This window comes from Nannobrachium achirus (assembly GCF_963921795.1).
Source record: "Nannobrachium achirus genome assembly, chromosome: 5".
Lineage (NCBI taxonomy): Eukaryota > Metazoa > Chordata > Actinopteri > Myctophiformes > Myctophidae > Nannobrachium > Nannobrachium achirus.
The window spans coordinates 14,926,283-14,998,371 of NC_137814.1; the positions used below are offsets into that span (position 1 = coordinate 14,926,283).

The 72,089-nt window shown below is 42.7% G+C and overlaps 2 protein-coding genes and 1 long non-coding RNA gene across 3 annotated transcripts in view; 2 read left to right on the forward strand and 1 right to left on the reverse strand.

The window, feature by feature from the left end:
* LOC308284845 (LIM/homeobox protein Lhx8-like) overlaps nucleotides 1–1,794 on the forward strand; it is a gene marked incomplete at both ends in the record, with an annotated part of 89,489 nt that extends 87,695 nt beyond the window's left edge. The window contains one exon of the mRNA XM_080725572.1: nucleotides 1,718–1,794. Coding sequence (XP_080581698.1) covers nucleotides 1,718–1,794 — 77 coding nt within the window. The remainder of the gene's footprint in view (nucleotides 1–1,717) is intronic.
* A 3,523-nt stretch (nucleotides 1,795–5,317) lies between these two features.
* Nucleotides 5,318–9,142, forward strand: LOC308285855. The gene is made up of 3 exons (XR_013962089.1): nucleotides 5,318–5,452; nucleotides 6,380–6,764; nucleotides 8,826–9,142. It is a non-coding gene; the product is annotated as an uncharacterized lncRNA (long non-coding RNA).
* Nucleotides 9,143–12,263: 3,121 nt separating this feature from the next.
* cop1 (COP1 E3 ubiquitin ligase) lies at nucleotides 12,264–55,922 on the reverse strand. The gene is made up of 21 exons (XM_080726919.1): nucleotides 55,476–55,922; nucleotides 53,886–54,270; nucleotides 50,894–50,953; nucleotides 48,611–48,708; nucleotides 34,519–34,583; nucleotides 33,914–34,030; nucleotides 32,717–32,785; nucleotides 31,898–31,957; nucleotides 29,659–29,738; nucleotides 29,436–29,508; nucleotides 27,964–28,078; nucleotides 26,468–26,603; nucleotides 25,417–25,560; nucleotides 24,286–24,394; nucleotides 23,667–23,748; nucleotides 22,154–22,270; nucleotides 18,846–18,963; nucleotides 16,871–16,995; nucleotides 15,874–16,034; nucleotides 15,166–15,210; nucleotides 12,264–13,806 (listed from the first exon to the last, which is right to left on the reverse strand). Exons 1-21 carry the CDS (start codon nucleotides 55,507–55,509, stop codon nucleotides 13,789–13,791), a joined length of 2,211 nt encoding a protein of 736 aa, XP_080583045.1. The 5' UTR covers nucleotides 55,510–55,922; the 3' UTR covers nucleotides 12,264–13,788.
* Between the last annotated feature and the right edge of the window lie 16,167 nt (nucleotides 55,923–72,089).

The following is a 72,089-nucleotide window of genomic DNA, read 5'->3' on the forward strand; positions in this document are numbered from 1 at the left end:
ATAACTATTTTTAGACATTGAACGAACCGTCAAATACTTAGTCTGCTTTTCTTTTCACTCTACACCAAACCTATTTGCCAAGAATAGCAGATCTATTCTTCTAATGTTCCACACAGTATAGACATGCCCCCTGTAGTAACTCTGTGGACCCCCTAGGGGTCCCGGCCCCACCTGTTGAAGACCCCTGCTCTAGGAGTACCCCACATGGTGACATGGACGTTTCAGCCATTAAGTTGGCTGATCTGGTTCTATCCCCGACCTATAGGCTATGTATACATTGCAATGTTTAGCACAAAGACAAAACAAATTCACATAATGTACAGCAAAAAATGTTCCTGATAAGATTTTGATTGTGACTTTTCACACACTAACCGATGTGGGCTTGAGCCCTGTGAGGTGCGCCTGAACGAGGCAAGAGCAGAGGGAGTGCCAAGTGTTACAATGGAAGCACTGGGGAAATCTCGCTCTTTCGAACGACCGTCATTTCGACAAAGGATCGTCGGGAGGGTTAGCGACTCACCCCAGTAGGGTAAGGTTTAGAGTTTGGTGTCGAAAAGATGACACGTAGTAACAGCGAAACGCTCCCGGAAGCACTGTCATAATGGGCGGCAACATCTAGAAATGTTTATGAAGTAGAACAGAATATTGTAAACAATCCTGCCTATTTCTCGGCTAAAAGAATTACCAGAAAAAAATTGTATGCTAGTTGCAGAAAGGTGGAGAAACTGCCTCCCCCTTCTCTCTTCCACTGTTATCGGTTTCCATGGGTGGCGTGGCCATTGCAGAAGTTAGTTGGAGAAAAAAAAAAGTGTGCGTACTGATGATCAATGGAGAAGGCTGACCCACCCTTCTCAAGGTTCAATGTTCTATATTGTTACATCTTGTGGACAGGTACATAAGAGTAAAAATGTGTTTTTTGTTTGGCTTCCTTCAATGTTGCAATAGGTAATTCATTATGAAAGGACGGAATTCGCACAGGACAGAATTCATTTGCAAGCGTGATTTGATTTGCGGTTGGTTGTTTAATTTTGTCCTTGTTTAAGGACAAAATATTTTCCCAAATATGGATATGACTGACCACATGAGACTCACACAATTTGTCCATATTATGGGTATTCCAAGCTATGGGCTTAGTATCTATGGCATCAGGGATCTACATATATCGGCAGGTCAGCTATAGTAGACATTGAGGCATTTGGAAATGAATTCTGTCTTGGCCATATATGGAGCGTCCATATGTGGGCATTGCCAAATATGGGTCAACCAATGTGATGTCACAACAGGTCAGCTATAGACATTGAGGTGTTGCTTGATCTGCTGGGTTTGATAGTAAATGCTCCCTAAGGTCGCAATAAAGTGGATGTACAATTTACATACTGTATATGCTTGCATTGCTTGGCATATTATATACACCATCAGCATTTATCAATAGCTGCCACAGTACCTTATCGTCGTTGTCGGGTGGAAACCTCATATCCAAGTTTCAAATTTGTATGTTCTTTCGCAAAGTAAAGCCCTGCTTCGTTGTGTGCTTGTAGATCGGCTGTTTTCACTAGTTTAAATCATTTTTAAAACGAAAAATGCAAAACAAACGGTTTTGGACATAACAGGGTTTTCACCCGACAACGACGATATGCATCACTAAAGTATACCTTCTATACACCAGTTATTTTCGAATTCAATAACAATTTTAAACTTTGCATTTTTCTTCCTCCAGTCCAGTCCTCAAACCCACTGTTGCTCCAGCCAATCATGGCCAATCCGATGACACACTTGCCGGTCAGCCATCCCTGAGCTACACCCACTTTGAAGACAAGCCATTGCTGGTTGGCCGAGAGGTTTCCAGGAGCGGGTCGAAGAGCAAATAATCTGAGCATTGCACTGAACGTCAGAACACGCCTAGAAGTATTAGATGAGTTTGATCTAAATTGTATGCTGTCACAAAGCTGTGTTGAATTTGTTAAGGTTTACACAAAAATGGAACATTTTCATCAGCTATACTGTACATTAGTGGCATTAGAAAAGTTATTCTTAAGATTTACTGAACAGAACCAGTATGGCAGTTGCCTGTGTTAAGAAAAATATACATTAGGTCTATTGAGTGTATAAGAAGTTATATTTTTGTTATTGTTGTATCCATTATTGGTTATACATGTATATCCTGGCATTTAATTTATTTGAAATGTTTGACAAGGCACCTTGTAGCAACTTAATACTTAACTCAGTGGAATATTTGTCAATGTTTATTTACACGGTAGAGTTGGATGTTAAGCATGTTAACAGGCTCAAAATAGTTTTTAAATGTACACAGGAACAGATTTTTTTTCTCCTTTCTTTCTTAACCTGGAAAGCCCAGATAGACGGGTCATTACCTGTGTAACCAGTAATAAATTATTGAAATGTTGCATCGTAAAAGTCCAGTCTTTGTTTTGCGCCTCTGACCTTCTCGTGGTTGTACAAATCTTTTGCTTGCAGTGACAATCATTTAAAAAAGGAAAAGCTGTGACACATTGTGAGCGGTCAATGAAGTGTATAGTGGTTAAACATGGCGGGGCGCCTGGTGGCCTAGTGGACCAGGCGCATACCATATAAGCATTGCCATTTTGGCATCAATGCCTGTCGGCGTCGCCAGTTCGATTCCCGATCCGAGCGACCTTTGCCGCATGTCACTCCCTGTCTCTCCCCCATTTCCTGTCAGTCTACTGTCCTATCCAATAAAGGCAAAAAAAGCCCAAAGACAAATCTTTAAAAAAAAATCAAACCTCGGTTCGAAGTGGAGCGGTGAATTTGAGCAGTTCCAGGTAAATATATAAAATATATAAATATATTCACCTATTTATATATTGACATGTGTCAATTCTTGATTGCCCGTGGCTCGCTACGGTGGCTGCATGCTGAATAGATGGAACAGAGATATTTTGGATAGACTGTTCAAAGTCCCTGACTTTTTTCACCTATTTTATATATTGACATGTGTCAATTCTTGATTGCCCGTGGCTCGCTACGGTGGCTGCATGCTTCGTGAGCCTCCACTCTAACGGCTATCACGGGCAGACGCAGACAGCAGAGGGGGTCGACTCGAGATACGCCAACATACCATGCTTGTTAGTTGTTATTAACGGACTACACACACACACAACAGCTGATCTTCACGCAGACAACACCTCGATGTGCGTCTTGCGCGAGGCGTTGTGAGCTTGCAGCTCTCTCTCTCTCTCTCTCTCTCTCTCTCTCTCTGAAATACGATTCTCTCTCTCTCTCTCTCCCTCCTCTCCCCCCGTCTCCCTCTCGCTGCCGTTAACCTTTGTTTTTATCGCGACGTGGTGTGTGTGTGTGCGTGCGTGCGTGCGTGCGTGCGTGCGTGCGTGGCGCGCGCGCATGCGTAGATCCTGTTCGAACTGAACGAAACAAAAAAATCCCATCATTCTCCATGCATCAGGGCGGAGGGGAACTCAATTCGATAGGTACCGAAATGTTGTGTAACTGCTGTGCGCACATGCGCAGATCCTGTTCAAACTCAACGGGACACTTCTCACTTGTGAGACTGGACACACATTTCTGCCTATCTATAGGTACCGAAATGTTGTGTAACTGCTGTGCGCACATGCGCAGATCCTGTTCAAACTCAACGGGACAGTTCTCACTTGTGAGACTGGACACATATTTCTGCCTATAGCGGAGCTGCTGTGTTTCACACACCGCTCCAAAAAAAAAAAAAAAATGGCTGGGGTACCCTATAGGAGTCTGTACTTGGCCTCCTCCTTTTTGCCTCTACACCAAGGGTCTTCAACAGGGGGCCCGGGACCCCTAGGGGGTCTTCAGAGTAGTTACTACAGGGTGTCCTCCAAATCTTTGTGTGATAGAAACCTTTTTTCTACTGTTTTTATATTAACCACTTATTCTGAGAACTTTAGCCAAAACTAGCAGATCTATAAGCTCACAACGTCTCGTGTTGCGAGGCGTTGTGAGCTTGTAGATCGGCTATTTTCGGCAAAGAGCTTTAGTGTAGAGGGGAAACAGACTAAGTACAGAGTGAAAGGTCAAGTTAATTAAGTATTGACAGTTAGTGGTTAAATATCTGAAAACACAAATAGACATGACTCCAAAATACACTGATGATTGTGCTGTCAAACAATGAAACTATATGGAATCTCTGAAAAGGTTGTGGGGGTCCCTGCTTCATCTCTCAACTAAGGGGTCCTTGGCCTGAAAACATTGAACTGCTCTACACCAAATCTATTGGCAGAATGTGGCTGTTATACAAGCTCATGTGTAACAGTATGACATTGTGATCTTATAGATGGCATTTCTGCCAGATATTCACCTATTATGACATGCCCTGAAGGGTTCATGTGGATAATGATCTGTTGCAGGTCTCCAAGTCTAATACTGTATAGGCCAAGCCTATTCCCATTTTGTTTTGACAACATTATGCAAAGGTTGATCACCAAACAGGTGAAATCTCTGACCTCTGGTTTGTTGGATCTCTTGCTGGAATATGTGATCAGTGATTTTCAAATAGTGGCGGATGTTGATGCATTTCACACTGGACAGACTTTTTTCCTAGGTGGTCCTACAGTATCAGATGGGATAGCCTGATAATCTGACTGGTCCCCTGAGCTACTCCACTAAAACTCATGCATAGTTCACAAAACTGAAGTAGGCCTATGCATGGGCCTTAATTAACATTACAACAACCAAACAAAAAAAGAAAATGAAAAATATATTTAGTGCAAAGAATTCATAAAAAATGCATGATTAGTCATTTTGTTCCAAAAATGTTTTTTTTTCAAAAGTTGACCTGCTGGTGGCACTATAACAGGCCAATGTGAAAAAGGGTCGCATTTGTTCTTGACCTAGTGGGACTGTGAATGTGCGTACAAATAATTAAATATTAAAATATGGTTTTATGGTAATGATTCACTGAGACCCTGGATGGCTTGGTTCTAGGCTTTAACATAATTGCTTCGACATATTTTGAGAGATTTTTGCATATGATTTTTGCCACCAGTAAACCACTTCAGCATTAATTTCATCCGTAGACATATCAGAAAGTATTTAAACGTATTTTAAGCCTCTGATCATGACATGAATAAACAAACAAAAAAAAGTGCGTGCATTTGCACATTTTTTTGTCAAAATTGCGGAAACTACATATCCCATAAACCATTGCGATAAGCAAACAACGTGATATGGGGGCTATGGTTTTCCGCAGAAGATGAAGATGCCTTGTGAAGGAGCACATGTGCCGAGCAGTTTAGTTTGCCACCTTTGCCTCTTGCGTGTCGTGTTGTCTCTTATATTTCTTTGCCGTGGAACTGAGTTTAGGCTGCTACAAAATGCCGCAATGTTTTGTTCCTGACTGCAACCACCGACTGTACGTCAATAACTGCAGTTTCCACAGATTCCCCAAGAATAGCTCAACAAGGAGACGCTGGATTACATATATTAGGTAAGGATAATATGTAACGATGTTGTCGTGGCTCTGCAGAAGTTTGAAGGCTATCATATCATATAGGCCTAGTCATGTATTTTGGGGAACATGTTTTGACATTTGCGATCATCAGATGATAGTTTGTCTTTATTTTACCCCCCACTGGACATCCGCCCATAAAGTCCGTAATACTCCGAATATATTATACAACATGAAAACCGGTAGCCCTGGATGTTAACTCATCATTCGGAATCATTTTGCACTGTAATAGTCCGTATTTTCTCAATAGATATGTGTTTTAATCACGTCTGTGCACCTGCACGCCATTGTTTCCACATACTTCCTGTTTACATTGAGTTGGCTCTGGTCCAGAGGGGGTCCAACCTATGTTCCCCAGGTTCTATGTTCCCCACCTCACAGCATTAGTTTAGTGAGGTTATGGTTAGGGGTAGGTTTTTCTGTACCCCGGCCCTACTCAACTTCAGTCAAAATAAACAAAACTACGTCGCTAATCCCCTAACCAAAGGTATTTTTCAGTCTGTCAGTCAGTCAGTCAGTCAGTCATCTATGACAGGGGTGTGTCTGTGAGCCTGCAGTGTTAGTTGTTTGTGACTTTATTGTGTCTGTGTCTGTGTGTGTGTGTGTGTGTGTGTTTTTATGTATAAATTCAACTTTATTTATTCCTAAACTTTATATTACCCAAAGTAGTATACTCGAGTCTATACTGTAATAACTCAATAACTCAATACTGTAATAACTCAACTATAGCTAGACATGGGATTGCTGCATATAATTGTAATAATAAAATAATGATTACTTCATCACGCCTAACTAGCCCTACTAACGTGTACATAACTTGGAATGTATTGTTACTACGTGTACATAACTTGGAATGTATTGTTGCTACATGTACATAACTTGGAATGTACTGTTATTTACTTTCAGGCGTGGAGACAGGCAACCCAATCACAATTCCAGAGTGTGCAGCTGCCACTTTACAAAGGGAGTTCAGAAGGGTCCAATATGGTTCCCCGCACGCGTGAAGGGCATTCCTCCCGTTGAGGAGGACCTCGCTGAGGAGGCCAGTCCACCTGGGGAGGATGGACCACCTGTGGAGGACAGTCTGGACAAGGAGGACAGTCCACCTGTGGAGGACAGACAGTCCTCCACAAGGAGGAGGACCGTCTGCACTGGGATCATCCACAGGGACCATCCATACTGTATATGGGAATAAAAGGGACAAGGAGCGACACAGATATCTCCATATATGGCCATTCATTTATTAGTGAATACATTTCCCCCGTTGACTTGAAAGGGGAAAATTCAAATGGTAAGACGGAATTCATTTGCAGGTGTGACTCACGTCACGGCAACCACACTTGCAATTTCCTAGAATGGCACCTTTCTAGTTATGTTTTATATAAACGATTGCAGTATGCTTTGTCGGCCAGTCTGTCAGTCACCGATAGCCCCGCTTACATGCATGAGCGGACAGACATACAGATAAGAGAGAACGCTGCATTCAGACTTAGGGGCAGTCCCCTGCATTAAAGTAGCCACCAGCACACACACACACACACACACACAAAAAAAACAAGCGCAAATGCTCCCAATGGTGCCATATGTGTGTGTGTGTGTGTGAGTGAGTGATTGAGAGAGATTCTACTGCAACGGGACGTCACGTTACCCTGTCCTGGTGCATGATGATGTGATCATGTGCATCTATCCTCCTGTGCGTCTTTGACCAGGTCAAATTGACCTGGCCAGTAACGTTTTGGAAACGCCACCTTAATTGTCTTCTTGCGATCATAAATAGCCTAAGAAACCACCAGCAAAATATCCTATATCCTTCATCAGATAAATAGTATTTAAAGGGGACCGGGTAAGGGGATATAAGAAATACAGTCCATTTTAGAAGTATTTAACTACAGCCTTTTTGTTATTATCGTGAATGCGCTTGTCCATGGACCAAGCCTATTTATGTTCTATGGGCCGTCGGGCGCAAATATGGATTGTTGATTGATGATAATAATGATAATATATGTAAGCACAACAACGCACATCCCCACTAATCTAATTGAAAGAGCATTGCAACTTATTTTTTTCACATGGTGGGGCTGTGCATTTGCATTAGGCTCTATTATTAGGATATTATTATTCATGGATACAGGGAAATGCGATGTATTTAATCATTTGCGTCACAGCCAGTGCTGTGTTCTACCTGTCACACAGGTATATGGAGTATGCTGTGAAGACATTTTCTTTGAAAAAGAGTATGCCCTCCTGAACCTTTCAAAGTAGCATATCTGATAGGCATTATGCACTGGCGTATGCCCTGGCCACACGAATAGCCACAGATCATAGATTATAGTATGCCCTCACAAAAAGTCTAGAACACACCACTGGTCACAGCTAACTAACCCGATTTAAAAGTGGGCACATGTAAACACCAGATCGGATTGATCTCACCCCATGTAAACACTTGATCCAAAACCTTCAATCGGGTTTATTTAGATCAGATTGGAATAAAGGTGTCATGTAAACGTACCTTATGACAGGTGTGTGTGTGTCTGTCTGTTGTAGAGTGCTTAGATAATTTGGAGCCTGCAGTGTTTTTTTTGTTTTGTTTTTTTTACTTTATTGTGTCTGTGTGTGTTTGTGTGTATACATTCAACTTTATTTATTCCTAAACCTTATATTATAGGGGGGCACGGTGGCGCAGTGGTTAGCGCTTCGCCTCACAGCTAGAAGGTCCTGGGTTCGATTCCCGCCGGGGGACGCTGTGGGCACTGGCGGCGTGTTCCTCCTCCGCGTCATCAGCGCCCACACCCTAGGTGGGGTTGGCGATAGGGCCTTTCTGTGTGGAGTTTGCATGTTCTCCCCGTGTCTCCTAGGGTTGATACCCTCACAAAAACATGCACGTAATCCTGGTCTCAATAATGCCTCCCCCTGGCCAGCCGGGGCGCCTGATGGAGGGGAAAGGAACTGGTTGGAATAACGTGTTCCTTCCACGCGCTACGTCCAAACCAGGGAAATTTCCACTGTCAGGTGAAAAGAAGCAACTTGGACTCCTCATGCATAGAAGGAAGCATGAGGTCAGTCCGTTGCCTCCCCAGGTTGGCAGAGGGAGAGCAGAGCCCAGGATTACATAGGCAATTGGCACTGGGTGAAAAAATGGGTTACAAAATTGTGGGATAAAAATTAGAGAAAAAAATAAAAAATAAACCTTATATTATCCAAAGTAGTATGTATTGTTGCACTACTGATCTTTACTTTCGTCAAATAACTTAACTGTAGCTAGAGATGGATTTGAAGAAATAATGATTACTTCATCATGCCTAACCCCTACTAACGTGTACATAACTTGGACTGTATTGTCATTTCCTTTCAGGCGTGGAGACAGGAGACCCACTGACAATTCCAGAGTGTGCAGCTGCCACTTAACAAAGGGACTTCAGAAGGGTCCAATATGGTTCCCTGCACGTGTGAAGGGCATTCCTCCCGTTGAGGAGGACCTGGCTGTCCAACTGTGGAGGACAGACCGCCCGAGCAGGGGCGTCACAAGGGGGGAGGAAAAGTGGGACTGAGTTACTAGGGCCCAAGGTGGAGGGGCCTTAATTATTTTATACTTTAGCTATTAAATAGCAGATATACAAGCTCACGCGCTGCGAGCTTGTAGATCTGCTATTTTTGAAAAGTCGTGACGATGTGTGCAAATCTTTGAATATATGTATTTTTTAAGCAAATATTTGTAACTCAAATTTTGCTTCTGGGGTGGTCCCTGGAACGAAATATTTTGAGATGGGGGGTCCGTGGCCAAATACATATAATTTTGGGGGGTCCTTCACATGAAGAATTGTGAGCACCACTGACATGGAAACATAGGTTTTTCATGAAAAACAAAGACTGGCACAAACTTTCACAATTTTTCAAAAATGGCAGATTTACAAGCTCGCAGCACGCCACTCGGTGCCACGCTGTGAGCCCATTCTAAATGTGTTTAACCTCCTCCCTCTATATGAAAAACATTCATGGGGGGCCCCGCAATCCTTGTTCCCCAAGACCCAGAATTTGGTGCGACATCCCTGTGCCCAAGGTGGAGAGTCTGTCCACGGAGGAGGAGGCTCCCGCACCGGGAGGCAAACTGGAGCCAAAGGTTTCATGATGGAATGGCGTTGAATTCAACGGGAGCCGGGGTGGACCAGCGTAGAGGTAGCTCTCCACCACAAACGGACTACTGCAGACCACTGCAAACTGGCAGTCGAATGAAGTCGGGAGATATGTGGTTTGGAACAGTTGTTAAAGAAAAGAAAAGCAGTGTTTATAACATTTATAAGTTATGGCATACGCTTGGTTTAGTTTCAGAGAAAATCTGACAGCTGTTTGAATGAGACGAGCCACACCACACAGTCCCACGCTGTGTCTGCATTTGAAGCACACATGCAGCCGTAGTAATATCAATATACCATGGATATGTGCTGTATTCAAAATTAGACAAAATAAATGTAGCCTACCGCATTTTCGAAAGGGTCCCTTGCAGCCAACTATCTCTTCTCTGTGAGCCTGCTTCTACCTTAAGAATAAACACTATCATTATCTTGGAATTAATTAACATATTGCACATACATTTTCCTGAACCATTTGTCAAAGGTCGTAGTAATTCAATGATCTTTGTTCATACACTTGTCCACCCGGCTTCCATTAAACCTTTGGCTCCAGTTTGCCACCCACTGCGGAGGAAGAAGATGCCACATCTGACCATTTTTTCTCTACACTACAGTATGTAGTGTATTTACACTTAAGGCACACGGCTCACTAAAGCTGCTGTGGTGAACTGTTTTCTGTCAGGATAAATCACGTGAACACGCTCGTCAGACCAGTAGACAGAATGTTATTAATGTTACAGGTTTCTTTAAATACAATGAAAAAACAACAATGACTTATTTTGTGAGAATTGACTTGTGACCTAACTACTAATACCCATAAGCCTTGCTATTGGTAGCAGCAAAACAACTTATGTTAACAGTGAAGTGTTGGTTTAGACTACATGTCCCACCATGGCTTCCTTCACATATCCAGTATCCACTGATCCCCAGTTCCTTTAAGGCCTGTGACTTTGCAAATAGATAAAAAGTCAAACGGCTGTGGACATTAGAGAGGAGATGACAATCGGGTACAAAGCACTGCATCATCACTTTGAGTTGTGCTTCTCTCACCATTCAATAGCATGACATTTAATTAATTGATTACACTAATCCCTGCTGTCACATTTCAGACCACTTGAATGTGAGAACCTGTATAAAAGCAGCTAATATGTAGCAGAGCTCAATCAGCTCATCGGCTGGAAATATAAGGGCTTATGAAAGGGTTGTAACTATCATTAATTACATAGACACTGACTGTTACACGTAGAGCCCAAATTATATATTGTTTTGGCCAATAAATCTGCCCTTATTATGGGTTACTTAATTATTTATGCTTGTCTGTTTGAATGCTGTTTGCAGAATGTTGTTTGCTGTTTATTAGACTTATCCAGTAGAGGGAGCTCTAATACACATGTGAACTGCTGCAGCATCTGAACAGGCCTCATTCAATCAGAACCTCAGTGAACGCTTCTCTGCCACAGAAGCAGCAGCATCAAGCTGCATCAGGAGTGGACTGTCTGTCCAGCGGTGTCCAGCAACACCAGCGGATGGTGACCGTGATCCAGGATCAGGGTCACACCACAGGGAGTGACTGTGGTCCATAGCGTTAGTGGAGCGCTATGGACCAGAGCTAGGTGAGCCCCAGCCTTGGACAGCAGCTCATGGAGGCCTTTTCTGCCCAACGGACAGACCCAGCGCTTTCTCTTCACCACCGTCACTAGCTTTGCCATGTCCACCATGATCACACACACACACACACACACACACACACACACACACACACACACACACACACACACACACACACACACACACACACACACACACACCGTGTCATCAGTGCCCAATGCCCATACCATAGGTGGGGGTGGCAAAAGGGCCTTTCTATGTGGAGTTTGCATGTTCTCCCCTTGTATCCTAGGGTAGGTACCCTCACAAAAACATGCAGTTATCCTGGTCTCTATACCGCCTCCCCCTGACCAGCCGGGCTACGTCCAACTGGGGAAACTTTTCCCCCGTCAGGTGAAAAGAAGTGACTTGGACTCCTCAGGCATTGAAGGAAGCATGAGGTCAGTCCATTGTCACCCCAGGTTGGCAGAGAGAGTGTAGCGCCCAGGATTACATTAGACAATGACACCGGGTGAAAAAAGGGGTTACAAAATTGTGGGATAAAATAAATAAAAAGGATTTGATGGCAGTCATCTTGCAAAGGGAGCATCAAGAAGTGATCAATGAGGTGGTTGATATGTATTTACCTTGATTATTTTGACAAGTTGAGAATTTGAGACTGGCAATTGTAATACTTTTCACACAATGACAGCTTATACTGTGGATATTTTAGTTTTTTTCTGTTACAGATACTCAATCGTTTTAATTTTGACTGACTTCTATATAATGAATCCTCAAATGTCATATAAAATGTATGTTTTATAGCTTTTTCAGTGTCAAACTGTTCGGAGTACCGCTTTACTTACAAGTAAAAGTAGCCCACTATTTGAGTAACCTACTCGTTACTTTCTAGCCTGGCATTAGCCAGACCGATACCATGGTGGAACGTGCGAGTGAATCCACTTTCAGTCTGGTTAATGCCAGGTTACACTTTGAGAACCAAAGCAAAGCTGTGTTTACATACATGTATCTCACCGGCTGTTAACTTGACCATCATTCTAATAAATGCTCAGACGTATATTTCCAAATAATTTATTAAGGTATACAAATACAAAACACCTCTCTTGGTCTCAGTCTATCATAAAATAGGAAGGTCTTGGCGGTTTCTAGCAAATCCTTGACGTCAGTGTCGTTACCAGGCATGTATCATCACTTCACAGGCAGTGACTGCACAGCTTGACCCGTGCACTGAATAGCAGTGGTGGAAAATAAAACTAAGTAAATGTACTCAAATATAATTTAGTGTTTCCAATTTTCAATACTTTTACTTCTACTCCACATCTCAGAGGTAAATATGGTACTTTTTACTCCGCTACAATTATTTGAAACTTTACTTTTTTGAGATTCTGGATTACTATTACAAAACATTATACCACTTCAGCCCTAGGTATACTACTTAGGCTATTTGAAAATGGTCGATCCAAGAGCTCACAATGTGTCACATTGTACAACTACAATACTTACCTTGTACAATACTTTTGTACTTTTTCTCAAGTAAATCCTGAATACCAGACTATTACTTGTGACAGTATTTCTAAATTGCAGTAAAGAATTTGAGTACTTCCACCACTGCTGAATAGCAAGTCGTTGTCAACCTCGTTCCATATTTCAGCTTTTCTTGTAAGTTAACCACTTCAGTAGTTTCCAACCGACAATGACCAAGCCAATTGAACACGGTTTTCAACTGATTCCACATCGATTTCTGCTCGTTGAAACTGTAATGAAAATCAGACCTCTCGCATAAATGTAAAAAAGAAATGTACATACACTCATGTACATACGATCCATGATTGCTGATGGACACAGAACTACATATGGGCACATGGATTGAGATGAATCATTGGTCCTCTTGCATTGATCTCCAAATGCTGGACAACATTATTGAAAAACAAATGGTCAAATCTGCTTGTGATGATATTCAAGTCCTTTTTCATAAAAAGAGTTTCTGCCAAAGACCAAACATGGGGGAGTATTTAACAATACAAATTAACAAACAGCAGAAGGGGGACTGACTGGCAATGAGGTGGGGTCAAGAAACTTTAGGAAAAGACAGGTTATTTTGCATTTTATTTTGTCTTGTGCTTTGGCCTTTAAAAACAGAGAATGCAACATACACGTATCGTTTGGCTGGAGAGCCACAGGTCGATTAACAACTTCTGATTTGACCTAAAATTATATCATAATTTTCTCTATTTCAGTCAATAACTTTATTGAAAAAAAAAAAGAAAAGAAAAGTCCTTGAAATTACTCATTTTGTGCAGACTAGGTTCTCAGTCTCTTCCACTGAAGTGGCTCAGTACACACACAGTCCTACTGGACTGATGTACTGCTCAAAGTCTTTTATGACCACAGTATGCACATCTGTAGCTCGTTAAAATCAAGGAAGGGGCTTCCGTTATTAGATTTCTCCCAGTGTTCTCAGGCTTCCTTTAAGAGCAGCTGCCAGGGGAACGCTCCCAGCAACAGACTGGTCCTCTGCCAGACCAACAGAGCCCCGAGGACCTCCTCCACAGACGGCGACGAAAAGATGCGACAGGGTCTTCAGACCAGCTCAAGTACCTGCAGGGAAAGGATCGGAAATATTGTAAGCAGGGACGATGAGAATTTCCCCCCTCCGTGGTCAACATCCATGGTTTCAAATTCAACCGTAACAAACTGTACATCGTGAGTTTAGAGCTTGTTAATTTGTATTCATGGGTTTCATTTGTAGTCCTACACCGTCCATGTTAAGGAACAAACACAGGTGTTCTGATCGGCACAGCACAGCGGTCTTCGACAGGGGGTCCGGGACCCCTAGGGGGTCCTCAGAGATACTACAGGAGGGCCGCCAAATCTTTGTGTGATAGAATCATGTTTTTTAGGCCTGACCTAAGTTTTTCTGAAAAAAGTCAAATATTATTCAACAATTACTAAAACAAATATGTTGCTACATACTGTACATGTATTGTACTACACTAAAATGTGTTCCAGGCCTGAATGGGTTGAACCACTTGAACCCTAGCATCCCTATTCTGAGTGGGACATTAGCCAAAAATAGCAGATCTACAAGCTTACAATGCCTCGCAGCGCAAAGAGGTTCAAGTGGTTCACCTCATTGATCCTGCTTATTGATCAGGGCTTGTCTCAAGCCCACTATTGAGCCTTTTTCTAATATTTTGTGCAAAGAAAACGGCTAATTCTGACAGAACTGGTAATCTTTTTTATTGGAGTGACAGAGTTTGTGGCTGACCACCATCTAAAATTAAATGAAGTAAATAAATACAAATATATAAAACAACGATTCATTAATGTGCAATTAAGTGTTATTTGGCTATGTATTGAATAGTACTGTAATAATTACTATAAAATGTCCATGTCTCTTCAGCTCCTTATAGCAGAAAATGCATATTTATTTAATTAAAAATATCTATTGCACTACATTTTACTAGGGCATTTAAATACAGACATATGGCAAGTGACCTTTTTACTTTTGGAAAGTAATATTGAAGAAACTTAACTGGTTAATGTCTGTACCGTCACTTTAAAAGCATCATTTTGTTTCCCCGGGCAGCACTGGTTGGCAGGTATTGTTACACTTTTAGACTGACATGTTTGTGACAGCGTGGGTGATTAGATTTATTTCTTGATCGCTTCGTCTTGATTGTTTAAACATGGCGTCATGCGCCGCTATGCTCAATAACAGGCTCGACAAGGCTAAAGCTTATTGTTACCGGGTCTCAATAAATTTGTTATTGAGTTTGTAATGGGCTGGGGTTTCGAGCTCCATCCCTAATCATGAATGTATCGTGTATAAATGTGAACAGGTACATTTGGAAGTGTTAACTTGATTCCAAAGTGCTCAAACAAAAGGATCACTTATGGACTAGAAAGGCTGCAATACGAAAACGCAGAGCATAAAAGGAAATTCAAAACACAGACCTTGATTGTTCCTTGGCTGTTTGCTGCAATAAGCACATTTGACTCCTGAAAGATATGGAAACACAAGAATATCAGAACATTTCATTTACAGGCTTCCACGGCTCCTGGAAAAAAATCTATTGACTCTTATTTAGGTGTGCAGTAAAACTTGCTTTTATTGTGATATAACAATCCTGCCTCGCACTTAGATGCGAGGCATGTAGGCAATGCATAGAAAAGGCGCTGATGGATTTGACCTTGCTATATACGCACGCACGCACGCACGCACTCAATTCTTGCACTGGGCCATATGTGCCTTTATGCCTCTACTACAGTAGTGTAAAGTAACTAGTAAGTACATTTACTCAAGTACTGTATTTTAGTACTTTAGACATCACTGATATCGCCACCTGTACTGCGCATGCGTTGCTGCCATGGCAACAGCCGAATGCTCAAAGAGTGCCCAAATTTGGAGATGACTGACATCACTGATACGTTGTGATACAATTGAGGGAGCCTTGTAAGAAATCCTTTTGAATCGTTAATACAGAGATTCATTGCAGAATTCATACAGAAATTCAACATTACTTCTGAGACTCCTCAGGGCTCCAAATTAACTTTTTTTACTTGGTAGCACTGGTGCTACCAGTTTAATTGTAACAGATTATTTCTACATTGCAGTATTGATCTTTTACTTTTTCCACCACTGATGTTAATAATAATTCTCACCCCATCAGGCAAGGCCCTCCAGCACACAGCGCTGACAAACTCATTGGTGTCGTCCTCTTTCTTGTCCTTGTCCAGGACACTCTTCACCGTGTCAAACTTAAACGTCAGCAACGTCTTGGACAGGCCCTTGTAGTAGAGGTACAGGGAGTTGTTCTCACTGCCTGTCAACACAAACACACACTATTAGAACAGGGTTTCTCAAAGTTAGAAAACAGACCCATGTACATGGAAAAGATTTTCGTTCCAATGAATATTTTTACTAGAGATGGACCGATTGCAAAATTCTTGGCCGATACCGATCCTCCGGTTTTATGAAGGTCTGACCTGCCAAAACCGATTTTTCCGATACCGATTTCTTTAGCTACTGTAAGAACTAGAAAATAGGGTTGCTCAAATACCCTTTTTTCAGGCCAAGTAGGCCTACAAGACATACTTCAATTTGAGTACCAATAAGCTAGAAGAACACTAATGCCAAATCAATCACAATAGTACAATATCCAAAAACACAGACAATATCCAGTCTAATATGACCGTCTGTTTTTTTTTTCTTCTTTTTGGAGACAACATTGACACAGGATTATGGAATATATCCTTACATTGCAGTAATCAGCACCATCTGTATTCTGTAGGCTGCCACTAAATAGACTGGCTGCTACTTGCTAATGTTTACTTTAGTCACAGGACCAGAGCATCATGCTGTGCAGTGCCATAGACACAATTGGCATAAAACCGGTTTTATGTCAGTGACCTGCCGATCACCGATTCGGCCGGTTTGATATAATACCTGCCGATTTTTGATATTGGCCGATACCGATGTCCATCCCTAATTTTTACAGTTAATATAGCAAGTTACTAGGAATTAGAGGTGGGCGATATGGAAAAATACAATATCATGATATTTTCCGTTCCAATGAATATTTCTACAGTAAATATAGCAAGTTACTGCTTCATACACCAAATATCAAAACAAAAACACTCTTTCAGTATTGACATTTACCACAAGCCACATAGTCTCCATTGGAGGCCAGGCCAACAAAGTTCTTCTCGTTGATGTGACCCTTGAAGGAGCGTAGACAGTGAGGTTTGTTGACGTTCCACAGCTTCAGCTGGCTGTCTGTTGAGCTGGTGGGGAAAAGGCACACATTCATTTATGTAAGCCATTTACCAGCCTCGTGCCACAACCCTGAAACAGAGGTAAATCAGCCAACAACCCACGGCCCTCGAATGCAGTGTTGTTTTTGACAGAAAATTTGTATTTAGTTTTAGTCATAGTCTTTTGAATAAAATGTAATTAGTTTTAGTCATAATTTAGTCACCTGAAAAGTATTAGTTTTAGTCTAATTTTAGTCGACTAAATATCATAAGATTTTAGGCGACTAAATCTATAAGTTGATTTAGTCGACTAAAACTTTTTTTGGCAGGCCTTGATGGCATCGTAATGACTGATTTTACACTTGGTTGTGTGCTGAAAATAGCAGATCTACAAGCTCACAACGCGTCGCAGTGTTGTGTATTTTCAGCATGCAACACCTGAGAGCAACCAAACATAAAATGACTCTCCCTCCCTAACGTTTTAGTCTAGTTTTTATTTTGTTGAAGAAATTGTCAATATATTTAGTCTTAGTTTTAGTCACCACAGCTTAGTTTTTGTTTAGTTTTTTTTTAGTTTTCGTCAGTGAAAAAAACACAGTTGACAAACATTTTTCGTCATAGTTTTAGTCGACGAAATCAACACTGCTCGAATGGTAAATTGCTTTTCTACCACTTCTACCATATAAATGAAAGAAAACACAGTTGTAACTCGCAAGGTTATTTAGTTATACAACTGCAACACAACAGTGGGCGGGGTACATGAGCCATCTCAAGGTTGTTGACTGATTTACCACTGTTTTAAGCCAATCAGAATCCAGTATCTTTGACCACAAAAAGTGGTAGAAACAAACATTTTACAGGATACAGAGTCTAATTAAAAATGGGCATGAGGGTGCAAAACATCTTCCCTGTTCTAACAGATATGGCTGATTGTGCCATTTCGATCTTGAGGGCGACCTTAAAAACCCATTCAGGCCTAGAATTATTGAATGCTTTAACCAGTGAAAAATAGCAGATTATACAAGCTCACAGCACCGAGTGCACCGAGTGCCGCGCTGCGAGCTTGTAGATCTGCTATTTTTGAAAAAGTCGTGAAAATGTGTGCAAATCTTTGAATATATGTATTTTCAAAGCGAACGTTTGTAACTCAATATTTGAGATGCGGGTCCGTGGCCAAATAAATATCATTTTGGGAGTCCTTCACATGAAAATGTTTGAGAACCACTGACATAGTAGTCTCTCAAGAACAGACTAACTGAGCTCCAGTTAAGTGAAAAGGACCTTTTCTTTGACGATGGCTGGTCAGATTGCTGACATAGAAACATAGGTTTTTCAAAAAACCTTAGAAGGATTCAAAAGACACTTATAGAATCGGGTCAAAATGCTAATTTTCACAATTTTTCAAAAATAGCAGATCTACAAGCTTGCAGCGTGGCACTCGGTGCCGCGCTGTGAGCTTGTAGATCTGCTATTTTTCAATAGTTAAAGCATAAAATAATGATACACAATAATGTGTACCCTTTCTAAATGGGTTAATTTGTGAAGTTGGCCAACCATTCTTTGGTTGTTTGGTTCACAAACAGGACTGAATACAACTCCCTGCCATGCATGCAGGCAATGTCATAAATCAATGCTTTCAAAAAGGTAGAACTGCAGAGCACCTTTTTAGCACACATTGCCATCTAATATTGGTCACTATGTGGATCGTGGATCTACACTACAGTTGTGTCTGTACAAATAACCTTTTGGCCTCTTTGAAATGCTTGATTAAGCCTAAGTGCCCGTGGTGATATGGAATCTCAATGGCAGTTGCAGTGTGGCTGCTTCAGTGAAAACATATCATCGCGAAATCCCTCATGCAAGAGGAAGCGCCAACTTACGCAGAGACAATTTCCTCTCCGTTGACAAACTTGGCGTAGGAGACGGCTTTCCTGTGGCCTTTGAACACCATGATTGGCTGCTTAGTGTGGCGGAGGTCGTAATAGTGCACGCAGTGGTCTATGGAGAAAATAAGACAATTATAGGACAGATTGAAAATCCATTATTTACTCAAATGGATTCTATGGGGTCCTTTCAAAGGTTTGTGAAGTATGTGAACTAGAGTCTAGTCATGTAGTGCATGCGTCTGTTCCCTGTCCTTTCTTTTGTCCTGGTCTCTAATATTCAGTGTAAGAGCATAGATACCAGTAAGACTCCCGAATCGGGAGATAAGCGACCGTCAGGTCCCAGCGTGATTTTAGGGCAAAATGTGTAGGAGCAGTGTCAAAAAATGTGTTTGAAAAAATCGGCCTGATGGTGGCGCTATATGGGACAGATCCATGTTGATGACATGAGTGTAGACACACTGTGTACCGATTTGCGTGATTTTAGGGCAAAATCTGTAGGAGCAGTGTCCAAAAATGTGTTTTAAAAAATCGGCCTGATGGTGGCGCTATATGGGACAGATCCATGTTGATGACATGAGTGTAGAGCAAGTGTGTACCGATTTGCGTGATTTTAGGGGAAAATTTGTAGGAGCAGTGTCCAAAAATGTGTTTTGCAAGAATCGGCCTCATGGTGGCACTAGAAGAGGGCCATGTGAGAATTGAGTTGAGGGGTTGTGGTTTGGCAGGCAAGGAGTGTGTGCAAAATTTGGCATGGATCGGGGCAACGGTTGCGGAGATATGAGCAGGGCAAAAGTATGATGTGTGAGGTGTGACAGACAGAGTGACGGACTGACTGACTGACGGACAGCTGGTCGAGGTTTTGATAGATATGAGCAGGGCAAAAGTATGACGTGTGAGGTGTGACAGACAGACTGAGTGACGGACTGACTGACGGACAGCTGGTCGAGGTTTTTATAGTAACTGTGACCTGACGGTCGCAATAATATTTCTTGCACAACAGTTACACATTTCTCAATAATACGTTGAAAGATATAGCACTGACGAAGGTCCAATGACCAAAAAGTTTGTACATTTTTGCACCCATCACTTTGAGCACAGAGCACTTTAAGAGCATGTTAAAAATCAAAAGATCAAAATCAAGAGTATTTTCATAGTCTCTGTGTAAGGAGCTTCCTTAAAAGTTTATGTAGAGAGCAAGTCTTTTTCTGCCAGACCATCATACCTGCAGTCAACCCTGTACAAACAGTTCAATCCCTTGTATGAGACATGGAAAGCCTACTGTGGGAGCATTGGGCAAAGGTTGCCCCATGGTCAACAGCACTGCAGCGCTCCAGGCTCTGATGCTGGATAGGACAGAGTAGAGGGGGCAATCTAGCTCTGGTCCATAGTGTTAGTGGAGTTCTCCCTAACGCTATGTTCCTCTAGCTCCCGAATCCTTGGCAAATCCGGAAAGACCCGTCGTCTGGTCTGTAAATAACAAAAACTGTTTCGCCCCTCACCAAACCAAAGGTATCAGTGGACAGTTGAAAGCTTAATCTACTTAGTGGTCGAGCCCCCCACCACACGATTAAAATACATTTCTAGGGGTAAATGAAAAATATTCCACCGGATGGAGACACTCTTCCTGGTTGAAGACTGTTTTTACGAAACATCGCTTCCAACGTCGCAGAGTTGAATAACACCCACTGAGACAATGCTCTGTGTAATTTGGTCCTCTGACCTGCGCGGCAGTAGTGAGTTGGGACCCTGATGGTGACGACAAATAGTGAAAAACTAGAAGAAATGGAGTCTCCATCCGGTAGAATATTTTTCATTTTGCCCTAGAAATGTATTTTAATCGTGTGGTGGGGGGCCCAGACTGCGTCCACTAAGTAGAGTAAGCTTTCCACTGTCCACTGATACCTTTGGTTTGTTGAGGGGCGAAACTGTTTTTGTTATTTTCGGACCAGACAATGGGTCTTTCCGGATTTGCCAAGGATTTGGGATGTAGAGGAACATAGCGTTAGGGAGAACTCCACTAACGCTATGGACCAGAGCTAGGGGCAATCCAGGAGTCCCAAGTTAGTGTTGGCTAATCTGCACCCTCCCTGCATGACGTTTTCTATATAATCTGTATGAATATTTTAGCCCAATATGTTAGTCACTGTAGTGTGACTGGAATTTAACCCATTTTCAGCACACAGGGTGTGGGGTAGGGGGGAAAAAAGAGCAGTTCAAGTACACGATTTCCAAATATTGAGGGTTTAAGTGGTTAACTGCCCCTGTTGTAATGACGGTTGGTTAGAGCAGGGGCTCCCAAACTTTTTTGTCTCAGGGCACCCCATAAATATTGTTTTTAATCCGAGGCACCCCTAACATTATAATTTTCACTCCCAGCACCTTGTATTTATAGCATATCGTCGTTGGCGGGTGGAAACCTTGTATGTCCAAAACCGTTAATTTTGTATTTATCATCTATAAAATGTACTAAACTAGTGAAAACAGCAGATCTACAAGCTGTGAGGCGTTGTGTGCTTATAGATCGGCTGTTTTCACTAGTTTTGTGAGACAGTCTTGTATGATGAAGCAGGGCTTTGCATGCTTTACCAAAAATCAAACCTCGTTCGAAGTGGAGCTGTGAATTTGAGCAGTTCCAGATCTATGCTTTTGATTCTGTGTTTTAGATCTATGAATTCTAAGTGTTCTATATATAAATTCTATGTGTTCTAGATCTATAAATTGTGTGTGTGTGTGTGTGTGTGTGTGTGTGTGTGTGTGTGTGTGTGTGTGTGTGTGTGTGTGTGTGTGTGTGAACTGTAAACTGTTCCTATGAGTGAGTGGTGAGTGTGCCTGGCCTGCACAAAACAGCGCCCCTCCTTTAACTAGTGTGTTGTGTGTGGCCACTCAAGGTATTGCCAGACTACGGACACGGCCAGCCAGCCAGCCACCCAGCCACCCACCCACATACCCACGGACATACCTGTCTATTGGGAGCTTGTGTTCCACAGCTCCAAAAACATACACATTTGTAACTTGGAGATACAAGGTTTCTGCCCGACAGTGACAATATTTTAGTGATTATGTTGCAAGGAAAACGTTGAGATAATAGCCATTTTGGTTAGAACTGACTGAGAATAACTGTGTACTTCAAGTTTAAAATGTTTTTTCAAGTGTCCAAATAAACTCCAAATATTATCAAATTATCTCGCGGCACCCCTGGACTGCAGTCACGGCACCCCAGGGTGCCCCGTCACCCACTTTGAAAAGCCCTGGGTTAGAGAGCGTAAACTGATGGAGGAGGAAATGAAAGCTGGGATTCTAACCTGCACAGCCAAAGGCCAGATGATACCTAGAGGTTGGACTAAACTTCACACAGCACACGTTGGCTTTGGCCTCGATGCTGGCCACCGAGTTGTCAAGGTTAGTCGACCACAACTTCACTGGAAAACAAACAAAACAAGCAATCAGGCATGTGATCAATCAGGGTAAACAAAACCGCAGCAAACAATAGATCGAGCACCGAAGTCTGACATCATTTACTCATCCTACCTGGGTCCCGTTTTTATCTCCCCTATTCTGAATACCCATAGACCTTTTTGATATTGCGTCATATAAGAACCATGTTTCAAAAATAAACAAATTATCTCTACGGTTTATGGATGTGAAGAATCAACTGGTGGCTAGAAAACGCTAATGTTACTGCCACCGCCAGAAACAGACAGTAGTTACTTTATCGCCAGAAACAGACTGTATCAAATATGAGTGATTGCCTATCGTAAACAATACTGAGCCACCTCTCAACAACATCGCAGAGACAGTTTGTTTATTTTTGGACCACGATTCTTATGAGACTACAGTATTTTAACACACTGAATGCCGTTGATTAAACACTGATTTAATCGCCGAGCATTTCCGGATTTTCGCTACGATATTATTTTCTTTCACTCAGAACAGAAAAATACCTCCCGTTGCATTGTGGGAATTGGAGTGTTTCTCTTCAGCCGCGGCTACCCCAGACGGCAAGCTACGGTTTAATATAAAACCCTATCAGACTCTTGTCAAACTCTGTCGACAGCTCTGGACGACATCAAAGAGTTTGACGAGTGCACTTTTCGTCGGCATCCAGTGTACTAAGAAGAACCAATGTTATTCTAGAGAAATGACTTCCGTGAACCAGGGCATGAACGAGTGACGGCAGGACTTTGGGGCTCAATCGGACCTCAGTTGTCTGGCGGTAAAACAACCATCTGCCCCGAATCACTGCACAAGGTGAAACCTCTTGGATTTAACTCTCAAATACCTGGAACGCGCCCAAGTCGCGTCAGACTTTAACCACTTTAACCATTATTTTATGCTTTAACTTTAGAAAAACAGCAGATATACAAGCTCACAGCGCGGCACCGAGTGCCGCGCTGTGAGCTTGTAGATCTGCTATTTTTGAAAAATCTTGAAAACGAGTGCAAGTCTTTGAATATCTTTGACCCGATCTTTGACCCGACTTCTAAATCCTTCCTCTAAATCATGCTGTCCTCAAACCTTTTCATGTCAAGGACCCCCAAAATTACAGGTATTTGGCCACAGACCCCCCATCTCAAAATATGTTGTCCCAGGGACCACCCAGAAGTAAATATTTGAGTTAAAAAGGTTCGCTTTTAAGTAGATATATTCAAAGACTTGCAAAGAAAATCATGATTTAAAAAAAATAGCAGATCTACAAGCTCGCAGCGCGGCACTCGGTGCTGCGCTGTGAGCTTGTATATCTGCTATTTTTCAATAGTTAAAGCAGTCAATAATCTTAGGCCTAAATGGGCTAAGCAAACCGTTATTGTGCCTTACCTTTAGCGTCATCAGAACCAGAAGCTAAGAGTTTGGGATCCATCAGATTGAAGTCAACGCTCCAACATCTTTTTTCATGCTCCTGAAAAAGGAACATAGCATATATTAAAAGTTGGATGATGGTGCTTTCTTTCTTTGCTTCCCTTCTAGTCTCCAGAACATACTGCAACGACAACTTGGACAAGATGGACTCAGGGTGAAGTGTGGGTTATGACAGAAAGAATAAGATCACAGATACAAGCGGCCGAAATGAGTTTTTTCAGATGGGTGGCTTCTCCCTTAGAGCAGTGGTTCTCAACCTTTTCAGGCCGCGACCCCCAAAATAATCATATTTATAACTGGTGACCCCTCCACCCTGACGAGCACTAAGAGTTGAGCCATTACATTTTGTATAACACGGTTCTATTGTGAACATAGCAGAACTACATGCTCACAACGCCTCGCGTTAAGCATGTAGATCGGCTATTTTCACAATTTCTGCCTCTAATATTTGACAATTTGGCCACTGTTTAATTTGTCATTTTAGATGTATATATGGCGATTATGAAAAAAAAAAAGAGTGCGATTATATCAAATAACTGGTATTAGTGCGATTGTGTATTAATTATGACGGGCCTACCTGGTAGACCTTTGACCGCTGGCCAGTGAAGCCGTCCCATAGGATGACCGTCCCCTCATAGTCACTGCTGGCCAGCAGGTTCTTGTGGTAACTGCTCCAGCTGATACAGCTGCTCAAAGGTAAAACAAACCAAGGCTGGGATAAGTAGGGCTGTCACCATTATGACATTTTACATGACGATTAATTGTCACTCAAATAATTGCGATTAAAGTTTTAATTGTGTTTCTGTCGTTGACAATTACATTTCTGTTTGGCTTTTAGGCTTAAAGTTGCACATGGCAGATATGACACATAACCTAAATAAATATACAAAGAAATGACTGACATATTTGACAACTTTATACTTAAAAAAAGAACATTGATAGTGGAAATAGCCGATCTACAAGCACACGATGCGATCTACAAGCTCACAACGCGTCGCGATGCGCTGTGAGCTTGTAGATCTGCTATTTCCACTATTTTTGGACTTTTAAAAAAATATATGAAGATTTTTCAACATGGAAACGATTATGACGATAATGTCAAATAATTGCGATTAGACGATTATGTAATAATTGTGACAGCCCTACGGATAAGTTCACTTCTTCAGTTCAGACTGAGTCACATCTTTAGGAATCAAATTTGAATTCAAATAAGTAAATATGTGGCCCATAATCACATTTCAAATGAGTAAATACGTGGCCCATAAGCATAATCCCATTTCAAAGCAACTAGGAATGTGGTTCAATCCGATTCCAATCTGGATCCCAGCATCCCAGCTAACACAGGGATGCTGACAGAACCTTCGCTAGAAACCCCAGGACAACGATCCACTCGTCCTAGACTCTTCGCCCTCCTGGCCCCTAAACTGTGTAATGAACTGCAGACTCACTCCCTAGCTTCCGCCATAGTCTGAGAACTCACCTCTTCAGGCTCCACCTTAGCCCATAGCACTTAGCGTTACAGTAGCCTACCTTCGGTGGCCATAGAGGCTTTTGCAATGGCAAACAAATGTAGATCACATTTTTATATAGAACGACTGTGTTTAACTTCAATGTATGTATTAGTAGTAACTCTGAGGACCCCCTAGGTCCCGGATCCCCTGTTGAAGAGCCCTGCCTTAAGAAGAGATCTTGCAGCGTTGCCATGTACCTGATTTTGGAGTTGCAGGTCATTTCATTGACTGGGTAGTGAATGTCTACAGCATCCTGGATCACTGTGCCATACTCAAACACTTTGATCTTCTTGGTTACGCCAGCAATGGCAAAATAGTCACAGTCACGGTCAAACTCAATACTGGAACACAAAGAAAAGGCACATGACAAATTATTAACACAATATCTGTGTCAAAAAGGGTTCAACGACTTAGGCCGTTTTCAATCATTTCTTTCATGTCTAAACAAGGATTCTGGTCCTCCTCATCACATCAATTCTTTTCTCTGAGAGGAAAACAAGGCCTAGAGCCCCCTCTAGTGGTCACAACTGATACATGTAGTTGAGTTTTGGTTTTTTGGCATCTAATGACAACCACGCTACTGCAATCAAGAAAATGGCATGTTGTGAAATAAAACTGAAGCTTGGCTCTGTTTTTGGCGCATGCTGTCCAAACTGTTCCCAGAGACCATATTGTTGTGTTTTCTTTTAATCCTTATTTATCCTGGACATGACATGAGACTGACATGGGAATCTGGTGTAGACTGATATGCAGTGGTGGAAGTACCCAGTTAAATTTGTTTAAGAGCGTAAAGTACCAATAACAATAGAATATACATCAATGTCTTAACATTTTCTAACACATGATCTACAATCATTTTGTATCTGATCTAGGAGTTTATTAAACAGATCCCCATTAGCTGATGCCGGGCGACAGCTAGATCTTACTGGGGTCCATAAAAAGATATACCTGTACTACATAAAAACCTGATGGTATACATAATATGACATTATACAAAATAAATTCAACATTACAGATGTGCAAAACATCGGCTATTTTCAAAAAGCGTTGCGAGGCTTTGTGAGCATGTAGATCTGCTATTTTCACAATGTTCGCCTCTTGCTTACTTAATATTTGACAGTTTGGCCAGTCCTGTCGAATATTCGACTAGTCGAATACTTTGAGGTCGAATAATTGGAATACTAAAAATCACTATTCGTGAATGCCCTAGTGCGTGCCCATGCGTGGAGCAAAAAACATATACAGTACCTGGAGACAATACTGGAGCCATTGTAGAGGTCACTGGCATAGGAGAGCGTGGCCAGCGGTCGCACAGAGTTGTAGCGCGTGAACTTGGACAGACACTCCATGAAGTCATCCAGCTGGTTCAGGTTCCTGCCTTCGTCTGAGGTCATGAACACAAACACAAAATAAAAAAACACAGGCACCGTTAGAACCCGTGCACTAAGAGCAGCTGTTCTCAACCTTTTCAGGCTGCAAACCCCCCAAAATTAATGTGAACTGGGGACCCCTCCATCCTGAAAAAAAACGGGTCAAAATTGTAATTTCCCCGTTTTATCAAAAATAGCAGATCTACAAGCTCACTGCCGCGCTGTGAGCTTGTATATCTGCTATTTTTCAATAGTTAAAGCATAAAATAATGATACACAACCTTTTTCTCAACTTTTTCAGGCTGCAAACCCCCCAAAATTAATTTGAACTGGGGACCCCCCCATCCTGATAATATGAAGGAGTTGAGGTATTACATTTAGTTTGACTCGGCTCCACAGATAAATATTGTGAAAATAGCAGATCTACAAGCTCACAACGCTTCGCAACGTGTGAGCTTTTAGATCAGCTAGATTCGATAGTACTGGAGATAAATATTCTGCGACAACTAGAAATGGGTCAATAATCGTAATTATCGTGATAAAAAACACTCACAATAATCGTATCATGGAGATTTAAATTTATCGTGAAATTATCCTCCGTGCACTGAGATCAATTCACCTTTTATTTGACGAGCTGCAAATCTGGTACAATTTAAACTCTATAATTGGTCAAATGGACCTGGAAATAAGGTACTTGATATAGTGGCACAGCGTCGCAACACGTTGTGAGCTTGTAGATCTGCTAGATACATTTTGCCAAATGTTCCGCCACCAGGATAATGGATGTTGGAGATATTTTGATTATCAGGATAAGATGGTGAATCACAGGTGGAGAGCCACTGTCTGCACTAGAGGAGGAATCTGCGCGGTGTCCACGTGGGAATCATGAGCCAAAGCCCCTACAGCAGGGTTCCCCAATAGGCTACTGTCTGGCCCCCACCAACCCCAGTAATAATGGTGGTATAAGAGCAGCAACAACACTAGTATATTGCCATTGTCGGGTGGAAATCTCGTATCTCCAAATGTGTACGTTCTTTTGCAAATCATACAAGGCCGTCGCACAAAAGTAGTGAAAACAGCAGATCTACAAGCACACAACGCCTCGCGGTGCGAGGCGTTGTCTGCTTGTAGATCGGCTGTTTTCACTAGTTTAAATCATTTTTAAAATGATAAATGCAAAACAATTTTCACCCGACAACGACGATATCCGAACTGTCGCTGGAGTAGCGGGAACACCACCGTCGCCCCCTGCAGAGTTGTGGCCCTCGTCTTGGTACCCGAGACATAATTCGGCCCTTGGGGAAAACTAATTGGGGAACCCTGCCCTACAGTGACCAACGCGCTGTGTGATCTTATTCATGAGCACTTCCGTACCCGTGATGCGAGACATTCTGTTGGAGAAGTAGCACTGTTCCAGGTCCTCAAAGTGGGCCGTCAGCCTCTTCCTCCGTGACGCCAGCGTGCTGTTGTACCACGTCTGTCTTTTACCCTGGGGAACAAGAGAGAGGACGCAGAAACACATCAACAAACTAGCGAGTATAAAAGAGGATGGACACAGACTGAGGTGCCGGCTACACAGAGCTGGATATTTCTCAAGCTAGATATTTGCTATTGCTAGACATCTTTTTGTGCTGTTGGGGCTTGCAGCCACATGAAGCAGGATATTTCGGCTGTGAAACTGTATATTTTTTTAAACCGGATAAATAAGTGAATTCACTGGATCCATGTAGACATGGAACCCGGATATCTCTGAAGACTTTACTGTGTGTGTGCTTGTCTCCCTAGTGGAGGTCTGGGGAATCAAGATTATTTTAGACCTAGATATCTTTGTCGTGTGGACCTAGATATTTTTCTATATGGATATCTGAAAAACCGGGATATATGACATATCCAGCTCCGTCTGGACTAGGCCTAAATGTGATTCATGTACTTATATGTGGACCGTATCGTCTCTGACGGGTGAAAACCTCATATGCCCCAAACTGTTACTTTTCAGGATTCAAATTCAAAAGTAGAAAAAGTGGCAGATCCACAAGCTCGAAGCGCTTGAGCTTGTCGATAGGGCTGTCACGATTATGACGTTTTACATGACGATTAATTGTCACTCAAATAATTGCGATTAACAATTTAATTGTGTCTTTGTCGTTGACAATTACATTTCGGTTTGGCTTTTAGGCTTTGAAGTTGCACATGGTAGATATAACCTAAATATAAATATAAGAAATGACTGACATATTTGACAACTTTATACTTATACTGAAATAAGATTGATAGTGGAAATAGCCGATCTACAAGCTCACAACGTGTCGCAATGCGACGCGTAGTGAGCTTGTAGATCTGCTATTTCCAGTATTTCTTTTTTACTTTAAAAAATATATATGAACATTTCTCAACATGGAAACGATTATGACGATTATGAAAAATAATGGCGATTACAGTATTTTCCGGACTATAAGGCGCACTGTCAATGAATGGTCTATTTTCGAACTGTTTTCATATATAAGCCGCACCGGACTATAAGGCGCACATAATAGACGCTACCATTGTGTTATGCATCCAACAGATGGAGCTGTGCTAAAGGGAATGTCAATGTCAATGAATGATCCATATATAAGGCGCACTGGACTATAAGGCGCACTGTAGTTTTTTGAGAAAATTAAAGGCTTTTAAGTGCCTTATAGTCCGGAAAATACGGGTATGTCAAATAATTGCGATTAGACGATTACGTAATAATTGTGACAGCCCTACTTGTGGAGATCTGGTACTTTTGTTGCTTTTGTGTGACGCTGGTGTGTGATCAAGATTTACTAAAACTAAAGAAATAAAGAGAGAGGGTGCTTCTTTACCTGACTGACCTGGGACGTCCCTCCAAAGCCTGGAGGCTGGCTGTAATCTGTCACGTCCAAAATACTGCTGCTGCTGTTCATCAGAAAACAAACAAAACAAAAACCAGTAAGACTCCCTAATCGGGAGATAAGCGACCGTCAGGTCGCAGCGTGATTTTAGGGCAAAATGTGTAGGAGCAGTGTCCAAAAATGTGTTGGGCCTGATGGTACATCATGAGTGTACCTGGGTGCAGGAGAGGGAGCCTCCACATTAGGCACTGTACACTCCGCCTCCATCAGTGGTGAGTACAGCCCACTCATCTCCTGGGGAACGAACACACACGAACACACGCACACACACACACACACACACACACACACACACAGTCAGTGATGGAAAAAGCACTCACATTATTTATTTAACTTATAGACTGCCCCTCACGAGTTTCCCCAAGCAGGGTTCCCACACATTTTTAACAATTAATTTCCAAAACTTTTCCAACACTTTTCCAGAATATTTAACCCAATTTCCAGGACTATATAACAATAATTCAGCTCAATAACAGGTCGCTTACTCCTATGCGCAATGCCCAGTACTGGAAAAATATTTTTCTAATTTCAAAATATTTCCAGGAATTTCATGACCGTGGGAACCCTGCCCGAGTTATTCTCGTTGTCTGACGCCGCCACGCCCGAGTTTCTGTCCATTTTTGCATTAAAAAAATGTTTTGATTTCTTTTTTTTTTCTTTTTACATTCTTCCTTCTATCTACTAGGCATGATCGCGATCGCAAAATTGCATGTTTAACCCCCATACCAACCCGATCTTTCAAACATGGCAGCCATGTTTGTTTACATTTGAAGAAAGAATAATGGCTGCTATCTCATGAATGCCTGAACGATAGATAGATCAACATAGATCTGCTATTTTTGAAAAATCATGAAAATATGTGCAAATCTTTGAATATCAAATTTTTAAAGTGAACATTTGTAACTAAAATATTTGCTTCTGGGGGGTCCCTGATACCAAATATTTTGAGACGGGGTCGGTGGCCAAATACTTATAATTCTAGGGGTCCTTGACATGAAAGAGTTTGAGAACCACGGATGTAGAAACATGTGTTTTTCAAAAAACCTTAGGAGGATTTAGAAGACACTTATATATGCATTTCTGGTCCACGTTACACTGATAAGAACCTAGATGCGCGCGTAGGTCGGTACCAAATGAGCCAATGAAACCAGCGCTCCCCAAAACAACAGGTTTGGGGATTGTTGGGAATTGATTACATGATACAGTCACCTGTACATTTAGTCTCAATGTTTGTAAACAAGAAATGGGTCTATAGAATCGGGTCAAAATGTTTTTTTTCTTTTTTAAATAGCAGATCTACAAGCTCGCAGCGCGGCACTCGGTGCCGCGCTGTGAGCTTGTATATCTGCTATTTTTTAACCCATTTAGTGCTCCAGACATGAACGGGTTAAAAATCCAAGCTGCCGTCCGCAGCCAGTCTCTTATTTTGAAGGCCGGAAGTAGATCGCGCTCACAATTCCTACTTGACGACCTTTTTAAATTTACCCGGAAGTGTTGTCGTCCAAAGCGTAAACAGTAATGGCGGATCGATGCCTTTCAGCTTGTACTATTTTAGCGAGAATCCAATGCCATCCTTGGCATCAAAAGTGTTTTTTGGAGAAAATGGACATCAAAGATGAGAAAGACCGTTGGCTTCCATGTTAAGGGATCACTATTGTGTGCACGTGGATGCGCGATGATGATGAATCGGCAAGTCCACCCGTGCCAGCACTTTCCAACGGACGGTACGTAGCCCTTGCCAGCTTTACTGTATATACAGTAAATATCGCGCGTATACTCGGGATCGGCACTATAAATACTCGAGTATATTTCGCGAGTATACTCGGGATCGGCTACAAATGAGTTAATAGCTAAAGCATAAAATGTTGCGCAATAATTTGTACCGGTCTAAATGGGTTAATCAAAGGCAGATGATCCACCCATGAATGAATACCTGAGCAACAACAGCAGGGAGAGCAAGCAGCATTTTATTACTAAATAGGCAACATCCTGTGATCAAGACGGACCTTTTACGAGTCAATGTACAACATGATGGGGAGCACAGATAACACAAAGTAGGAAACTCTAAGGAATTAGGAAAATAATAAGACAGATTGTTACTACGTAATATTGCAAGTACATGGGAAGCATTTAAACAACTGCGTTCATTCAACATCCTCAATTAGCACCAGTAAGACTCCCTAATCGGGAGATAAGCGACCGTCAGGTCGCATACACAAACTTTAGAAGGCAATGGTAGCCAATATGGGAAATGAGACAGATCCATGTTGATGACATGACTGTTGACATGCTGTGTACCGCTTTGTGTGATTTAGTAGGGGCAGGGGCAAAAGTGTGACGTTACGTTACGGACAGACGGACATAGCATAAGCAGTGCATCGGTGTGAGTGTACCTCAACACGCTTGATGTCCTCTTCAAGAAAGTTGAGCTCCTTCTGCAGCTGTTCCAGTTGCTGACGAAGGAATAACAAAGAGACAGACATTTAAATGAACAGGCCGGCATGCTCATAAACATACAATACCAGAGGTTAGTGCAAGGGGCTTTTGTCTACTAAGTAGAGGTGTAACAATATTGTAACTGTATCAATTTTTCAATCTTCTAAAAAAAAAAGAAAATCGTGAAATGTATTCTCTGCATTTTACCCATCCTATTTTAACTCAATTAGAAACCAATTAAATCTAATTAAAAATAATGATACACGATACATGAAAATTACACCCTTTTGCACAAAATATCAAGTCAAAGACATTTTTTGGCAAATTGGGATCAGCATTGGAATAGGGATGGGACGATAAAAAAACACTCACGATAATCGTATCGTGGAGATTTAATTTATCGTGACATCGTCCTCCGTCATGCACTGGGATCAATTCACCTTTTATTTGCCGAGCTGCATATCCGGTACCACATAAACCCTCAATAATTGGTAAAAGGTACTTGATAGTCTTTTTTTCACTCCCAAAAAATAGCCGATCTACAAGCCCACAGAAATGTTCCGCCCCAGGATAATGGATTTTGATTATCGCGATATCACAAATCGCGATTTCTTTTGTACAACAATCGTGATATGACATTTTCATATCGTCCCATCTCTACATTGGACCTAGAAATCTGGCATCAGATTGATCAGCCATATGACGATGAAAACATCTTGAACCTTTGATAAATCAAACCCTGAGTGAAAAGAATCAACAGGGGGCAAATAGCGTACTTCTCTCTTGTTCCTCCTGGCTTCTTTGAGGAACTCCATGAGGATCTGTCTCTGGGCTGCTTGGGATTCCTTGTGGAGACACAAATGCAATCCATAAGTTTTGAAACACAATGAAAACCACATACGAAACATAAAAGAAACCATACCTCTGGCAGGGCTTTCCCTGGCTTTCGTACAGGCTTGGGTGGTAAAAAGTTGCCAGAGGGCGCGCTTTGTTTTAGTTAGGAGTCTGAAAAAAAGGCTCATGATCACATAAAAAGGTTTTAATGTGCAAAAATATGGCTATTGGAACCAGGGTTTCCTCCTAGGTTTTATGTAGCAGTGGTGCTTGGGGGTAATCTTTAAGTGTTTGGTAGAACATCTGCCCCTGTTTAGGTTCAAATTATAGTTCTCATGCAGGGTGAAGTGCTAAAAGCGTTGGACATTTTTACCATAATAAAAACAATTATATACATTATCACAAGGATTCCTTGTGTTTTGGCAGGTTGGGGGGTTGTAAACAAATTTGCACCGTTATTTCAATGTCACACTGTATATTTCAGAGGTGGTAATTGTCTTGCTGTGAGGCCCAAACCCTGCTCAAAGTAAGCAAGCAGCTCAATGAAAGACTGAACAGAACAAAAAGGCATAATGGACAGTGAAGAGAACCTAGTCTGAAAGCACCCTGGCCACAATATGCACTGTGGGCTGCATGGTGGAGGTGGCGGAAGTGCTGCAGTTAAGGGAAGTTACGTCACGCAGCGCCTAAATAGATTATAGCTCTTAATAGTTGTAACTAATCCCTGTTATTGTTTGGATATTGTTTATTACGAGCGCAACCGAAGGGTCGGGAGAAGTAGAACAGTTTTTTTCTTTTTTTTTTTTGGAGCGGGAAATACGTTTGCGGGAACTCCACGCTGTGAAAAAACAACATCATCCGGGAAAATTCTCACAGCGGAAGTCACACCGCTCTATGCCGTCTCTGCGTCATATTATTTGTAACCAGGCTTTTCTCTTCGCAGATGAGTACGCGAGGCTACTATAAAAGGCATAATGGACCTTTTATACTAATCTAAAAGGCATAATGGACAGTGTGGACAGCATTGGAATTCATTCAGATGCCGTAAAGCAAGTGGTTGGAACTTTAGTAGGATCACTTGAAACATCGCCTGCCATGCACTTTTGAGAACATGTTTACGTGACGTCTTCTTTGCTTACCGCCTCCAGCTGTTTCTTCTTCTGTACCAGGAGCTCCAGCATCAGGTTGACATTGGCCAGGTCCAGGTTCTCCTGGTCTGGGCTCAACACGTCCTGAAACAGCCACCTGGAGCCATTCTAGGGTTGCAAGACACAGGATGACTTTAAGTTTCTACCCATTCTACTATTGCTTTCTAAACCAGTAAGACTCCCTAATCGGGAGATAAGCAACCATCAGGTCGCAGCGTGATTTTAGGGATAAATGTGTAGGAGCAGTGTCCAAAAATGTGTTTGAAAAAAGCTTTTTAGTGACAAGGACCAGTGTTGTAGTGCCGATTCTAAAATGGAACTAAAATGGGTTAAGAAAGATAATAGGGCGTCTGTTCACAGACAGACAGTATAGAGAGATATTAAATAATAATAATAATAGCTTGGATTTATATAGCGCTTTTCTAGGTACCCAAAGCGCTTTACAACATAAGGAAACAACAACTTCATTAGGATAAACTAATAAACTTTAAAAACAACAAATACAGATACAATAAAGAGTTAAAAGTAGGTCAAGGACTAGTGAGGCATAATTTGACTGTCATTAAAAGTATGGTTTGCATGTCTGAGGATCTTACAGGATGGTCCAACTTTAGTCTCTTCTCCTCGTGCCTCTGTTTCTGTTTGAGGATGAGTTCATTCACTGTGGAACACAGAAGACAGACAGGTTCAGACAGTAAAGCAAAGCAGTAACAACACTGTCATGACGGGGCTAGAAAACCCCAGCCTCTGAAGCTTAATGAATACAACACATTAGTGGTGGTGGGCCAAAACAACACTTGGAAAGTGTTTAACACAACTACTTTCTATTAGGGATGGGACGATATGACATTTTCATATCACGATTATTATTGTGTCAAAAGAAATCGCGATTTACGATATTATCGCGATAATCAAAATTAATTATCATGGGGGGGAACATGATTTGCCAAAAAAATAGCCGATCTACAAGCTCACAACGCGTTGCAACGCGGTGTGAGCTTGTAGAGCGGCTATTTTTTGGCTAAGACATTTGATAGAGAGTGAGAAAAAGACTATCAAGTACGTATATTATAAGTACCTTTTACCAATAGAGGGTTTATACTGTATGGTACTGGATATGCAGCTTGGCAAATAAAAGTTGAATTGATCCCAGTGCATGATGGAGGAGTGGACGATATCACGATAAATGTAAATCTCCATGATACGATTATCGTGAGTGTTTTTTTATCACGATAAATGATAATATTGCGTATCGTCCCATCCCTACTTTCTATTAATCCTCCTCGACTTCCTGGATCAATGGGTTTTTTATGATTAAAGACCATTGCATGCAATCAACGCAATGCTGCCTGCGAGCTCAACGAGCTGTTACAGTTTGGAGGACATCGATTGAGCCAGTAACACACATGCTTCAATTACACACTCGGGTTAAAAAGCAAGGTGAAGTAAGGTCACGACTGATTCAGAGTGAATTAGTCATCATGATGATTATACTTGGTGGGAGATGTTTGGCTAAAAATAGGCATCGTAATATTTCATTTTTACAGTGAGGTTTGGGGGTTGCATTCCGTTTGTAGTTGAGTGTTTTAGAGGTTCCACCCAGTAGGGCTAAAGAAAACAAATTGTAAATTAACTAAGAATCATGGAATCTGTTGAGTAATTTATTAGGCAAGTTGATTTAATCTGCAATAATGTGTAGTATTGAACTTGACACATACAGCCATGCAGATACCAGGCAGCCTTTTCAGGTTAGTGAGAACTGAATAGTCTACGGTAGATTTCCTAATGGTTATTAACTCATTGACTGCTTGATTGGTCGACTGATAGTTCAACCAATCAACTAAGAAAGTCTTCAGTTTGAGTTTTGTCTTAAATGGCCCAAGACAAAAGTGAAAGATTAACGCAACCAACCAAACATGTATCGAGAAACCAACATTTAGAACCTCTCACTGACTAAATCAGTCTCATGTCTGTTGTCTCAATTATGATCCCCCAGGCGCACTCATGGATTGTCCTCTAGTTTTTACGTGATGTTGGCTCAACAGTAAAGTGAAGTTAGCTTTTTGGTTGCCCAAACGGGCAAGTGGATTTATGCACTTTCCTTTGGGATTTCTTTTGCAACTATTCACACAACAATGTAACCTAAATGCATCTGTCCATAAACACAAGAGAATATGTTTGTGCTCTGTTCAGAGAGTGCTCACCTTCTCTCTCCATCTCTGAGACAAGAACACACACCTGTTCAGAGAGTGCTCACCTTCTCTCTCCATCTCTGAGACGAGAACACACCCCCGACCGGCTGACACACAGCACTGTGAGCGAGCGAGTGTGGACACCGTGATTAAAAGGCAATCGTTTCAAACTATCCTGCTGTGAGCAACAGCAAACTGAGCAGAGATCGTCTTTCACCCCTCATTCGCTGTGTCTGTAATGTTTGTGTTTGTGTTCCGACCCAGCCGTGTGTGTATGTACACGCGCACATGCTGCAGCTTGTCTCTACACGACAGTCTACACTACATTTAAGGATTGTTTTAGCGAGATTCAGACAATATTTAATTTTAAAAAAAATCCTGGCGTGTTGTTTTTTTGCCTAATGACTGTGGTTCAAAATTCCTTTTGGGTACACCGACAGCAGGTCTAAAACCACAGGAAGGCAAATAATGAACTAAGCAGAGAAAGAGTCACACAAATGGTGCTTACAGCAGCTAGTGCTACAACTGCAATTTGGAAATCTAACACAGTTTCTTTCTTCCTAAAAGAAAAGCAGCCTACATTATACCTCAAACTGGTAACAAACAATTTCAATTGTATTCAACTTTATACTTCTCATACGCAAGAGGACAGACCACAAACAAAGAGCTATGCATGCACAAAAACTGAGCTCTCTTGGACAAACCACAATATTCATCCCACCAAGTTGCTGACTTCTGCTTAAAACTGAATCAAATCGTAGCTGAAAAGGTGCTGGACTCGACCCACATACATACAACCAACAATTCCACCCACTCTGCAACAGTCATGCTCTAATGTTATCTGATGGCTGATAGATCCTAGCACAATGGGAAAAGAAATAAACCTGTGCTTAGGCCAATCTGGATGAGTGAAAACACGGGTCGGTTATTGCCAGAAAAGAGCTACGCAATTCACATAGGCAGCAGCTCAAGTCCAGCACAAGCACAACAGGGCGAGTGTCTGAAACCCCTACACTCCCACCCGTTCACTTAGATCAGCCAACACAGGGATGCTGACAGAACCCTCGCTAAAAACTCCAGGGCAAAAATCCACTCGTCCGAGACAGTTTGCCCTCCTGGCTCCCAAGTTGTGGAATAAACTCCCTGTCGCACTTAGAACAACGGACGCACTCGCTAGCTTTCGCCGTGGACTGAAGACTCACCTTTTCAGACTCCACCTAAACCCTTAGCACTACAGAAAATCAATGACCATATTGAAGCTAGTTAGCATTCGTTTTTTAGGTCTTTAGAACTTTGATTATATTGTGTTTTTTTTTCTAGATAGATATCCATTTGTATTTGTTATATTGCTGTTGATGTACTGACATATTATCTTGTTTATTATTGTGATGTTTTATCTGCTTATTGTAAGTCGCTTTGGATTAAAAGCGTCTGCTAAATGCCTAAACTGTAAACTGTAAACTGAAAGAGAGCGATAACAAGCGCAAGAGAGGAGACAGACCATAACACAGGGTTCCCCGATAGGCGGACCGCGGGCCATTTGCGGCCCGGGGGGGGTTACTGTCTGGCCCCCACCAACCCCAGTAATAATGGTGGTATAAGAGCAGCAACAACACTAGTTTATCGTCGTTGTCGGGTGGAAACCTTGAATCTCCAAATTTGTACGTTCTTTCACAAAGTAAAGCCCTACTTCATCATACAAGGCCGTCACACAAAAGTAGTGAAAACAGCAGATCTACAAGCACACAACGCCTCGCGGTGCGAGGCGTTGTGTGCTGCCTGGTAGATCGGCTGTTTTCACTAGTTTAAATCATTTTTAAAATGATAAATACAAAACGAACGGTTTTGGACATACAACATTTTCACCCGACAACGACGATGTCTGAACTGTCGCTGGAGTAGTGGGAATGCCGCCGTCACCCCCTGCAATGTTCTGGCCCTCGGCTTGGTACCCAGGACATATTTCGGCCCTTGGGGAAAACTAATTGGGGAACCCTGCCATAACATAATTCTTGTGTGTGTTGTGTTCATCAAATGAAAAGAATAGTGCACGCACATCCGTGGCCCAGGTGCTAGACAAGCAGAATCATGAAGTACAAGTAGAGTCTGCACACTGGTTACGCTCCATAAAGTTTATTGCGTCAACGTTTCGATCAAAAGATCTTCATCAGGACAAAAATGTCCTGATGAAGATCTTTTGATCGAAACGTTGACGCAATAAACTTTATGGAGCGTAACCAGTGTGCAGACTCTACTTGTACTTCACTGTTGTGTTCATCAACCTCTCTTGCCAGATGTGTTTCATCCAGCTGCTAGAAGAATGATCTGCTAGAATAGCAGGTGAGTTTATTTGTGAGTAGGGATGGGACGATATGAAGATTTCATATCACTATTATTGTGACAAAATAAACCACGATTTTACGATATTATCGCGATAATCAAAATCCATTATCCTGGGGCGAAACATTCGCCAAAAACATAGCAGCTCTACAAGCTCGCGACGCGTTGTGAGCTTGTAGATCGGCCGTTTTTTTGGCAAAGACATTTGATAGAGTGAAAAAAAGACTGTATCAAGTATGTATATTATAAGTACCTTTACCAATTATAGAGGGTTTAAGTGGTACCGGATATGCAGCTCGGCAAATAAAAGTTGAACTGATCCCAGTGCATGACGGAGGACGATATCACGATGAATTAAATCTCCACGATACGATTATCGCGAGTGTTTTTTATCTCGATAAACGATAATATCGCGTATCGTCCCATCCCTATTTGTGAGAGCGTCTCTGTCGCTGCATTATGCACACACACACACACACACACACACACACACACACACATACACACGTGCACGTACATTTCCAGCTCTCTTCCGTTCTTCTCGCTACTTTAAGTACAGCAAACATCGCTATTGTCCCTCTTTCCTTAACCGTTTTCAGTAACACCACAACCAAGGGTGCACACTGGTTGTCAAAAGTTCCATTTATACACCTTCACATCAATTAAAACGGAACCCAGAACATTCTGTCACCACAGAAAAATGGCAGAAGAAGCAGTCAAAGTCAACCAGTTCCATCTTCCATTCAAATAACACCATCCTACTTTCTTTTTTCTTTTGCCATTGTAACCCCTGGGTAAATTGCCCAGCGTTATTTGTGCCTATGTTCAAAAACCTCAACATTAGGCAGTCCATTCATAAGCCCACAGGTTAAAAGGGTCTGGTTCACTTTAAGAGATCAGCCTAACTTGATATGTACTGTGTTTTCTCTTTTACTTGACTCTGATTGGTCAGGATGAATGTCCTTCATTTTCTAAGCATGTGATTGGTTGGGGGGCGGGACATGAAGAGAAAATGTGTGTGTGTTTAAGAGTTGGGAGTGAGTTTTGGTGTGTGACTGGGAGAGGAGAAGACGTGAATGAAAACGAAAGCATCACGTTATAAGAATGAACCTTGTGTTTAAATCTTTGAGTGTTTAACGCATATGTATTGACCACTGAAGACTACTTTAAGACTGAATTCAAGACGAGTTCGGTTTGGGGAGACATTACCACAGTAAGCAGACGTTTCGTGCAGTAGTAAACAGCTGCACTGTATTTAGCCTCAAGCTAACGTGGCTAACGTGACGTGAACTATTCAACAACGGCGGACAGTGCGTTCGTTTTGGAAGATAGAGACTGTCTTCAGAGAACCAGATAGCGCACCCTGCGACCGGAAAAGCTGGGTGTTCCTCTGGCATCGTGGGACGTGGTGAGACCATTCGTCTTTTCCTTTGGAACTGTAAAAGAGACTGAACTCTGAACTTTGTATCGTCGAGACTGTGAGTAACCCTTTGCACTTCGGCTCCCGTGAGTGAAGAGGCTTCATCACTCCATTCATAAAACGGCACATCGGTGTCAAACAGGCCTGCAACGTTTCTTCTTTTGTTTGGTTAATTGATTATTGCCGGCTTTTTATTTGTTTTGTTTCTTAAGTGGGCCCACTACTGTACAAGGTACTTTTGAATGTTTGACATTATAATGATATCTCTTCTATAGTGAATAGGAGGTTTACAGTAGGACTGGTGGTCATTTGGTCCATCATTTCATGTGGGGTTTACATTTAAAAGAGTGTGTACATTTAAAAAGGTAGCTGTTTAATTCATATTTCACTGTGTCATTTAAAATACACCTATATTAATTCATAGTACTACTCAAACACAGAGGTAGTTAAAAAGGTATTGGTTTCTATTTCATTTATTATTGAAGGATTTACAGAGGTCTACAGGGTTTGGCCTGTTACAGTGTTTTGCTACCTTTCTGCCAATATAGGTATATATACATATATTTCTTTGCCTAGTTCGCAAAGCAGAGGTTTAGGTTTCAGAACTGTACGGTTATTGTTTACACTGAGGTGTCTTAAGAGACAGATAAGGACGGGGTAACATTTACTGTTTTCTACCTATTAAGGTTTTATTTGAAGTTCAACCCTTGTGAAGGGAACTGTTTGGGTCTTCATTATTCAGATGCTTTATGGTAAATAAATATTCATTTGTTTATACCACTTTGTTGTTCTTTAAAATAGGTGAAACTTTCTGGGGTAAAGGTAGCAGTCACATATGATCAATATTATAAGTTCAAAGTCTGATATTTATGTTAAGTCAGAACTCAGGCGCTGTCTACTAAGGACTTCAGCTCCGAGGCAGCGTTACATAAAATGGAGGCACTGCGCTGAGATTAAGTTGATTTATTTGTGACTACATTTAACAGTACCCCAGAACTAAGTTCAATAGTAAAAACTGTCCTCACTTTAATTCAGAATGGCCCACTCCCCAGACCCACAGTTAATCACAGAATTAGTTGCTTGGTGCAGCGAAGTTGGAATAGATCCAACCCATTCCATAGCTTTAAGTGGCGTGCCAAAAGAGACAACCACTGCTGATGTTGAGAGCACGGCTGAAACTGTAAAAGCTTTTGGAAAAGTAAAAGTAAGGGCCAATAAGTTCATATCACAACTGGACAGTGACGTGATACTATGCGAATGCCGCTGCATTGTTGACCCGGCCTCGGCTCCCCCTGAATTGATTCCCATAAATGGTGGAGCTGCCTGGAAGGTAACAATAGTATCAACTGGCCCAGCCCCAGTTGATGAGTTCACAATCAAACTAAAAACACTACTGGAAAGTGAAGGCAAGACCTTTGCTGATGTTCAAGCCCTACTCTCTCAGGGACCTGCACCCCAGCAAGAGGACACACCAGCCTCTATTATTCGAGCTGTTGGAGACTTGCTGGTAAAAACTATGCGTCCTACACCAGATAACAATCTATTCAGGCGCCTACGGGTCTACTCGGGCGTAGTCCCCACACCAGCTGGCGAAGAGTCTCATGATAACTGGCTGGAGCAAGCCAAGCTGATGATAGAAGAATGTGACTGCTCTGATAAAGAAAAGCGCAAACGAATAGTGGAGTGCTTAAAAGGCCCGGCCCTAGAGATTATTCAAGCAGTGAGATACAATGACCCTGACGCTGGAGCTGAAGAGTATTTGGATGCGTTAGAGGACGCATTTGGAACCTCGGAGACCGGTGAAGACCTCTATTTCAGCTTTAGGTCCATGAGGCAAAAGCCTGCAGAGAGACTTTCAGATTTTCTGAGAAGGTTGGAGAATCAGCTCACTAAAGTTGTACAGAAAGGTGGCCTAGATCGCCGTCAGCGGGATCGTTCAAGGTTGGAGCAGCTCCTCCGAGGCGCTGTTGAATCAGACATCATGCTCCTCAAGCTGCGGCTTAGGGAACGGAAAAGCAACCCTCCCACCTTTATGCGGCTGTTGAATGAGATTCGTGGGGAGGAAGACCATGATGCTGCTCGTCAAAGTTTGAATTCTACGGTACGCCAGGTCCGTACATCTGACGATGCGAAAGTTAAGCCATCTGAGGTAGATGACCTGAAAGGTCAAATAAAAGAGCTTCAGTCACTAGTTTTACAGCTGACCATGGGAGGACAGGAGTCCCCCAATCTAAGCCCAGAACCTGCTACAAGCCAGAAAAACAGGAGGGCAGAGCCTCAAGCTGAGTCGGAGGTTGAAGCATTAAAAAGACAAGTAACAAGCCTACAGAGCCAAATGAGTGTCCTGACTGTCTCCAATAGCACGATGGCTACATCAAATGAAGGGAAAGCCAAGAACTACAGGTTTGACAGACCTGCGTCTAAGGAAGGACCAAAATCGCCTAGAGGAGAGTTTTTCTGTTACCGATGTGGAGATGATGGTCACATAGCCACCAACTGTAGTGCTCCCGAAAACCCCCAAAAGGTGATCAGGAAACTGCTACAGTCAATGCATAAGCTCAAACAAAACCAGAAAGGCCCTACAACTGGAGAAGAGAGGAGTGGATCTGCCCTAAAGAGCAACCTTGAGGCTCAGGGGGCAGTCAGTTTTCCCCCTGGTCTAGTGGGCGAGTCCTCATTTGGAACAGTGCAGATTGAGGGACATCGGTGCACTGCTCTGATGGACAGTGGCTCCAACGTCTCTATAATCTTTGAGGGCTGGTATGCACAACACCTGTCACATGTTCCCATTATTCCGATCTCCAACTTGGGCCTGTGGGGCTTGAGCGAGTCAAGTTACCCATACAAAGGGTTTGTGACAGTGGAGGTGTTTTTTCCTGATGATGAGGTCCCGAGTGCCCCAAAACTAGTGTTGGCATTGGTGTGCCCCGAAGCCAATGGTCCTGAACAGGTCCCTGTCATTATTGGAACCAATGCCAGGTCATACAAACATGAGCCTAAAGTCATGCATGCTGCCGCCAGAGGGGGTACTGCACAAACGTGGCGAGTGAGTGCACGAGCACCTGATTTGACTTCAGCCGATGACCCAGTGGCTGTAATAAAGTGGGCAGGACCGGGTCCACTAACTATTCCCCCTGGAGCTGAACGCAAGGCTATTTGTAAAGTGACTACTAAAGTGTCACTTTGTGACAATGTTCTCCTGATTGAGACCCCATCTACCGGTACACTCCCAGCTGGAGTGTTAATGCCCCCATGTGTCCTGCTCCCCTGTGAAATGGATTTGAACCGTTTCTCAGTGGTACTGAGGAATGAGTCCCTGAAGTCAAAGGCCATTCCAAAGGGAACAGTCATTGCACATGTTCACAAAGCTGACATAGCCACAGAAGTCAAACTAGATCAAACCCATGCAAACCCCATTGACCCCACACTTTTCGACTTCGGTAGTTCACCTATTCCTGCAACGTGGAAAGAGAGGTTGGCGGACAAGCTGTCCCAAAAATCTGGGGTTTTCTCACTGGAGGAGTGGGACGTCGGGTTGGCAAAAGGGGTTGAGCACAACATCCGGCTTAGTGACTCTCGTCCTTTCAGAGAGCGAGTCCGCCGCCTGGCACCAGCCGAAATCGACGACGTTCGCCGCCACCTGCAGGAGCTCCTTGCCGCTGGCATCATCAAAGAGTCGCGCAGCCCATACGCCTCCCCCATAGTAATAGCCCGAAAGAAAAGTGGAAAGATCCGAATGTGCATTGATTATCGCACTCTCAATTCTCGTACCATACCTGATCAATATACTCTACCTCGAATTGACGACGCCTTAGCCTCTCTCACAGGTTGCCAGTGGTTCTCAGTGCTGGACCTCCGTAGTGGATACTATCAAATCGCCATGTCAGAAGAAGATAAAGAGAAAACGGCGTTCATATGTCCACTCGGATTCTACCAGTTCGAGCGCATGCCCCAAGGCATAACCGGAGCCCCAGCCACTTTCCAGAGGCTCATGGAAAAGGCGGTTGGGGACATGAACCTTCTGCAGTGTCTAGTCTACCTTGACGACATAATCGTGTTTGGTAGAACATTAGAGGAACACGAAGAGCGCCTGTTAAAGGTCCTTGACCGCTTGGAAGAGTATGGCCTCAAGCTTTCAATTGATAAATGTCAATTTTGCCAACCCGAAGTCAAATATGTGGGACACATAGTGTCGGCAGCCGGAATAGCCACAGACCCAGACAAAGTGTCAGCTGTTTCACAGTGGAAGCCGCCTACCAGCCTTAAGAGCTTGCAGTCCTTCCTGGGTTTCTGTGGCTACTACAGGAAGTTCATAAAGGGCTACTCCTCTATAGTTCGCCCACTAACTGAATTGACTAAAGGCTATCCGCCAGTGCAGCGGGGAAGAAAATCATCTAAAACAAAGTCTGAATACTTTAAAGTCTCTGAGCCTTTTGGACAGCGTTGGACACCTGCCTGCTCTGAAGCTTTCCAAAAGATAATATACAGCCTTACCCATGCCCCGGTACTTGCCTTTGCAGACCCCAACAAACCCTATATCCTCCACATCGACGCCAGCTTGGATGGTCTGGGGGCTGTATTGAACCAAGAATATCCGGAGGGGTTAAGACCTGTCGCTTTCGCCAGCAGGAAGCTAAGCCAAGCTGAACGCAACTACCCTATCCACCAACTTGAGTTTCTCTCCCTAAAGTGGGCCGTTGTGGATAAATTTCACGACTACCTTTATGGAGCAAGGTTCACCGTAATGACGGACAACAACCCGGTGACATATGTCTTGTCATCAGCTAAGCTAAATGCTGCCGGTCACAGGTGGTTGGCAGCTCTAACCACCTATGATTTTGACATTATCTACAAGCCTGGGCGAGACAATGTGGATGCCGATTGGCTGTCGAGGAATGCTATGGACACTGGAGAAGGTTGGAAGCACATACCATTGGCTGGTGTCAAGGCCATTTGTCGGCAGTTACGCATATCTCATTCTCCAAAACATCCTCACCGGATGATAGACCAGCTTGGAGCTTCATCGGATGCCATTCCAGAAGCCTACGCTTTTCCAGCCCGGCTAGCGCTAAGTCCTCTGGAGCTCCTGAGCCAGGACGAACTAAGAAAAGCCCAGGACCTAGACCCCGTCATAGGCGTGGCCAAACAGGGCTTAAGAAATGGAACCTGGCCTTCAACCACCAAAGGTACACATCCAGATGCTTTGCTACTGGCTCGGGAAGCACCCAAACTAGTGGTGAAGAACGGACTGTTATACCGAAAGATAATAAGACCCGCTGGACTGGATGCACTGCAGCTTGTCCTACCGAGTGACTACCGACTCACTGTTCTTAAGTCACTGCATGACGATGCAGGTCATCTGGGAGTGGAAAGGATAACTGCTCTTGCTAAAGACAGATTCTATTGGCCCAGGATGGCTGCAGACATTGTACAGTACATAAAAACTTGTGGCAGATGTGTGGCTCGTAAGACACTGCCTACCAAAGCAGCAACCTTGCACCAGATTACCAGCAGTGGCCCTATGGACTTGGTTTGCATGGACTTCCTATCCATTGAGCCGGATTCAAGAGGAACTGCGAATGTTTTGGTGGTTACTGACCATTTCACTCGTTACGCTCAAGCCTTCACCACGAAGGATCAACGTGCCTCGACCGTGGCCAAGGTCCTGGTGGAGAAGTTCTTCGTACACTATGGTTTGCCGGCCCGCATTCATTCCGACCAGGGCCGGGACTTTGAAAGCCGCCTTATCAAGGAGCTCCTAGGAATGTTGGGCATAAAGAAGTCAAGAACGTCCCCTTATCATCCACAAGGTGACCCGCAACCAGAGCGGTTTAACCGGACGCTTCTTTCTATGCTCGGGACCCTCGACCCTGCACAGAAACAGAAGTGGAGCCAGCACGTGAGCTTGCTGGTACATGCGTACAACTGCAGCCGCAATGACGCAACGGGTTATTCTCCCTATTATTTGATGTTTGGCCGTGAGGCAAGGCTTCCAGTTGATGTCTGTTTTGGGACCTCACCAGATGACGAAGATGAAACCACATACCTGCAGTATGTGGACCAGATGAAGGCCGAATTGAAGCATGCTTATCAACTGGCAGTTGAGGCAGCTAACCAAACACACGACAGGAATAAGAGGCGTTACGATGCCAGTGTGAAAAACCAGGTCCTAGAGAAAGGGGACCGAGTACTCATTCGGGCCACCGGACTGACAGGGAAGCATAAACTGAGTGATCGATGGTTTTCAATCCCATATGTTATCATTGAAAAGCTCCCTAACATACCAGTGTACCGGTTAAAGCCTGAGAGCGGGAGATGCATTCTGAAAACGCTTCACCGCGACCATCTCCTTCCTATAGGATGTCTGGTCAGGTTCCCGCTTGATCCAGGAGAGACCAATGTACATCGGCGGCCTGCTACCCGAGCAGCCCCTAGAACGGACACACCAGAGGGTGAAAAGGAGGAAGAGGAAGCACACAACTCTGAAGCGTCAGACTCTGAAGATGAATCTTCTGGGTGCGTTCCTAATTTCCCCAAAAGTGTCTCAGATACACTAAAGCCCCTTGAGCGACAGCTGAGTCGAGCCTTCCCTCAGCACAATGTTCTGGAAAACCAGGACAAAGATCTAGATGAGTCTGACAGTGAGGCTGGCCCACTTGCTGCAGCAGAAGAGGAAATGGATGATGTGCCACAACTAGAGGACCCTGTACGGGTCACCGGATCTGAAGAGGAAGACGTGACAGACGTCCCCACCGAAAGATTATCTGATGGAGCTACAGAAGACCTTTGTTTTCCACGTCCCAAAAGGGAGGTGAAGCCGGTCACTCGACTAACCTACGATGCCCCTGGCCATTCTGTAGACCAGCCAGTGGTCGTCGTACACAGGGGGATGAAGATATCCATCAGCAGAAACTCAAGACAGTTCCCTTTTCATATGCCCTGCCTTTTTCCGAGTCCCCGATATTCCCCTTCCATGACCAAATATAACTGTTTGAACGATTTGTTTTGTTGTGGAAAGTCTGATGAGGACATTCAGACGTTTAGAAGGGGGAGCGTGTAACCCCTGGGTAAATTGCCCAGCGTTATTTGTGCCTATGTTCAAAAACCTCAACATTAGGCAGTCCATTCATAAGCCCACAGGTTAAAAGGGTCTGGTTCACTTTAAGAGATCAGCCTAACTTGATATGTACTGTGTTTTCTCTTTTACTTGACTCTGATTGGTCAGGATGAATGTCCTTCATTTTCTAAGCATGTGATTGGTTGGGGGGCGGGACATGAAGAGAAAATGTGTGTGTGTTTAAGAGTTGGGAGTGAGTTTTGGTGTGTGACTGGGAGAGGAGAAGACGTGAATGAAAACGAAAGCATCACGTTATAAGAATGAACCTTGTGTTTAAATCTTTGAGTGTTTAACGCATATGTATTGACCACTGAAGACTACTTTAAGACTGAATTCAAGACGAGTTCGGTTTGGGGAGACATTACCACAGTAAGCAGACGTTTCGTGCAGTAGTAAACAGCTGCACTGTATTTAGCCTCAAGCTAACGTGGCTAACGTGACGTGAACTATTCAACAACGGCGGACAGTGCGTTCGTTTTGGAAGATAGAGACTGTCTTCAGAGAACCAGATAGCGCACCCTGCGACCGGAAAAGCTGGGTGTTCCTCTGGCATCGTGGGACGTGGTGAGACCATTCGTCTTTTCCTTTGGAACTGTAAAAGAGACTGAACTCTGAACTTTGTATCGTCGAGACTGTGAGTAACCCTTTGCACTTCGGCTCCCGTGAGTGAAGAGGCTTCATCACTCCATTCATAAAACGGCACATCGGTGTCAAACAGGCCTGCAACGTTTCTTCTTTTGTTTGGTTAATTGATTATTGCCGGCTTTTTATTTGTTTTGTTTCTTAAGTGGGCCCACTACTGTACAAGGTACTTTTGAATGTTTGACATTATAATGATATCTCTTCTATAGTGAATAGGAGGTTTACAGTAGGACTGGTGGTCATTTGGTCCATCATTTCATGTGGGGTTTACATTTAAAAGAGTGTGTACATTTAAAAAGGTAGCTGTTTAATTCATATTTCACTGTGTCATTTAAAATACACCTATATTAATTCATAGTACTACTCAAACACAGAGGTAGTTAAAAAGGTATTGGTTTCTATTTCATTTATTATTGAAGGATTTACAGAGGTCTACAGGGTTTGGCCTGTTACAGTGTTTTGCTACCTTTCTGCCAATATAGGTATATATACATATATTTCTTTGCCTAGTTCGCAAAGCAGAGGTTTAGGTTTCAGAACTGTACGGTTATTGTTTACACTGAGGTGTCTTAAGAGACAGATAAGGACGGGGTAACATTTACTGTTTTCTACCTATTAAGGTTTTATTTGAAGTTCAACCCTTGTGAAGGGAACTGTTTGGGTCTTCATTATTCAGATGCTTTATGGTAAATAAATATTCATTTGTTTATACCACTTTGTTGTTCTTTAAAATAGGTGAAACTTTCTGGGGTAAAGGTAGCAGTCACATATGATCAATATTATAAGTTCAAAGTCTGATATTTATGTTAAGTCAGAACTCAGGCGCTGTCTACTAAGGACTTCAGCTCCGAGGCAGCGTTACACCATAATAAACAAATGTCAAATGTTTAATTTGTCTTTTCCGTTCCCATATAGAAATTATACATTTACTTTACATTATATTAATTATTATATATTTAACTGGACCTCGTGCCTACCAAGAAAGTTTGGGTACAGTTGATCCACATTGTCAACAATGTAGTTACACTTGGGACATCTGTTGCTGTCCTCCAGACTCTGACGGATGCACTTGAAGCTGCAGAGAGGGGAGAACAGAGGCATCATGGGTTATTATCACCCTGAAGAGAGGGGAGAACAGAGGCATCATGGGTTATTATCACCCTGAAGAGAGGGGAGAACAGAGGCATCATGGGTTATTATCACCCTGAAGAGAGGGGAGAACAGAGGCATCATGGGTTATTATCACCCTGAAGAGAGGGGAGAACAGAGGCATCATGGGTTATTATCACCCTGAAGAGAGGGGAGAACAGAGGCATCATGGGTTATGATCGCCCACGCGTGGAGGATTTCACAAGAACACTACTTTCCCTATTGTAAACACAGGAGAAACACAGGAGGCTGCTGCACCAGACAATTTCCCCCGCGCTAAAAGCAGTAGCAGCGAGCGATTGAAGCCTTGAATGATTGGGAATGTACCGTCTGGCATATCGTAAAGCACTTTTGTTGAAGGCGCCAACAGAAATGCAGACCATGTATCAACAGATAAAATGTATTATTGTAGGATGATATGAGTTATGTTAGTTGTCAACAGACACAAGGATCAAAGAGCTGTCACCTGTATATCATCATCATATCATATGTTTTACTGTACAACTCTTATCTTGTATATTGCCTGTTTATGCAATTCCATAAATTATATTTCATTCCTCAGCTATGTTACTTTGATGGAGAAGGCAGTTGCCCAGCCTGCATACAGTGAACACATGCTCTCCGACCCAGTCATATCAGGGTCCACGTCAATATGCCGACGGACCGGTATGCCGACGACTCAAACCTAAGCTTAACCTCAGTAAAACACTGGTGAATGCTAACCTGGTTAAATGCTGACCTGCCAACACTGTTGAGTAGCTAACCTGCCGACGCTGGTGAGTAGCTACTAGCTTAGCTCTAGAATGTCTGTGATCTTTCAGATCACAGCCATAGAACGGTCCCTATCCGCGACGGTTAGCAGCTAATCTGCGCGGCACTAAAGTGCTGCGCGTTTCTTGTGTACTCACCCAATAATTTATTCCTCAGCCTGGGAGAAAGATACTTTGTAAAATATCTCCTTATCCACGAGCCAACACGGACGACTCTCCGACCAGGCGAGGGGCCCGGAATGACTGCTGGACTGAATATATCGTAACTTCCTTTGGGAAGCACAAATGTACGCCGGGCACACAATCACGCAGGTGGTGTGATTAGTCACCCCACGTCAATTACAAGCACCTGTCAATTGTGCGCCCCGTACGTTTGTGCTTCCCAAAGGAAGTTACGATATATTCAGTCCAGCAGTCATTCCGGGCCCCTCGCCCGGTCGGAAAGTGGAGATATTTTACAAAGTACACGTTTTCAGCCAGAACTTTCAAATAGATATGACACTACAGGACAATATCTTTCTCCCAGGCATAAGGAATAAATTATTGGGTGAGTACACAAGTAACAAGCAGCACTTTAGTGCCGCGCAGATTAGCTGCTAACCGCCGCGGATAGGGACCGTTCTATGGCTGTGATCTGAAAGATCACAGACATTATAGGGCTACTACTAGTTAACCTGCCGACGGTCATCCTACTCGGACCAATGGACCTGAGGAACAATATGTTCTTCCCATCATATCATTCAGCAAGCAAGACTTCCCAAAGAGCATTGATCAATATCAAACCGAGTAATACAATATTGTATGCTGTGATTTAGTAGGTTGGAAACTAGAAAGCCATAAGTAACAACAGGGACTGCCCATAAGTCCGAAATCTCAATAGTCCTACATCTCATTAGTCTGAATTTGGTTAGGTTTAGGCATAGTTTTACTGAGCTTAGGGTTTGGGTTAGGTTTAGGCATAGTTTTACTGAGGTTAGGTTTAGGTTTAGGCATAGTATTTATCACCAGGTTAACATCACCAGATTCTGACTAATGGGATGTAGGAGCAATGAGATTTCGGACCAATGCCATGGCACCAGTAACAACACCAAATGATGTGGAGCCCTCCACATCGTTATTGTTATAGTTATAACGATAATGATGTTAAACATGTTGAACACATCATTATTTGGTGTGGGTGGCACTTGAGACATTTGACTGGCAGGTAAACAATGTATGCAGTCTGTGTTTAACTTAGTAGGAGGTTTAAATGTGCAGAATTTAAGCAAAAGAAACGCCTCTTTAAAGCCCCAGTAATTCGCTGGGAATCAAAGACATGATAGCAAGTCAAGAGTCACTTACCAGAAACTGTGTCCACACTTTGTCATATGCGCCTCTTCTATCATTTCGAAGCAAATGGGACTGGAAAACAGGATAGAAAACCACGTTATGATAATGTTTCTGACCTTTGATCTTTACACATTTGTAACAAGGGTAGCCTTGGATCATGACAATTTAGACAAGAGATATGATAGCTTAAGTCAGACTCGAACAAAATGCATCTACGATAGTCTTGGTCCAGGAGAGGTCTGCAGCGGGAGCGCACTCCCGCGGGACCTGCAGGACCCGACGAAAATAGTTTTGGCGCGGGCGGAATTTCAATCCCTGCGGGCGGGAACAGGCGGTCAAAATAAAGCCAGCGGACACCGCAAAATCCTGCACTCTCCCGCAATAAACCAGACATAGAGCTTATACACAAGCGTAATTTGGCAGGTTTTTTGGGTTTTAAAAACCCAAGGGCCCCCCCCTAGTGGCGAATTTTTATTTTGTTTTTAATAGGCCTAAATAAAGAAATGCGCCCATATCTACATAAATTCATACTAGTATATTATATATATTTTGTAATTTCCAATATATTAGGGGTCCCAGGGCCCTACTTTCCTAATCTGTGGATTAATCATTGTAGTTTGCGCTTAAATCGTGCAAAGACAACAGACCCGGGCCCCTTTGATCAGGGCCCCCTTGATCTGAAAACCCATGGGGAATAAGGTCTAATTTCGCCACTGAGCTTATATCTATACTTTGGCAAGATGTGAATATGTAGAGAACGTAATTTCTCCTGCTGAGGACAACGCACCCACCTACAGTACGTGGAGTCTCTCTATCGCTCTCCCTCTCTCTCTTTCTCTCATTTGTTCTCACGCTACCCTGTGCGCAGTTTGGTGGCATTGTCACTCACTATTTAACCCATTTAGGCCAAGAATTATTGAATGCTTTAACCAGTGAAAAATAGCAGATATACAAGCTCACAGCGCTGTGAGCTTGTAGATCTGCTATTTTTGGAAAAAGTCGTGAAAATGTGTGCAAATCTTTGAATGTATGTATTTTCAAAGCGAACAGTTGTAACTCAGATTTTGCTTCTGGGTGGTCCCTGGAACTAAACATTTTGAGATGGGTGTCCGTGGCCAAATAAATATCATTTTGGGGGTCCTTCACATGAAAAGGTTTGAGAACCACTGACATAGTAGTCTCTCAAGAACAGACTAACTGAGCTCCAGTTAAGTGAAAAGGACCTTTTCTTTGACGATGGCTAGCCAGATTGCTGACTGACATATTAGAAACATGGGTTTTAAAAAAAAAACCTTAGGATTCAAAAGACACTTACAGAATCGAGTCAAAATTCGAATTTTCAAGATTTTTCGAAAATAGCAGATCTACAAGCTCGCAGCGCGGCACTCGGTGCCGCGCTGCGAGCTTGTATATCTGCTATTTTTCAATAGTTAAAGCATAAAATAATGATACACAATAATGTGTACCCGTTCTATATGTACTGTAACTATTTATATATGTCCCTCCCAACACACTTTCCCTCTGTGGGCAACCCCTCAGTCACAAATGGGGGGTTTTGGCATCAAATGTACGTCCGTTTGCGTGAGAGGCGTGACCCCTGCTCAGAAAAGATATGGGGGGCGGCGGGGGGCGCGCGACCCAGGACTAATTCAACACTGGATCCAAGGCTCCTGTGAGGGTGCACATGAGGGAACCACAATGTGACCCCGCTTTTTTACGTGTCCATGTGGTTTCATTGTGTACCCTCTCTCAGAAGTAGCCGAAAATTGCAACACTAGATATTATTTTTTTAACTGATGAATCTAGGGTTGCAATACCTGCGATAGGGATTCAATGCAAAAACTTTTTTTTTATTCGCTATCTGATTGTATTAAACAACGTCAAACTCCAATAAAAACCAATATTGCGGTTCTATGGAAAGCTTGAAGTATCCTCTTTCTCTCTGCAAAGTGTTTGTTTGAGAAAAATCCACCATAGACATGTTAGGAGCTACTTTCTGTCAAGAAATTCAGTTCAGGTGATTATTTTATAAGTGCTAGAGTTTGGAAGCGCTCGTGGGAAATCAATCAACGGTCCTGTGTACCAGCTGGTTCTAAATATCACATAATGTAGGAGGCAGCGGGACGTTGCATTATAGAAGACGAGCGCTTCCAAAGTTTAACACTTAGGGAAAAAAAAACATGTCTTCTCAGATTTATTGATAGAAAGTAACTCATAACATGTCTACGCTGGGTTTTTATGAAACAAACACTTTGCCGATAGAAAGAGGATACTTCAAGCTTTCTGTACAGCCCCAATGTTGGTGAGTTTGACGTCGTTTAATATAATCAGATAGCAAAAAACTGTTTCGATGCATTGGCTGCCTATGGGAGGTATTGCAACGATAGATTCAACATATTAAAAATCTAGTGTTGCAATTTGCGGCTAGGCTCCTGCGAGGGAACACACAGGGTTCCCACAATGTTTTACCAATTCATTTCCAACACTTTTCCAGAATATTTAACCAATTTCCAGGACTATATAACAATAATTCAGCTCAATAACGAGTCACTTACTCCTATGCACAGTGCCCAAAGACAGGTAGTGTATGCCAGTGGTTCTCAACCTTTTCAGGCCGTGACCCCCAAAATCATATTTGAACTGGGGACCCCGGCACCCTGACGAGCACTAAGAGGTGAGGAATTTTGTATAACACAGTTCTGTTGCGAGGCGTTGCTATTTTCACAATTTCTGCCTCAAATATTTGACAATTTGGCCAATGTTTAATTTGTCATTTCAGAGGTATTAACAAAATCAATAACCAAAGACAATGCATAGCTATTTTTTTCCCCAGGACCTTCCAGGACTCTTTATCAATTCCAAAACGTTTCCAGTACTGGAAAAATATTTTTCTAATTTCAAAATATTTCCAGGAATTTCATGACCGTGGGAACCCTGTACACATGAGGGAACCACAACAACGTGACCCCCTTCCCTTTTTTTACGTGATCTCAACAATCCTCACCAGACAAAGTCGTTGCTTTTATCCTCGTAGGAGTTGAGCAGGCCGTTGTAGAGCGGGGCTTGATGGAGGGCTCTCTTCCTGCTGAGGACCCCGGAGGAGGAGGAGGAGGACGAGGCGGAAGGTCTGCTCAGCGACGCCAGCCCGCCTCTGGAGCTCTGCACGGCGGCCAGGGTGGGCACCGGCGACAAGCCCCCCTGCTGCTGCTCGCCCGCGGCCGCTGCCAACGTCCGAGAGGAGGGCACGACGTTGGCACTACTGCTGTTGTTGTTGTTCCCGTTGCTGGTGCCATTGCTCCCGGTTGCACCAGCAGCGCCGCCGCTGCCACCATTGGAGCTCCCGGTGTTGTTGCTGGTGCTGGGCACAGAGCTGGCACCCTGCTGCAGAGCTGGCACCACCACACATTTAAACTGACCGTTAATTATATTGTCACACACAGATCATTGGGATTCAATTGAGTTTTTTGGCATTGAAAAGATTTCTGTTTGCCATTTAGGCTTCATACGGTAATCACAGACTGCACGGGGCAGATTACTGACATATTTGATGATTTTATCAAAATAAAAATAAAAATAAAATCTTGAAAATAGCAGAACTAGCTTATCTACAACAGGGATCTTCAACAGGGGTCCTCCAAATCTTTGTGTGATAGCTTTTTTTTTTCACCTTTTCTATATTAACCACTTGAACCCTAGCCTCCATATTCTGAGAACTTTAGCCAAAAATAGCAGATCTACAAGCTCACAACGCCTTTCGGCAAAGAGCTTTGATGTAGAGGGGAAAAAGATCAGACTAAGTAGAGAGTGAAAGGTCAAGTTTATAAATTGTTGATGGTTCAAGTGGTTGAATATCTGAAAACACACATTGACATGAATCCAAAATACACTGATGATTGTGCTGTCAAACGATGACACTATATGGAATCTGGGGGTCCCTGCTTTATCTCTCTCTCTCTCAACTAAGGGGTCCTTGGGCTGAAAACGTTGAAGACCCCTGTTGTATACTTTAAAAACATTTCTTGAAAAAAAAAGACAAAAAAATAGCTGATCTACAAGCTGTAATGTAATGTAAGCTTGCAGATCTGCTATTTTTTCCATCATGGACACGATTATTTATGACCATCATGCAAAACAATTGCGATTATCTCAAATAATTGCGATTAGACCAGGGGTCTTCAACAGGGGGTCCTCAGAGTTACTACAGGGGGTCCTCCAAATCTTTGAGTGTTGTATTTTTTTTACATTAACCACTTGAACCGTAGTGTCCATATTCTGAGACATTTAGCCAAAAATAGAAGATCTACAAAGGCGTTGTGAGCTTTGGTCTATTGCGGAAAAAGAGCAGACTAAGTACAGAGTGAAAGGTCAAGTATTGACGGTTCACGTGGTTAAATAGCTGAAAACACAAATTGACATGAATCCAAAATACACTGATGATTGTGCTGTCAAACAATGAAACTATTAACAGGTGTGTGGGGGTCCCTGCTTCATCTCTCTCTCAAATAAGGGGTCCTTCCTTGGCCTGAAAACGTTGAAGACCCCTGGATTAGACGATTATTATGCAATAATAACAGTGACAAACAGGCCTTCCTACCCTGCTGCTGCTGCGACGGCCGGTTACTGGACATGACTCAACAACAGCAGATAGAGTAACACGTTATGTTGTTGCTGTTTGTGTTGTTGTTGTTGTGGTTCAAAGCGCCCGGCGGACCACCGGGGCTCTGTCTGTCTAGTCTGTACTGGACGATGATGATGATAGCTAGCAGGCTAATAATGCGAGCTAGCTGGCTAGTTGATGTGCTAACATCCTCGGGACAAGAAGGGAGGCGACAGCAGGGAGTCCCCCAAACATCCAGGTTTCCTTTGTTTTGTTTTGTTTCGTTTTAAATCGCGTCCCTCTTCGTGTCGCACTGTGAGGCCGGCGCGATGTGTGTTGTTACAACATGACGAGCAGGGAGCAGGACGACATGAATCCCAACTGCGTTGTTGTTCAGGGAGGATTAGCTGGTTGTGTGTTAGCTACTAGCTGGCTAGCTGCTGCTGCTGCTGCACAGAGACTGCTGGGACGAGAGTGCCAAGGTGTCGTCCGTGATGTAACGGGTAAAACCGGAAGCGCTTCGGATTTTTCGCTGTCCACTCGCTCAGAAATCACACCCGTGTGAACTGAGCGGTGGAGGCTGTGTAATGGGGCTAGTCCCAGTTGTCCAACGTCCCAGTTGGGCGACCAGACTGTAAAGCAAGCGATCTTCATCCCATTCATGCGTTTATCATGCGTTTAACGATTGCATTCACCGCGGCTTCGCTCTTTGCGGGCACTCGCGCCTGCGGCGCTCGGGCGCGAAGAGCAGGACCAAGGTCCGCTGGCCTTCGCGCCGCTTGCAATGTCGTGGACAATAATTACAGTCGGAAGTTGGACAACTGGGACATGGACAACTGGGACGTTGGACAACTGGGATTTTCCCTGTTTAATGCTGGGTGAGTGGAGCAGGGGTTGAGATGTATGGTACATGCATTGCTGTGTGTGTGTGTGTGTGTGTGTGTGTGTGTGTGTGTGTGTGTGTGTGTGTGTGTACCCTCTCTCTGGACAATCAGGCTACACATTCTTCAGGCTACACATTCCTCAGGCTACACATTCCTCAGGCTACACATTCCTCAGGCTACATACACGGACGGACACACACACACACACACAGCCACGTATAGGAGCGGTCTACCACCGCTCAAAAGTCTGTTAAAGGGGTATTTCACTTAAAAAAAAAAAAAAAAAAAGGAAAAAAAAAAGGTTTGGTATTAATTGTATTGTCTAAATCAGGCTTTTATGAACACCCTGAACAGATTTTGATTTGCTTGATTCAATATTTAGATATTTGATGTAAATGTTATCAGGCCCATTCTGGTGACTCATAATACCCTCCTAATACGTGAACAGGCCGTGTATTTTTGATAACGTTTTTTTCTTCTTTTTTTCTTTTTTAATGGAGTTTGAAGATACAATGGGTGTGTATATATATTTCTATATCTAAATATTGAATGAAGCAAATTCAAAACTGTTCAGTGTGTTCATAAAAGCCTCGTTAGACGATAAAATGACCAAAAGTTTTTTTTTAAGTGAAATATCCTTTAACTTAAAATGTTATTATACTTATGTTTTCTCTGAAACCTCAATGTAATTGAACGCCGCTTTCAGATCAAAATATGTATTTTTATTATTGTCGAGGGGCACCCCTACCGTGAAACTACAGTACATATTACACTCCAGTTGTTTGTGACCTCACTGTCCTATCCTTGTGTTCCTATCCTTGTGTTTTTTTTTTTCCTGGGGCTTCTCTTCAGTAGTTACCCAGGTGTCCAAATGATGTTCAAGTCTCGTGCGTGCGAAATAGTGTCCTCTAGCGGCTTGGAGTTCAGCTTACCCGGGTGAGTGGAAAAAGTTGTAACATAGAGCCTGAACTGGGTGACCCCATTGCGGCGTTTGCTACTACTACACGACAAGTGAATCTATAACTTTGATTAGATTTTTTCCCCCCCCTCATTCTCCAGATGCGTTTTTTTATTTTTTTATTATTATTATTATAGGCTATATCAAAATCATTGAATGGCTACATTCTTCCACCACAAGACAGAGAACAATGTTATGCATAAAGCATTGGTATGCCAAGCTATATTTGCAGAGAGTGTCTCCTCGGTAACCCGAAAACTCGCCCTAAAACAAACTCAACCCAAACTCGTTTCCCAACGGGTTTTTGATTGATTGATTGAAGAATTTATTAGAAGTTTGCAATAGAAAAAAGTACAGTTTCATGACAGTACAAATCACTGGTACAAGGTCAACTAAAAGGAGATCCTAGAAAGCCGAGGCTTATTTCCACAGGAACCACACTTTAAGTATCTCATATAACATTGAAAGACAGACGGATAGAACATAGTACTTTATCTAGGATAATATCAGTTTCAAAAGCATAACATCAAATACAAAAGGCAGAATACAAAGAAAAAGGGGGGGGGGGGGAGCATGGGGGCTTAGTCTATTTACAAGTCACGGGTAGCTGCTGTCTGAAGGTGACTTTTCATACCAATTTTGAAGGAGGCTAGGGATTTGCTCTCCTTTAGGGCTTGTGGAAGGGCGTTCCACATGTTGATGGTATAGCAGGAGAACGAGTTAGCGCCTTGTTTAGTGTTAAATCTACGCTGATGATGATTAGTGGAGCTGCCTCTGGTGTTATGATCGTGAACATCCTTGACCTTTAAGAAGTAGTTTGTCAGGTACATCATGGGAATCTTGGAGGTGTAGTGTATCTTGTACACCAGGCCCATTGCAAGATGCTGTACTCTGTCAGCTACTTTGAGCCACCCCACGCTTTCGTGGTGACGCTCGAGTGATGATGGTCTGTGGCCTTAAGCTAGTTGCAGAATATACTAAAATCAAATATTTGCTTCTGGGGGTCCCTGGAACAAAATATTTTGTGATGGGGTCCGTGGCCAAATACATATCATTCTGGGGGTCCTTTACATGACAAAGTTTGAGAAACACTGATGGCAACATAATTTTGTTTCAGAATTTCTTTATGATTTAGAAGACATTTGTAGAATGTGCCTATCAGTGGTTAAGGACCCCCAAAATGTGTTTTTGGCCGCGGACCCCCATCTCAAAATATTTTGTTCCACGGATGGACCCCATCGCAAACTTTTTTGTTCCAGGGACCCCCAGAAGCACAGATTTGATTTTAGTCTAATCTGCATCTAGCTTAAGGCCACAGACCCGTTGGGAAACGGGTCTGTTTTAGGGCGAGTTTTCTGGTATTTGTCTCCTCAGTCATGTATTTTTAATTTTTCCTTTGATGACATGGGTTTTGCATCAAACTCTAGCACATACATTACATGGGCAACTGGCGGCCCGGGGGCCACATGCGGCCCCCACCTTCAATTAATGCGGCCCGCAGGTTAATACCAGAATACTGATATAGCCTATTATTGATTTCAGCTGTTACAATTCCAAACATGACCTGCTTTAATTCCGTCAGTAAATATTAGTAGCTTAATGACTAGTATAGTAGTATTAATTTTTTTTTTCTTTCTTATGTCCAATGTATTTGTATTTAGGTTCATAAAGTTAACATGACTATATAACTAAATGCATTTGAAATTAGATAAAATGTTACATTTCAGGATTCCAATTAAAAAACAACAAGCAATAATTCAGGATTCCAATTCAAAAGAAGCAAAAATAGCCGATCTACGAGCTCAAAACGCATCGCAGCGTGATGCGTTTTGAGCTTGTAGATCTGCTATATTTGCTTCTTTTGTATGAGATACTAGATTCTAGAATGACAAAGTAGGACGTAGCAATATGTAATGTGGCCCTCTGGAGTGAAGGTGGAAATAGTGGCCCTCGCCATCATCAAAGTTGCCCACCCCTGCTTCTAGCAGAAGGTATCTACAATGAGTAGGTAACAGACAAGCCAAGAAAAATAGTGTCTTGTCACTCAACCATCCACCTGCAGCTCTGCAAATAAAATCTAATAACCATTAACGTATTCACAGTCACAGTTTATCCCAGTCTACTACTTGGTTTTCCATTTTTACTGTCACTTGAACAAATACAGGCCCTCCATGTAGCCACGCACAACACAGATTTTCCCATGTTTGTGTTTGTGGAAGAAGTTTATATGTATCTTATGTAGCGGCAGTTAGGATATAAAATACAGCCTTCAGAAAGAGGAAAATTACTGGATATGTCCAAGAGTAAATTAATTTGCCTGAAAAGACCGCCATGTAAAATGTTTGCCCCATATTTCGGTAGCAACAGTAACCCTATACTTCTCTTGGTTGCCGTGGCACAGAAAGAGGGAAAATAACATTTTACAAGTCAGAGCAACACATTTCTATGTGTTTCTTCATCTATTTTCCCAATCAAGTGTTTGTTTATTAAAAGTTAAAGCAAAACGATAATTTGAATTTGAATTTAATTTTTAAACATTAAAAAGAAAATGCTGCTTTTGGCTCAAAGCGACTGCAAAAGATTGCTGCAATTTGTTCTAAAAAGCTTTATAGCCTGTATATATAACGTATATATGACGACACAATGTGATATAGCTCTGTTTACACAATGCTGTACCCCCTCCAACTGTATATGTTCCCCTTTTTCAACTGTTTTTATTATGTTTTGGCACTTGCTTTGGCAATTTAAACGAACATGTGTTTTCTGTGATGCCAATAATGCTCCCTTGAATTGTGTGTGTGTGTGTGTGTGTGTGTGTGTGTGTGTGTGTGTGTGTGTGTGTGTGTGTGTGTGTGTGTGTGTGTGTGTGTGTGTGTGTGTGTGTGTGTGTGTGTGTGTGTGTGTGTGTGTGTGTGTGTGTGTGTGTGTGTGTGTGTGCCATTCTGAACCTGAACATCTCAGCCTATCAAATGCAGCAGAGTTGAGTTGAAACTCACTATACAATATAAAGTTCAATGGCACTGCTTTTAAATGTGGTACTATGTAACTTTTTTTTAAATGAAAATAATGTAATTCTGGCCAATCTGTATGGTAGAATATGTTAGTTATTATAACTTATACAATTGGGGTGGTTGTATTTTGTCTTCCGGAAGTTCCAGCTCAGATATTTAGACCATGTCAAAGGTCACGTCTCACCTAGACACAGGATCTGACTAGGGGTGGGCGATATGGTGATAATTATCGTTGAGACGATACAATGTCTCCACGATATGCCTTTTCAGAGGTATCGTATGTATCGTGATACAATTGAGGGAGCCTTGTAAAAAATTCTGTTTAATCGTTAATACAGAGATTCATTGCAGAATGCAATTTAAACCTGCATTTTGGTCTAAAACAGTAGTTCTCAAACTTTAAAATGTCAAGGTCTCCACTTACAAATGAAACCAAATGGACCCTTACGGGTCCATTTGGTTTCATTTGTATACTGTCAGAGTTACATACTTGTGAAGTTCAAATTAGACCTCTCAAAAGGAACCCAAAGAGTCTAGTTTGACCTGATGGTCAAGATTCAATGTATCCCCTGAGCAAGCATCTCAATGGTAAAAAAATTAAAAAGTAATTTTATACATTTGTGTCAGTTAATTGATACCACCAGCCATGCAGTCAAAGGATACAATTCGAAACGCAAGTGAGACGGATTTTGTCTGAATGATATTACCCTAGACTAGCTGTCCATGCCCATCGAGGCTCACTGCTGTTTCACTTTACCACAGAGCTTTCCTTGTTGGTATCATAGAGGTATGGTTGATATTTACAGACGTTGAAGAACGACATCTTTCCACTCTTTTTGGAGGAGAGGGCAGAGGAAAAGTGAATTCCTCACTACTGCCCTTACGGTTGACAACGGTGGCCACGGGTACTTCTAGCTATGGACCAGTACGTTCAATTGAGTGGTGTACGTAATCATATGGAGAAGTACGGACAGGGAGAAAGAACGGACATCAAACGGACTAAACGGAAGAAATCTCTCTCCCACTCCGTTTCTAGTGTCAACCTGTGGTTCTTATGTATTACTATAAGCATGATACTTTACTAGTTGTCATTACAAACATATCCATGCCTTGGTTGTCCCACATGAGCCACCACAGTCTTGTAAATAATGTTTTGGGGTGAGCATTCGACACAACTGCCAATCAAAGTGACTGTACTGGCCAATCACAGCACGTCTTTTCCGTGCTGTGACTCATAACAGCCTACATTATCTGTTTGGCAGACTACGGTGGCTTGTGTGGGACAACCGATGCAGTAACACGTTTATGAAAAAAATTATCACTATTGACCGCAAGAAATATCGTAAAAGCAATAGGCTTATGGGCTCGACTCTAAGCTACTGGTAAGACGCCTAAGGTTGACAAGCAACCTCGCCCTAAAGGGCAACAAGTGCCATGTCTTGGCCATCTGGCCAGTGATGTATATCGGACCAGTTACCCATATATGGAGACCCCTGGTACCCATATATGGAGATCCAGTACTGTCCCAAACATGCTTACTCAGTTATTCATTATGTGAAAGTCCTATGATGTCTATGACATCTGACATCATACATACAATCCCTTTTATGCCCATATATGGAGATTCCTACTGTAGAACCAGCCACACAGATATGGGCTGTCTTCCTCCATATATGGGCATTCCCATATGAAGTCCTGTTAGATATGGGCTTATTGATGACATTAGGGATGTCCATATATGGGCATAAAAGGGATTCTGTTAGTGTGGTTCCCCTGACATCACAGTGATGTCAGAGAGGCAAACTCATAGACCATGAAAAAGCGAACACGGACGGCCGACCGGAGACATGTGCTGTTTCTCATACTAAACTGCGATCTTCGGTCGCTGCGATCTTCGGGCTGCTGGAGTCTGCTAGAGAAACTGGACGACAGGGCCATTTATGCCTAATAGACCCCATGGACAGTCATTTGGAATCAATATAAGTAGGAAAATGAGCCTAGATCAGGGGGCTTCAACGTTTTCAGGCCAAGGACCCCTTGGTCGATACTTGGTAAACTTGACCTTTCACTCTGTACTTGGTCTGCTCTTTTTTACCTCTAGTCCTCTACCCATTTGCCAAAAATGGCCGATCTACAAGTTGAGAGGTTGTAGATCTGCTATTTTTGGCTTAAGTTCTCCTCAGAATAGGGATGTGAGGGTTCAAGTTGTTAATTTAAAAGAATGATCATATCAACAGGGTGGCCGGGACCCCCTATGGGTCCCGGCCACCTCTGGCATACAGTAGATGTTATTTTAGTCCTTTAAGCGTTTTCTTTTTTCCTTCTTTTTTTTTCTTTTGTGGCTGGCTTACACACTATGAGTTAAGGGGCTGATATTTGACAGTATCATTCACAATGTTAATGGAGAGCACTATGCAGCGCGCGTCCAATCAGGCCGTGCCATACTTGTGACTTTTAACCACATTCAACCTGGCTTGGTAGATTATTATTTTCGCAGTGAAGACAAAGTATAAAATATGGCTTAACCACTTAATCCCCAGCATCCGTACTGTGGGGAAAACCTTTTTCTGAACATAACACAATGCGTCGCACCACAGCGCATCGTGATGTAAATGTGGCTTTGCAGTGTAGAGCAAAAAAATAAAAGTCACTACTAGTGTGGAACCCCTTGGTAGGGCTGTCACGATTATGACATTTTACATGACGATTAATTGAACTGTGTTTTTGTCGTTGACAGTTACAGTTTCTATTTGGCTTTTAGGCTTTGCAGTTGCACATGGCTAGCCTGACACTTAAACACATTTCTAAAGGGGCGTGGCTAGCGATTCAGGGTCTGGAACCAGGCTAACACATGGCAGATATAACCTGAATATACAAACAAATTACTGACATAGTTGGCAACCATTATGTAATAATTGTGACAGGCCTACCAATAGGGTTTTAAATGGTGAAGTTGTTAAGAGGTACATGTAGCCTGCATGTTTCATATATTTTAAAGCAGTGTTTCTCATCCACTGTGCCTGGGGACCATTCGGTGTGCCCCTGAGAAGGGTCAAGTGTGCCCCTTGAAACTGCTTGAAAGCCAGTATTGTATTTATCATTTTAAAAATGATTTAAACCAGTGAAAACAGCCGATCTACAAGCACACAACGCCTCGCAGTGCGAGGCGTTGTGTGCTTGTAGATCTGCTGTTTTCACTACTGTTGTGCGCGACAGCCTTGTATGATGAAGCAGGGCTTTACTTTGCGCAGAAAGGTACAACTTTGAAACTTGCAGATACGAGGTTTCTTCCCGACAGTGACAACATTTACACCCCCGTATTATGTTGGCGTGCCCATGGATTCTTGGGACATGAAAAGTGTGCCCATGGCAGAAAAAGGGTTGAGAAACACTGTTTTAAAGCATGCTACACCTGTATTTTGAAGGAAAGGTATAGCCCGCACTCACTTTTAAGAGTCTTTTTATATTTCAGCAGCAGCAGTCATCATCACATTTGGCTCACGCCATCGTCAGTGTAACTGATGATGGCGGATGGAGGGATGTAACTAAAAGTGAGTGTGGGCTATACCTTTCCTTCATGTTGTTGTACCTGATCCTGCACCCTAAGAACTTTAAAGCTATTTAAAAGAAGAAACTGCCTTGAGTAGAGCAAACCTTCCTTTGTATTGAACACCTGTATTTTGACCAGCAATTGAGCATTAATAATGTTGGAAAGTCCACGTCCCCCCCTTTCCTATTCTGACTCCACCAAGTGAATAGTACCCACTGACTGAACTATACGTAGGCGTAGGCTATATAACATATTGTGTTAGCCCCCCCCCCCCCTATTTTATACCATTGCTATTGAAAGGGTTTGTGTTCCTTTATGCCCTTTCTCTTTTTTCTTGCCTTCTTTCCCTCCTCATTTGTCCAACACATCAGCTAGGATTTTACCCCATTGGGACCCTTAATTCTTCTCCTTTTTTTTGTATGGAGGGCAGGATTGGGGGGGGGGGCAAGGGTCAGTTGGGTTGATAGGGTTGAGGTTATACCCAGCGAGACAGAGAGGTGAGACAGAAAGAGTAAGTGACAGACAGCGAGAGAGAGAGAGAGAGAGAGAGAGAGAGAGAGAGAGAGAGAGAGAGAGAGCGCCTCAGGGTCGGTGAGGTCGGGCCCGACAGGCTCGGATGAAGGATAATCTGTAGAGGTCCCTTACAGTGGGGGGTGAGGCCCCGAAGGAGCACGCCCATTCTCTGTCTCTCTCCCCCACACACACGCACGCACGCACTCACACACGCATGCATACAACACACACACACACCCACGCACGCACGCACGCACGCACGCACGCACGCACACACACACACACACACACACACCCACTCTCCCCTCTATATCTTTCTCCGCTCCCTCCTGTATGTATGTATGTGTGTGTGTGTGTGTGTGTGTGTGTGTGTGTGTGTGTGTGTGTGTGTGTGTGTGTGTGTGTGTGTGTGTGTGTGTGTGTGTGTGTGTGTGTGTGTGTGTATGTACTGTTAGTATGTACAGTATGTATGTATGTATGTATGTATGTATGTATGTATGTATGTATGTATGTATGTATGTATGTATGTATGTACCGTATGTATGTATGTACCGTATGTATGTACCGTATGTAATGTATGTGTGTATGTGTGTGTGTGTGTGTGTGTGTGTGTGTGTGTATGTATGTATGTATGTATGTATGTATGTATGTATGTATGTATGTATGTATGTATGTATGTATGTATGTATGTATGTATGTACTGTATGTAATGTATGTGTGTATGTATGTATGTATGTATGTATGTATGTATGTATATATATATATATATATATATATATATATTATACGTATATATCACCCTGACCCACCCCGCCAACACCTCTTTTCTTTCTTTCTTTCTTTCTTTCTTTCTTTCTTTCTTTCTTTCTCTCCCCCTAACAAAGTTGCAGCTGGGTCTCAAAAGGCACTTTGCCAGTAGAAAAGGCTGAATGTTTAGCGGGCATGCAGATCCCTCAGTCCGGCAGGCTGGGATTGTGGAATTCTTGCCTCCCACTGTTTAGGAACCGTTTTCTTTTTCTTTTTTTTCCCTTTTCTCTCTCTCTCTCTTCATCTTCTTCTTCTTCTTCTTCTTTTTTTTTCTTCACCCTTTCAGGGGCCCCCGCCATAACTGCCAGTGGCCTCTCCTCCTCTCTCCATCTCCAACCTCAAGCCATGCCGGCCCTGTTTGCAAATTGAGCCTGACAAAAACAGTGGGAGGGGGAGGGGGGATGGGGGGGAGGTCTCGAGAAGAGGTATAGCAACATTCTTTTTTAAAACTTTACTTTACTTGAGTAAAAGTACCAATACTGCAATGTAGAAATACTCCGTTACAAGTCCGGAAATCAAGATTTACCAGTATCAAAAGTACTTAAAGTACCAAATGTAGAAAGCACCCATTGTGTAGATAGAATGTCCCATTTCACAAGTTTGTAATGTGTAAAGTTCTTTTGAAAGTAGCGGATCTACAAGCTCACAATGCATTGCTTTGCGACGCTTCGTGAGCTGGTAGATCGGCTATTTTCAAATGGTCGAAACGTATAGAGCTGAAGTGGTTAATGTATGTTTTTAATCACAATCTCTAAAGTAACTAGTAACTAAAGTTGTCAAATCATTGAAGTGGAGTACAAGTAGTATATTTGTCTCTGAGATATAGTAGAAGTAAAAGTACTGAACATTGGAAATACTCCAGTAAAGTGAAAGTACCTCAAAATTGTACTCAAGTCCATGCAGCACTTGATTAAATGTACTTAGTTACTTTACACCACTGCAATGTGGAGGTGCACAACAGCAACGGTTGCCTAGCAGCCATTTGATTTTGTCCTTCAACTTCACTTTTATACTTTGTCATATCACAATGCCAATTATTTGGCAAAGGGCACCATTGCATACATAGCAAGAATATACCAAACTCGCCTAGGCTGATGGTTTATGCCTTTTGATTGATTGATTGATTGATTGATTTAAGTATTTATTAGAGGTTTTGGATAGGAAAAGGTACAGTTTCATGACAGTACAGTTCACTGATACAATGTCAACTAAAAGGAAACTCGGGTAAGACAAGGCTTATTTGTTATTTTCCATTGAGATCCTTAATAGGCTTATATACCTCTGTAAACTACTGTATGCCTAAACGGGTATATGCACATACGCCATTTTGTTCTACTTCCGGGTGTCTTTCGACTTCCTTCACAGGTGTTACCGATGATACTAATGAAGGCTCTGTTCCATTCTGGTCAAACAGAGTCAGGGTGCTGCTATTGTGCATGTAGGCTCACTGGAAACACTCTGCTACACCAGTGAGTCTCAAAGTGTCCTTGAGTGGGTTCCAAATGTCCCCAATCCCCATACAGGTGTGTAACTCTGAGAGTGTAAATGGAAGCAAATGGGCCTGCAAGGGTCCAGGTGATTCCATTTGTACAGAGTTATGGGGGTCCTTGAAATTAAAGAACCACTGTACAATAAATCAAACAGAGCCTTAGTTAGTATCATCAGTAAAACCTGTGAAGGAAGTCGAAAGACACCCGGAAGTAGAACTGTTGGGTTAAAAACATTTTAATATCTATTATATTTAAAACACCAACTTCAGTGTTACAAGTGACAAGGTTATTTTGTTGTGATCTGATAATAATGCACGTGATGAGAATGTCTCCACTGCAGGATGTCAATCAGGTCATAATGCCCAGGACAATATAACGAATTGGATAATGCCAATCTGGCCTTGTCCTTCTGCTACTGGGCCCAAGACAAGGAAAACATCTGATATCTATTGTTATTGTTTAACTGTCCAATGAATGCTTGACAAATCTATTTTCCCTGTACCTACTGAAGTATATTTGTGAACTGATGTTACATTGTATTCAGATTCAGATTGAGAAAGAAAAGAGACACATGTTTATTGTACTGTACTGGACATCTATTTTGTATGCTCATTGATTTAATATACAGTAAGAGAAAAACCCGGACTTACACTGTGTGGTCTCATTTATTGTGTGGGAGTGAATTCAATCATTTTGGGGGAAACTGTCTATTCATATGGAATATAATAATTAATTCCATCAAGAACAAAATGGCGTATGTGCATATACCGAAACGGTGCCAAAACCTAACCCTATTCCTAATCTTAACCTCAGAAAGATATGCGTAATCCTAAAGTTATTTTCATCCTTATTCTCAGTAAAACAAATACAAGAATAAAAATCTCTGCAAGTTTCTTTCCGGCGACTCTACCTACCGGTTACCAAAAGCAATACCCCAAAAGAGCAGATGGCTCGGGGAGAGACTGAGTGTGTGTATGAATGATTGAATGAATGAATGAATGAATGAATGAATTTACCAGCACATCATGAGCAGAGCATGGAACATGAAAATGCAACGCATACCTGAATCCTAACAGAACCACTGAGCAGTAAGCAATTACAACAGTCTGTGGAGTAAATAGCTGGAAGTATGTGGTGACTAAACACAGGAGTCAATGACCATACATGAAGCTAGATAGCATTTTTTGGAGCTGTGTGCAGCTCCCTATACGTGGCTGTGTGGGTCTGTGTGTGTGTGTGTCTGTGTGTATGTAGCCTGACTTCGGCGCGTAACTAGTGCCGCACCATTTACGCCACTCGCGCAATATATACATCAAAATGTGCGGCTCGGCCGGGAATGGTGTTCTATTACCTTTCGTTCCGATCCGCCTTACCATGCCGACGTAATCGGCAAAAAACGACGCTTAATTGTCCCCATTGACTTATAATGGGACAATGCAAGAAATCACTTTCAAGTATTTTTCTCTCGTAAACCATAGGAGCTACAGTTTCAAACCTCGGAGAGGAGATTCATAATGATTTTAAGAATGAATCGAAAAATAATTACATCACTCGGCCTCATGGTGGCGCTATAACGGCCCACTTTACGTTTTGCCCCGTAACTCTTGAACCGTAGATCGGAAAATTAAAATTCTTTTTTCCCTGGATTCCTTGGGTCAAGACGCATCTCCCCATATAGGCCACGCCCATTTGCGCCAGGATAGATTTACCGCCATCTTGAATTTTCTCCAAAACACACTTTTTGCTCCTTTTCCTACATATTTTCTTCAAATGTCACAAAAATCGGTACACATGATCTACACACACACACACACACACACACACACACACACACACACACACACACACACACACAGCTCCACTTCACACGGGTGTGATTTTTTTAGGTTTTTAGACATTTTCTTTTACTGATTAGGTGCGTGGTCTACCTATGTTATTGTTTTCTAGATTGATATATGCATTTGTTATATTGTCGTTAATGTACTGACGTATTATCTTGCTTATCACAGTGATGTGTATTACCTGCTGATTGTAAGTCGCTTTGGATTAAAAGGTCTGCTAAATGCCTAAACTGTAAACTGTAATGCGCTTTGAAGTTCTAAATGTATTTTCACCAAGGACCTCACCGGCATGGCGGCATCAGATACAAATCAGTCACTCAAGAATGATTGTTATGAACATAAAGTCAAGTGCAATATTATGACTGTGCTATAATTCAAGTGTTTTGATGCACCAATGTGTTCCTTTGAAGTCATGAGTCCACCTTATTGGACAAAATTAAATAAGGCCATTTTCATTATTTTTGGTATGCATTGACTAAATAATAGCTCAGAAAGGGTAACATTTGATGACATTTAACACTCCCATGAGGCAACTGTTGAATTACTGTCCTGGCATCCTTGAACGCAAAGGCATAACAACACACACACGCATGCTCACGCACGCACGCACGCACGCACGCACACACACACACACACACACACACACACACACACACACACACACACACACACACACAGGAACTAAGGCAGGTAGCATATTTTGGATGCATACAAAGTTTGCTAAACCCTTTTCATGTGTGAGGCAGATGTTTGGCCAGTCGGTGTTACCACTGCATGCACTGCACTGTGAGTGAGTGACTGAGAGAGGGGGAGAGAGAGAAAGGGAGGGGGGGGGAGAGGGGGTCCCAGAGGCGTCAATTGGGTATGGCAGCTGCCATACCTTGGCTACAGGGGGGAAAAAATAAAATGTACCTCTAAAAATGAATTCATCACAGGGACATGCTGGGCCCCTGATTCAGCCCGGGAAAAAGAGTTGGAGAGGCCCTCATTGCGCGCTATAGAGCGAGATCTCTCTCTATAGCGCTGCTGCTACTCAAAGATTTGCCATTTCAGATCATGACAAGTGACAAGCCAGTGGGCCAATTACATGAGTTATACCTGTATGTTGTCTTTGTCGGGTGGAAACCCGACAAAGACAAAACAAACGGTCCAAAACCGTTTGTTTTGTATTTATAATTTTAAAAATGATTTAATCTAGTGAAAACAGACGATCTACAAGCACACAACGCCTCGCACCGCGAGGTGTTGTGTGCTAGTAGATCTGCTGTTTTCACTATTTTGTGCGACGGCCTTGTATGACGAAAAAAATTACAAATTTTAAACTTGGAGATACGAGGTTTCTCCCCGACAGTGACGATTTACTTTGTTGGCCGCCCAGCCCCCAAAATGGAACGAAGGCCGACATTTTATTTTGATTTTTTTTCCTAATGGCCGGCCTGGACCGGCCGGGAATGAACCGGCCGTCCGGGAGTTCTCCCGCTTTCCCCAATGGCCAGCACGTCCCTGATTCATCATGTTGCCATACCTTAGCTTTTGCTGAACTGACGCCACTGGGGATCACTCAAACCTTAACGTTGGAGGGGAGAGAGCGGAGGGGAGGGGAGTGAGTGGAGGGGGCCAGATCAAACACACATACCTTACAGTAACACTAGAGTGTCTGCTAGCTGCTCCACCACCACCACCACCACCATTCATCCACTGCCAGGGACAGGACAGGAGGAGGAGGCCTCTCTTTAAGTAGAGGTGGGAGAGGAGAGGAGAGGAGAGGAGGAGGGCTTATGGAAGAGGAGGGGGAGGAGGAGGAGGAGAGGGGATGGAGAGGAGGAGGAGGATGAGAGCAGGGCCGGTAAACACGACCTCCACCACAGTGCGTTAAGAGGCGTGCAGCACAAGAAGAGATGAGAGGTGGAGATGAAGAAGAAGAGAGGATTTCCTCACAATAATAGTAGTGGTGGTGGTGCGTGTGCGTGCGTGTGCGCGTGTGTGCGTGTGAGGCAGGGGCCGGGTCTTCCCCCTTTCAGTGATGTCAGCGCGGACAGGAGCACAGCTCTCTAGATAAAAACGTCTGAGCGCGCTGGTTTCATCTCCTTGGACTCTGGAGAATGTGAATGGAAGAGAGGAGAGGAGGATATTATTGTTGCTGCATGGGATCAGTGCATGAAGAGGAGGGAGAGAGCGGACTTACACACAGTTCCTTCCACAGCACGCAAAGCAGAGGCAAAACAAGCGAGCGGAACTGAAGCAAGCGCGCACAGCAGGGCTGACTTGATGGGGGCTTAAATGGACACATTTTTTTCCTCTCTCTCTCTCTCTCTCCCTCTCTCCACCTGAAACATTTAGGAAACTACTAATAAGTAGTCTATTTAGACTGCCACTTTGCACTGCACTTCTTTCTGCTTTTTTATTTGTTTTTTTTCCCCTCTGACTCACCTGGCCAGTTTACTTTGGAAGCAAGACGCACAAATGGCGCTATGGTCAGGTAAAACAAAAATATCAAATAGGAAATTTTGTGTGAAACGAAAAAACATCATCTAGGCTTTTTTTTTTCTTCTTTTTTTTTCAAGTTCCTTTGGCGTTGTTGTTGATGTTGCTGGCTTAGTGTGTGGACCGCAGGGACAGCCGTTGCACCTGAGATGATCACAGATGCCACTACATTTTAGTCTACTCGGGATCCATATCAGCCTGCGTCGAATTAACCAAAAAAAATAATAATAATAGAGATTATTTGTTATGACAGCCAGATCGGTATAGTGGACGTTTTACATAACCAATGTGCCATGAAATAGGCTACTAAAGCTCGATATAAACTATGTGTAGCCTATGGGTAGGCTATAGGCTAGGATGGGCGTATAAGAAAACAGGTGAAATATGTTGCCCTAAACTGAGAAACTCAATGGAAGCGATATATTCTTCGGAATAAAGATATTCGGTTGTTTTAATCTATAATAGCCTATCCGAGAGGTTTTGGGGTTTTTCAAACGTCCACGTAAAGTGCATTGAGTTTTGCATCCTCTGAAGAGGAGGGAAACCAACTTAATTTGCATATAGCCTATACATTTTTGATTATTCTTCGATTCTACAGGAGAAGTTTATTTTTTTATTTTTTTTATGATGTAGTTTCAAAAACAATTATACCAAAAATATACTAAGAACCTCAACAAGTCTGACGACATAGCCTACAGACGACCTCTGAATGTGGCACCCTTTATTTTATGGCTATTTAATCTCCGTGTGCATTGCGTTGGCAGCTTAATTCATGTTTATTGGCTGCTCGATCGTCGATTTTTCTGCCAAAGGCAATTGTAGTCGATTAAATTGACAATATAGGCCAATCTTGTTTGCTTATAGGCATATTTATTCCAAAACAGAATACCAAATAAACCGGAACAATTATCCACTTTGTGAGAGGCGGTCAAATAAAGACATCTATCAGTGTGTTTTTTTTTTTTATAGATCTGTAATAGGCCTGCTGCTCCTGCAAAGTGGGATTTGCTTATGAAATTGAAAGACAAAATAAAACCTCAGAACTAATAGGTCCTATACGTTAAAACAAACTA

Coding starts and splice junctions, on each gene's coding strand:
- cop1 (XM_080726919.1), bottom strand. CDS start 55,509: ATGTCCAGTAACCGGCCGTCGCAGCAGCAGCAGG. Junction 22,271..23,666: donor TGGTTCTGATGACGCTAAAG/GTAAGGCACAAT, acceptor TTTGTTTTCCAG/TGAAGTTGTGGTCGACTAAC. Junction 15,211..15,873: donor GGAGGGCCTTGCCTGATGGG/GTGAGAATTATT, acceptor CATATCTTTCAG/GAGTCAAATGTGCTTATTGC.